The sequence below is a fragment of the Lepus europaeus genome, chromosome 16 (genome assembly GCF_033115175.1).
Source record: "Lepus europaeus isolate LE1 chromosome 16, mLepTim1.pri, whole genome shotgun sequence".
Lineage (NCBI taxonomy): Eukaryota > Metazoa > Chordata > Mammalia > Lagomorpha > Leporidae > Lepus > Lepus europaeus.
In genome coordinates this window covers 1,203,778-1,272,577 of record NC_084842.1, presented here as the reverse complement: position 1 = coordinate 1,272,577, position 68,800 = coordinate 1,203,778, and the positions used below count along the sequence as shown (strand labels likewise).

The window sequence follows — 68,800 nt, the reverse complement described above, 5'->3', positions numbered from 1 at the left end:
AGGTGGGGGACATTCAGGGAAGTGAGTGAACCCTACAGAGGCAAGCCAGGATCCACGCTGAAACAACACCTGCAGTTGACACAGACGGGAGAGTGTGGGGCTGTGGAGAGCAGTTGCCGGGAGTGGCTGTGGGCAGTGACCCGGAAAAGCACAGGCAACAAGCACCTGAAGGTTTAGTCCCCCTCTTCCTGGTAGAGACACAGACACCCTTACGAGTGGAGGCTTCCTTTAGAGCAGTGCATCTCTCTGGTTTTCTTTTTTTAAGATTTATTTATTTATTTGAAAGTCAGAGTTACACAGCGGGGGGGGGGGGGGGGGGGGAGTCTTCCACCCAATGGTTCACTCCCCAGATGGCTACAACGGCCGGAGCTGGGCCGATCTGAAGCCAGGAGCCAGGAGCCTCCTCCAGGTCTCCCACATAGGTGCAGGGGAACAAGCACTTGAGCCATCCTCTACTGCTTTCCCAGGCCACAGCAGAGAGCTGGATGGGACGTGGAGCAGCCGGGACTCAAGCCAGTGCCCATATGGGGTGCAGGCACTGCAGGCGGCGGCTTAACCCGCTATGCCACAGCGCCGGCCCAGTACATTTCTCTTACTAAGGGGAACATCTGCTCTATTTGCAGAACTTCTCCTTTGAATGCTCTTGCTCAATATAATTTGTGCACTAACCAGGCCTTTTTTTAGGATGGCAAATTCTGGTCTCCCACCTCCCCTCATTTCAACCTTGCTCCTTTTTTTTTTCTTTTTTTTAAGAGGAAGTGCCATATATCCAAAAGCTCAGTTGGTAGCTATAGAGAGTTTTAAGTTAGAAGCTGCAAAATGAGATCTGCCGAGAGAGAGAGAGAGAGAGAGAAATAACACAAGTGGGAACAAACAAGACTAGGAAAGGGGTGGGTTTAAATTGTCCCGCCTTCCTGAATCAAGCTCTACGGTCCCGGGAATGGGTCCGTCTGGTTGGGCAGGTGTGTGTAATCGCAGCACCAGAGCTGCAGGTGGCTTCCCCCTGTGCAAGGTCTCTGTGTGGATCAGTCAGGTACTTAGGCATTCCTCAGGAAACCAAAGAAAAACAAAGACTAGTAGTTGGGGCTCGGGCCAGCGTTGTGGTACAGCAGGCTAAGCCACTGCATCTCATAGGAGCTCTGGTTAAAGTTCCAGCAGCTCCACTTACAATCCAGCTCCCTACTAATTAATGCATCTGGGAAGGCGGTGAGAAGATGGTCCAACTCTCTGGGTCTCCGCACCCACGCGGGAGATCCGGATGGAGCTCCAGGCTCCTGGCTTTGGCCCGGCCAGCCCTGGCTGTTGGAGTCATTTGGAGAGTGAACTAGTGAATGGAAGATCTCTCTGTGTCTGTCTCTCTCTTTCTCTCTCTGTCCCTTTTTCAAATATATAAAATATTTTTAAAAAATACAGAGTTGGGCCTGTCAACCCAGTCAGTTAAGCAGATTTATAGATGTTGAGCTTGAAGCATCCTCTGCAGTTTGAATGTCTGGATACCATCCTCTGCCGGGAACCTTCTGAGTGGCCCGCACAGCAGCAGGTGGACAGTTGTCTATCCGTGAACTGTGTGCGGTGCTCGCCCTGTAGGATATAGCAAATTGTCTAGCTTCAGCTGTTGTGCCTTCATGAAAAGGGCAAATTTGTTCTGGCCACACAAGTCAGAATGGTAGGAAATAAGTTTGAGTGTTAGTTTTGAAGGCCAAATGTTGGAGGAATCCAGAAAAATTCAGGATCCAATACAATTTGCAGGTAAATGACAAGACTTCAGAGACAGAGAACAGAACCTGACTTTACTAATGGGTGCACTGTAATTCTCTACTAAAACATAATTTTTATCTCTAGAATCATCCTATTTCTACCAAAAGCATTAAGACTGATTTGTCTGCAAAAACAAATCTTTTCTATTAAACATGGCTTGATTATTTATACAAGGGCAACAAGAATAGTGATTTATCATATAAGCTCTTTAAAAGTCTGCTTTGTTGGAACTTTAAAAAAAAAGATTTATTTTGTATTTGAAAGGCGGATGGATAAGAGAGAGGGAGAGACAGAGAGAGAAAGAGATCTTTCACTCGCTAGTTCACTCCCCAAATGGCTGCAACAGCCAGGGCCAAGCCAAGCCAAAGCCATGAACTTGGAATTCCATCCAGATCTCCCACACGTGTGGCAGGATCCCAAATCCTTGGGCCATCTGCTGCTGTCTTCCCAGGAATATTAGCATGGAGGCGGATCAGAAGCGGAGCAGCTGGGACTCCGTTGGCACTCATGTTGGATGCTGGCACCACAACGCTGGTCCCTGTTGGAACTGTAGTAAGCCATCCCAGCGTAGAGTTTAAACACTTTACAAGGAAAAGGAACCAAGCCAAGAACGTGTGTGTCTTACCTATAAAACCTGATGAACTGTTGGTATAAAGGATTAACTTGAACAAGTTGCCTGGCTGGCCCTGGTTCCGGGTCATACGACTTGCAACATTCCCCTCTGTGTTCCCTGTGCACCTGCATAACTCCGTTTCAAACAGGAATTTACAAAACACCATCGGGTCCGTTGGCAAGGCGTGACGTGAAGGGGAGGAGGGTGGTGCAGCCCGCATGCCCTACCAGAGTGTATGGGTTCAAGTCCTGGCTCCACTCCCAGTTCCAGCTTCCTGCTGGTGCACACCCTGGGAGAAGCAGGTAATGGCTTAGATCCCTGCTGCCCATTAGGAGATCCTCCTAAACATTTGGGGAGTGAACCGAACCATAGGTAGGATCATGAGGTGAGCAAATACAGCACGAGATTGAGGCATCAGAAGGAAACCCATACAGGCGGCAGTCTGATGGCTGTGCCCCCTTTCTGCTGTGTGTGCCTCAGTCCAGACAGCTGCTCTCAAGAGCATAGATTCGAGGCTCAGGAATGAAACGGATTTGCATTTAATTCTAAGTATTCTTGAGCTCCGGGGTTTGGCCCTTGGAGAAGCTGATTTTGTATCAGTGTGATCTGAGTTGGGGTCTCTTGCAAGCATCTGGAAATATGAAACATGAACAATTTGAGTTTAATGAGAATATGAGCGTTTTGATTATAATTCCAAAGTCCAAAAGGCTTAATTCAGAACTTGGGTCCCAAGGAAGCCTGCCAAAGATGTCAAAACATTTAAAACAGCTGATGAAATCACAGATTATTGAGAAATAGTACCCATCCATTACATCAGAGTGATTCACCCAGATTTAGAAGCATATTGAACCAGAGTTAGAAAGCGATCTCTTACGCATTTGAAAACAAGCGGGTCTCTTTACAAGAAACTCAGCTGTTTCCAGACTCAGCGTTCCTGAGCCATCAAAACCCACTAAGGACAGCAGAGAACAGGGATTATCTCAAGAAAACACAAAGTCTCCGCCCCCTTGGCCGGCTACCAAAACGTACAAGAACCTGCTTTCCTGGGTTTGCTTCTTCCTGTGGGGAGTCCGCTCGGACAACGTGGGAGTCGTGCCTGATGGATTAGCTGAATTAGACCCGGGGAGTGTGCCCCAAACAGGAGCCCCTGGAGTGGGAGGCTGCACAGCTCTGAGCCGCACGACGGCGCCCGCAGTTGTCTGATGCCAGCGGACAGCTTAAGAGCATCAGGAGCCCTTGCAAATAAACAATGTGGTTCTCCCAGGTCTTTAAGGCAACCAATTTTAGAATCAAGCCACAATGGTAGAGCCAGAACTGTGCAGAAGAAACTCACAGGGACTGACTATGAAGTTGAGGGAGCAAGTCTCCAATTAAATGGAGAATGGAAAAAAGAAAAAGAAAAGAAAGGTAAAGCCACAGTTCAAAAGATGGCTGAAACAATTCCAAAAACAAATTTCATAATTAAAAATCAAAGCCTTGGGGCTGGTGGGTGGCATAGCAGATAAGGCCGCGCCTGTGGTGCCGGCATCCCATACAGGCGCTGGTTCGAGTCCTGGCTGCTGCACTTCCAATCCATCTCTTTGCTATGGCCTGGAAAAACAGTACAAGATGGCCCAAGTCCTTGGGTCCCTGCACCTGCTTGGGAGACCTGAAAGAAGCACCGGGCTCCTGGCTTCGGATGGGCCCAGCTCTGGCCGTTGCGGCCATCTGGGGAGTGAACCAGCAGATGGAAGACCTCTCTCTCTCTCTCTCTCTCTGCCTCTCCTCTCTCTGCATAACTCTGACTTTCAAATAAATAAATAAATCTTTTTTAAAAAAGATTTGGCCTATGAAACCTGCTTAAACATTTAGGTTTTGCCCTATTTTCTAAAAAAAAATCCCATTCTGGAGTAGTTTAGTCATTCTACTTCATAGCAAAAAAAATTTTTTACATAAAATTCTTTTTCGTCCTAAAAAAGCATCCTTTTCTCAGTAAAAGAACACCGAATTTTAATGCTTAACAACTTTAAAGCAGTTTTGAATTTTTTGAATTATTAGTCATAAACCAGCAACTTATGAAACACATTTTAAAATTACAAATTATATTTATTTATTTTCTTTTTTTTATTTATTTATTTTTGACAGGCAGAGTGGACAGTGAGAGAGAGAGACAGAGAGAAAGGTCTTCCTTTGCCGTTGGTTCACCCTCCAATGGCTGCTGCGGCCGGCGCACCGCACTGATTCAAAGGCAGGAACCAGGTGCTTCTCCTGGTCTCCCATGCGGGTGCAGGGCCCAAGCACTTGGGCCATCCTCCACTGCCCTCCCAGGCCACACAGAGAGCTGGACTGAAAGAGGAGCGACCAGGACAGAATCCGGCGCCCCAACCGGGACTAGAATCCAGTGTGCCGGCGCCGCAAGGCGGAGGATTAGCCTGTTGAGCCATGGCGCTGGCTCTATTTATTTTCATCTTTTATTAGAAGGCCAGAGAGACAGAGACAGACAGAAAGAGATCTTCCATCTTCTGGTTCACTCCTCAAATACTCGTACAGCCAGGGCTGGAACCAGGAGAAGCCAGGAGCTTCAGCAGGGTCTCCACGAAGGTGCAGGGGCCCAAGCACTTGGCCATCCTCTGCTGCCTTCCCGGGTGCACTGACAGGGAGTTGGCTGGGAAGAGGAACGACACTCTCAGTGGGATGCCAGTGTTGTACGCAGAGGCTTACTCCACTGAGCCACAGTGCCTGCCCCTCAATTTTTTTTTAAAACAAGTATACTTATGGCGAGGCATTTCATTCAGCACTAAGACCTCGCTAGGCACACCCACATCCCACATCAGAGTGCCTGGGTACGAGTCCCAGCTGTACCCTCTGTTCCAGCTTCCTGCTGGTTCACACCCCAGAGGCAGCAGGTGATGGCCCAAATGCTCGGGCCCCAGCCACCTTCTCGGCAGATGCAGGTTGAATCCTGACTCCTGGCTTTGGCTTGGCGCAGTCCTGGCTGTTGCAAGCATTTGAGGATTGCACAAGCAGATGAGAGATCTCTCTCTGTCTGTCCAGCCTTCAAGTAAATAAATAAATATACTTTGATTACTTATACAACTAAGTCATTGGTATTGTTACCATTTGAAGTTACTTTATCGTCAAAGAGAAAACCCAAAAGCTTCATTGTTGCACTTGATATACACTGTACTGCAGATTTGTTCTTAGGTCAAAATTATACTTTGGGACAGGAGCTGTAATGTAGTGGATAAAGCTGCTGCCTGCAGTGCTGACATCCCATATGGGCCCGGGTTTGAGACCCGGCTGCTCACTTCTGATCCAGCTCTCTGCTGTGGCCTGGGAAGGCAGTAGAAGATGGCCCAAGTCCTTGGGCTCCTGCAACCACATGGAAGACCCGGAAGAAGCTTCTGGTTCCTGGCTTCAGATCAACCCAGCTCCAGTCATTGTGGCCATTTGGGGAGTGAACCAGCAGATAGAAGACTTCTCTCTCTCTGCCTCTGCCTCTCTAACTCTGCCTTCCAAATAAAATAAATAAATCTTTTTTTAAAAAATTATACTTTTATGACCTTGAATATCTAACCCAGATAAATGTAACCGTGCTTGGTTAGCAAACCCAGGCCTGAAAGTGTACCAACAATTCTGAAAATATCTTCTTTATTTCCTTTTTTTTTTTTAACCGACAAATTAGAACAGCTTATTTTATCAAAGATTTATTTAAGTTGTGTGAACTAAAACTCATTTGGATCAGAATCCGGTGCCCCAACCGGGACTAGAACCTGGGGTGCCGGTGCCGCAGGCGGAGAATTAGCCTAGTGAGCCGCGGCGCAGCCTCTTATTATTCTTAGTAGTTTCATTTATCTATGTTGACTAGAATTCTTAATTCTTAGAAACTTTTTTTTTTTTTTTTTGACAGGCAGAGTGGATAGTGAGAGAGAGACAGAGAGAAAGGTCTTCCTTTTTGCCGTTGGTTCACCCTCCAATGGCCGCCGCGGTAGCGCGCTGCGGCCGGCGCACTGCGCTGATCCGATGGCAGGAGCCAGGTGCTTATCCTGGTCTCCCATGGGGTGCAGGGCCCAAGGACTTGGGCCATCCTCCACTGCACTCCCTGGCCACAGCAGAGAGCTGGCCTGGAAGAGGGGCAACCGGGACAGGATCGGTGCCCCGACCGGGACTAGTACCCGGTGTGCCGGCGCCGCAAGGCGGAGGATTAGCCTAGTGAGCCGCGGCGCCGGCTAATTCTTAGAAACTTTGATTTTTAGTAGTGAAACCTAGAAATTAAGAAATCATAAACTACCACACGAGCATTGTATGGACGGGAACATTTATGAATATCCCATTTCGTGATTTGTAGCAATGTTTTTATAGCATGAATTTTCCAGTGTGGCAGTGGAAAATGCTGACTCAGACTCAGTGTCCTTAGTTGCTCTGAACCAAGAAGCCAAGGGTGAAAAAGCACAAGTCCAGCACTGAAGGGTTCCTAGTCTACCTTGTCGGGAAGCATCCAGGTACGTAACGCAGATCTATCGTTTGGTAGAACTCAGAAAACCCTCAGGTTGTAAGTGACCGGAGACTGGATAGACATACTTCAAGTAGATGTGATATAGACTAGCCCGCTGCTGAAACGCTCATTCATAAGCTTTTATCCTACACATATCTATTTAATTCATTTGTTCTTAAAAATTGTGTGTGGACCACTTAAGAAAATGTCAGGAGATAGGAAACACCTAGCCATCACCTGCGGAAGTTCCTGCTGGAAAATCCTGTAGTACAGACATAACGCAGGCTTATTGGGCCAGAAAACCTAGATTGAAGAAAAGTCGTATATCTACAGTGTATATAATGCTGACAACTATCACTAAAGTCGTAGGAGCCCTGTTTACCAAAGATTATTCAAATAAGGAGGATTTGAGCAGCATAAAAGTCAGTTCTTATTTGTCTCATACTGAATTTATGTAGGGATTGTGTCTCTTTAAGCCAGTTCAGTAGAGCTCTTTCTATAAATTCATTTTGACAATGCCATCCAGAAATTTTTTAAAAATCACACGTCTATACAACATACGTAGATATATAAACATAAAGACACAGAGATGTTTTAGATTTTGTTTTAAAATTTTAGCCATTGCCAGTGGTAAGGACATAACACTTACTCATTTCTATGTTTGTGTCAGATTCTGCAGGTTTGCTCACGTAGCTGAGGCATTCTATCAGCGCCTGTGGAGAAGGTCCAGGTTTCTCACCTGCCAGTTGGTTCTGGATAGCTTGGCTTTTCCTCCTGATGAGGGTCACCTTCCCAAAGTTTGCCTTTCCAAGGAATGGCTCTCAGATCCGGAGAAAGTGGGGTAGAAAATCCACATCTCAAAGGCACGGAGAAGGAATGCTGTGATCTCTGAGTTTTGACGCGTATTTGCCTCACTTCAGATAGCAATCTTTTTTTCCCCAAGTGTTCAGAGTAATTTTCTTCTTTTTTACTGGTAAGACTTTACATATTATATACATATATACATGTTTGTTAACATGTAATAGTAGAACATATATATGGGGTAACTGTGTTAACTTGGTGCCTGGATACAGTGCGTAATGATCGAATCCGGTTAATTATCACTTCCAGCTCCTGAACATTTACAGAGGTCACCCTTATGGAAGCTGTGGACTAGAGTTCAGACTAGTGGATGAGCAGACACCTAGCAGCCATCTGAATCTTCCACAGACCAACTGAATGGATAAAATATCTAATCTATTTCCAATCACTCATGTCTTTGTTAAATACACATTTTTATTTTATTTATTTATTTTTTGACAGGCAGAGTGGACAGTGAGAGAGAGAGAGAGACAGAGAGAAAGGTCTTCCTTTTTGCCGTTGGTTCACCCTCCAATGGCCGCCGCGGCTGGCGCACCGCGCTGATCCGAAGCCAGGAGCCAGGTGCTTCTCCTGGTCTCCCATGCGGGTGCAGGGCCCAAGCACTTGGGCCATCCTCCACTGCACTCCCGGGCCACAGCAGGCAGCTGGGCTGGAAGAGGGGCAACTGGGACAGAATCCGGCGCCCCAACCGGGACTAGAACCCAGTGTGCTGGTGCCACAGGCGGAGGATTAGCCTGTTGAGCCGTGGCGCCGGCCCATATTTTTATTTCTAATTGACATACAGTAATTATACACACTTATGGGTGTGGTGAGACATTTCAAGGCATGCGTGCATGCACGATGATAGATACTAGCTGTCACTTCTGACATTTATTATCTCTTTGGGTTAGCAATATTCAACCTCTCTGCTAGCTATTTAGAAATATCCCATTAATTTTTGACTACCGTAGTTATCCAACTGTGCTACAGAGCACGAGGAGTTAGTCCTCCAATCCAGCTGCTCTTCCACACCCATTAACTATCCCCACTCCATGCCTCCCTCCCTCATATCTCCAGGGTTCTGGTAATCACTATTCCATCCTCTGCTTCTACAAGATCACCTCTATGTAAATAAGAACACAGGGTGTTTGTCTTCATGTCCCTGACTTACTTTACTTAACAATCTTTTGCAGTTCCATCCAAATTGCTGCAAATGACAGAATATCACTTTTTGTAGTTGGATAATAATCCATTGGGTATATATGCCACATTTGCTTCAACCACCCATGTGTTAATGGACACCCAGATTGACTCCATATCGTGGCCATTGTGAATAATGTTGGAAAAACATAGCGGTATAAATGTCTCCTCAACATACTGATTTCAATTCCTTTAAATGTATATCTAGTAATGGGATTATTGGGTTATATGATAGCTATACTTCTAATTTTTTGAGGAAACTCCATATTGTTTCCAAAACGGCTGCACCAATTCATATTCCCACCAACACTGAATGAAGAGTCACCTTTTCTCACTTCTTTGCCAGCGGTTTTTTTTTTTTTTTTTTTTTTTGTCTTTTTGGCACTAGCCAATTGAACTGGGGCATATGATGTCTCATGGTTGTTTTGATTCACCTTTTTTTTTTTTGGTGGGCCATTTGTAGAACTTCTTTGAAGAAATGTCTATTCAAGTATTTAGCCATTTTACAACTGGGTTTCTGCTATTGAATTATTTGAATTCCTTATGCAGCCTGGATATTCTCAACTTTGCTGTGCAGGAGATTTTTAGTTGCATGTAATCCCGTTTGTCTATTTTGCTCTTGGGTCTGTGCGTTTGCTCAGACTAGTGTCCTGAAGCATCTCCCCTATGTTTTCTCCTAGTAGTTTCTCTCTCTCTTTTTTTTTTAAGATTTATTTATTTACTTGAAAGTCATAGTTATATGGAGAGAAGGAGAGGCAGAAAGAGAGAGAGAGAGGGCGAGAGAAAGAGAGAGGTCTTCCATCCGCTGGTTCATTCCCTTGATGGCCACAATGGCCAGAGCTACGTTGATCTGAAGCCAGAAGCCAGGAGCTTCTTCCAGGTCTCCCACATGGGTGCAGGGGCCCAAGGACTTGGGCCATCTTCCAATGCCTTCCCAGGCCACAGCAGAGAGCTGGATCAGAAGTGGAGCAGCTGGGACTTGAACCATCATCCGTATGAGATACCAATGCTGCAGGCAGTGGCTTTACCTGCCACCACAGCGCTGGCCCCTGAAGTTAGTCTTTTTAAAAGGTTTGTTAAAATTCAGTGATCCCACCCAGTCCTGAGCTTTTCTTTGTTAACAGATTTTTTACTGCTATTTGAATCTTGTTACTTGTTTTTGATCTGTTCAGATTTTCTGGGTCCTCAGGGCTCAATTTTGATAGATGATGCGTATCCAGAAATTCTCTGTTTCTCCTAGCTTTTCCAGTATGTTGGCTCACAATAGCCTCTAATGATTTGTATTTCTGTGGTTTCACCTGCAGTGTCTCCTTTTTCATCTCTGATTCTTCATCTTTCTTTGTGTGTTCTTTCTTTTTTTCTTGGTTAGCCTAAATAAAGTTTGTTGATTTTGTTTATCTCTTCAAAATAGCAACTCTTTGTTTCATTGATATTTTATATTTTTAGCCTTTATTTTGTTTATTTCTGCTTTACTAGTTTTTACTGTTTCCACTAATTTAGGGTTTGATTTATTCTTGCTTTTCTAGTTCTCAGAATTACATTCTCAAATTGTCTATCTGAAATGTTTTTATTTTTATGATGTCAGCCCTTCTATAAACTTCCATCTTTTATACTGTTTGCTATATCCCAAGTTTTTAGTATGTTGTGTCTTCATTTTCATTTGTTTCAAGACCATTTAAAACTTCCTTTTAATTTCTTCATTTGTTGGTCAAGAGAATGTAGTCTAACTTTCATATATTTGCAAAATTTCTAGGTTCTTCTTGTTGCTAGTTTCTGGTATTATTCCATTGTGGTCAAAGAAAATGCACGCTATGATTTCCATCGTATAAAAATTTTCTTGAGATTTATCCCTGTGGCTAGCATATGTGCTGATGAGAAGAAAGAGAAGTCTGAAGTTGTTGGATGAAATGTTCTAGAAATGTCTATGGCTTCCATTGGTGAATGTGGATGATGAAGTCTGCTTCTATTATTTTATTATCTATCTCACCCTGCAAATCTAATATGTTTTCTTTATAGAATTTGGTGCTCCAGTGTTGGGTGCATATATATATATATACCCATTGCTTCATTTGTCTCTATTATTATATGGCGACCATCTTCGTCTCTTTTTACAGTTTTTGACTCATAGTTGTGGTACAGCAAGTTAAACTGCCTCTGTGATGCTGGCATCCCATTCAGTTTCCTGCTAACGCACCAGGGAAGGCAGCAGAAGATGGTCCAAGTGCTTGGGCCCCTGCACCCACATGGAAGACCTGGATGGAATTTCTGGTTCTTGGCTTCAGCCTGCCTGTCCCTGGCCATTGTGACCATTTGGAGAGTGAACCAGCGGATAGAAGATCTTTCTCGCCCTGCTCCTGCCTCTCCCTCCTTCTCTCTCTGTGTTACTGTGCCTTTCAAATAAACTAAATCTTAAAATCCTCATACCAATGGGTCATATTTTGGGGTGGCATATTCTGGTCTCCCACAATGTTATCTGGGGTGGGGGGAGGGCGGCACCTTGTGGGCTTCTCCCGTGACCCAGCAGCCCTGAGAGTGGCCGGCAGCCTCCTGCAGAGAAGGAGAGGTTGGGACCAGCAGGTAGGGGAGACAGACACACTGACAAGGGAAAGCGCGCAGAGAGCCCTGGGCCAGGCAGATTTGGTCTGACCGTAGAATCAGCAGAGCTGATCCTGAAGTTAGGCTTCAGAAGTTAGAACTTCCTTGAAGTTCTCGTCTTCTCAGGCTTTGTGGGCTTCCCCACCCTCCCACCCTCTAAACTCGGGTTTTTTCCCCTTTCTCTCTCTCTTCCTCATTCCCGGCACAGCCCCTGCAGCCGCAGCTGCGAGCAGCCCTTTCTTGCATGACCAGGTCAGCCCTGCATTATCCTTGAGCAGCTGCCCCTGGCCCCTCCCAGCTGGGTCAGCCGTCCAGTCACCCCCACCCTCTGACTGTGGTATGAGAAATCCAGCCCAACCCAGCAGTGTGGCCACACCCCAGGAGTTTTCTAGAAATTGTAGCTGAGAAATTAAAGTTGACCGAACCAGATAACACACCAACTGCAGCTCTAGCGGATGTCAGGAGCTGGGGGTCAGGGGTGGGTGTGGGGACTGACAGCGGTGGGGCAACAGCAATTCCCCTGACAGTTACAGGCTATGGCAGTTGTCAAAAACTCATTAAATCGCACACTTAGAATTGGTAAATTTCAATGTATGTAAACTACGCCTCTGTAGACTGATATTTGAAGATAAGCCAAAAGGGGCAAGAGCTGTGGTGCAGCCAGGTGAGCACTCGGGACACCCAGATCCTATCCAGAGTGCCTGGAATGAGCCCCACCTCTGCGTCTGATCCGACGGCCTGCCAATACACCTGGGAGACAGCGTGTGACAGCCCAAGTGCTTGGGCCCTTGCAGCCACCTGGGAGATCTGAACTGAGTCCCTGGTTCTTGGCTTCAGCGTCCCTTAGTCCTGGCTGCTATGGCTGTTTGGCGACTCAACCAGCAGATTAAGATCTCTGTCTCTCTCTCCACCCCCCTCATTCTGCCATTCAAATAAAAAATAAATCTCTTTAAAAAATGAAATAGAGGGCCAGTGCTGTGGCGTGGTTGGTAAAGTCGCCACCTGCAGTGCTGGCACCCTATATGGGTGCTGGTTTGAGACCCAGCTGCTCCACTTCCAATCCGGCTCTCTGCTGTGGCCTGGGAAAGCAGCAGGAGATGGTCCTCCTGCACCCACGTGGGAGATCCAGAAAAAGCTCCTGGCTCCTGGCTTCAGATTGACCCAGCTCCAGCCATTGCAACCATTTGGGGAGTGAACCAGGAGATAAAGATCTCTCTCTCTCTCTGACTGCCTCTCTGTAATTCTGCCTTCCAAATAAATGAATAAATCTTTTAAATAAATTGAAAGAGGGAGATTGTCTATGTGTTTAAATCATTTGTCTTCTGGTAATATAATACGTCAAAGCTAATTTTCTTTATCCTTGAGAATTCTTCCTCTGGCTGCTGCCACATTTGATCTATTTCACTGGCCCTCCCACTGGACCAGGGCAAATGGACTCAGGCTGGCAGTGAGTCCTTAATAGGAGGAGGAACAGAAAGAAAGAAATGTTAGTTAGCAGCCACCAGACATTATCTAGAATATGTCAGTGTTTCTACCTTCTAAGGGGAAGTGTCATTCAAGTTATATCACTAGGGAGTGGCAAGTAGAGCAGAGACAGAGAAAGGAATCAGACGCAGTGTGGACAGTTGCTTATTTAACCCAGGTCTTTGGCCATGCAAAGGGGAGGCCCAAGGACTGGAGTAGAGGTTGCCAACTTGGAGAGCTACAGTGTTGCACTGGGGAATGGGCAGTCAGCCAATAAGCAGGTGCACCGCCTAAGGGCTTCAAAATCAAAGTGAAGCTGCTGAACTTCACTTCACCTTCTTACACTAGGGAGCAAATCTGTGTTCTGTCTCTGCGAAGATTGAGAGAGGTGGCCGTGGAGAGCTGACTGCTCTGCAAGAGAAGTGGGAGGGAATTTGGTTCTGTGTTCAGGAGCAGGAGGCCAGAGGAGTTGGACAAGGGGAGAGAATGGCCACCTGGGAGCCTTGAGGCCCCAGTCATAGACAAGGGGACTTTTGTAGAGAAATTGTCTGCTGTTTAATTTTATCTACTTATCCATTTGTTATTTGTTTGAAAGGCAGAGACAGAGAGAGAGACAGAGTAAGTTCTCCCATTTGCTGGTTTACCCCCACCCCCACACGCGCACAATAACCAGGGCTCAGCCACGCTGAAGCCAGGAACTGGGAACTCAATCCAGGTCTAACCATGTGGGGAACCAGGTGAGTAGCAAGGGCATCATCTCCTGCCTCCCAGGCTGAATCCAGAGCAGAGCAGGGCCTGAACGGAGGCAGTCCACACTGAGTGCATGGGCAGGCATTGTGGCACAGAGGGCTGAGCCACCGTCTGTAATGCCTGCGTCCCAGATGAACATCTGTTCACATCCTGCTGCTCCACTTCTGATCCAGCTCCCTGTTAACACACCTGGGAAGGCAGCAGAAGATGGCCCAAGTCCTTGGGCCCCACCACCCGAGGAAGAGAGCGAGTTAGAGTTTCTGGCTCCTGGCTTCAGCCTGGCCCAGGCTTGGCTTCATTTGAGGAGTGAAACAGCAGATGGAAAACCTCTCTCTCTCTTTCTCTCTCTCTCTCTCTAACTCTTCCTTTCGAATAAATCTTAGAAACAAAAATGCGAAATGCAGGCACCCCAAGAGGCAGCTTGACTTGTGCACCAAATGCTCACTTCCATGTTTAATTTTTTTTTTTTTTGACAGGCAGAGTGGACAGTGAGAGAGAGACAGACAGAAAGGTCTTCCTTGTGCCGTTGGTTCACCCTCCAATGGCCGCCGCGGTAGGCGCGCTGCGGCCGGCGTACCGCGCTGATCCGAAGGCAGGAGCCAGGTGCTTCTCCTGGTCTCCCATGGGGTGCAGGGCCCAAGGACTTGGGCCATCCTCCACTGCACTCCCTGGCCACAGCAGAGAGCTGGCCTGGAAGAGGGACAACCGGGATAGGATCGGTGCCCCGACCGGGACTAGAACCCGGTGTGCCGGCGCCGCTAGGCGGAGGATTAGCCTAGTGAGCCGCGGCGCCGGCCCCATGTTTAATTTTAAGTTACGTGTGACACCATGTTGTAAATCATCACACCTCTCCAAACTTTTGGTAAAGTCTGTCAAATGCCAAGTTCTTCTATGGATTACTGTTAGATGAAATCAAGGAGGAGGACCGACCTCCATATTTGAGTAGGGAACAGGATCTACCAGCCTGGGACGGTGAAATCATCCAGAAATGGATCGAATTCCTCCTGTAAATAATGACCAAGTGCTGACCACATGGCCAGGAAGTGTTTGCTGCTTCTTGGATATTTGGGTGCGGAATCAACAGGCAGAGCGCCAACAGTATTGGGGAGGCCGGCACACACAGTAAATATCCTATCAAAATTAACACATGCTGTGAAGGATTGGGATAGACTATGGTGACAAACTAACAGTTGTGGTAGGGGAGGACCCACCTGGAAAGGGCAGGGAGGATTAGCAAGAACAGAGGCCCCTGTTTGGAGGCCTTAATTCAAAATCCGTCTCTGGCTCTTGTTTGCGTGTGGGAAGCCTAGATTGAGTTCTTGGTTCCCAGCAACAGTAACACAGTCCGGATTGTTGCAGGCATTTAAGGAGTGAACAAGCAGGTGGGAGCCCTCTCTATTTGTCTGTCTTTCAAATAAATAATTAAATATTTTTTTTCAAGTAGGATTTAGCCAGCATAGATCAGAGTCGAAGACGAGTGATAAGCCCACCTCCTACCTCACCCATCATTATACACACACCAGTCTCTGGTCCTTGTTCCTGGGGAGAAGGGAAAGGAAGGTGGGTCTTGAACTATGAGGGGAGAGCCCACCAACTTGAATCACAAAGGATAGGGACCTCAGCTGTCTTCTGAGTTATTGCCTTTAAAAAACAACACTAATCACCACTATTCTAAGAGGGCTTAATAAGCACCAGGCTTTGTACTTCTGTGTGTTAGCTCACTTAAACCACACAACCACAAGGAGTAGATTTTTTTAAAGATTTATTTATTTATTTGAAAGGTAGAATTACAGAGACACAGAGGCAGAAGCACACACGCACACACACACAGAAAGAGAGAGAGAGAGAGAGGGGTCTTGCATCTGCTGGTTCACTTCTCAAATGGTTGCAATGGCAAGACCTGGGCCGATCTGCAGCCAGGAGCCTAGAGCTTCTTCTGGGTCTCCCATGCAGGTGCAGGGGCCCAAACACCTGGGCCGTCTTCCACTGTTTTCTCAGACACATTAGCAGGGTTGAAAGTGGAGCAGCTGGGACACGAACTTGCGGCCATACAGGATGCCGGCCTGCAGTGGCAGCTTTACCCTCTATGCCACAGTGCTGGCCCCAAGGAATAGGTTCCATGATGCCTCACTTTACAGAAGAGAAAACAGATTCAGTGAGATTCAAACAACTGCCCAGGGTTTGCAACAGAGCCAGGATGAGGGCCGGCAGGGCAGATTCTAGAGAGCAGCTGTAAACAAACATTAAAGAATGTAGCCTCTCCTGTCCCTGCATTGGCCAGTTCCCTTATCCATGCCACAAAATTTGTATTGAGCACATTTGGTGCAGCAGGACACAAAATCTTTGCTACCCTGGAGCAAAAGTTGGAGCTCAGAAGTAAGGCAAGCTAGGAACCACCCCTGCCTGTATTTAGCCCCTTGCCACCACAGCCAAAGATGGGGCAGCTGCTCCATAGCAACTTCCCACTCTGTAATTTGAACTTACTGGAGTGAAAACACATGTGTATAGAAATAAAGGTGGCTTGTCAGGTGATTCCCTCCCCCAAGATATCACTCCTTGGGAGGGTGACTCAGGGCCCCGGATCCTTGATGTACCCTTTGGATAGGGCACAATGGTGGCCTGTCTGGCTCTGCTAGTTCTAAAGTTTCACCATTGGCTCAGGTTCATTCACTGAGATATAAGTTGGCAGCATTTTTTTTTTTTTCTTCTTCCTCTTCTGCAGCCAGCACTGCACTGAGCCCCACAGGATCTGGACCAAGTTGCATTCCCACCATCCGTCTCCAGCAACCCAACCCTGTGTTTCCCATGAACACTTAGAGAAAGGGGGATTTCTCCTTGCTTTCCAACTAAACAACTTTTCTGGCAGTGGAGTACAAGTTTGTCCAAGGAGCAAGTCCTTACTTGCAGCTCCCTTTCCATAAAACGAATCTGGAACACTGCGAGGGAACTGCTGAAACCCTGGGCCCGGTTTTCTCTTCAAGGGCGGGAAACCCTCCCTGTCGAGTGGTCTGTTCTTTTACTTTCCTATCTCGAAAGCTGGCTCCTCTTACTATGAGTCAGCTCCCAGATTGTGTAGAAAACAATCCTTTCCTCATTCAGGCTTTGCCTGGCCAGTACAAGGTAAGACAGCAGAGTTTAATCAAATGATGACACAAAGAGACTGAGTAAGAGGATCGTTATCTTTGACTTATTCTGGGAATTAGATTTCATTATAAAATTAACAATGTTCAGAAACTTTATCCTCATCTCTAGTGCTGTAAACGTCTCTACAGCAGAACAATTAGCATCTGGTTTTATATCGTCTGGTCCAGCTCTCGGAGGCTCCTTCGTCCTAGAAGATTCCAGAGACCTCTAGTTTGAGTTATGTTTCTTGGATTCCCTGGGGTCAGTGCTGCTGACAACTGTTCCAGACATCCGGGCTGCTCAGTATTTCTTGATTACCACACAGACAGAGCTTAAAGCGAGCTCAACCTCAAAGCAGGAAGAAATAGAAGTGTTTCCTTGGTGCATTTCAAATATCTTCTGTCAACAGTCTGCTCACATCATGACAGCAGGATCTGGGACAGCTGTTATCTGGCTGAAAAATGGGGCTTAAGATGATAAATATCTTGGAACATGATAAAATCCAGAGACCCTTTCCGGGCCATCATTAATTTATCTGCTGGTTCACTTCCCGAATCCAAAACACACCATAACGTAGGGACATGAGGCCTTATCAGACAGATTTAGTTCAGTTGAAAAATCAAGTATTTTAGCTGAGCAAAATAAGAACTTTTTTCTTTTTTGAAAGTTATTTATAGAAGGTGAACAAATGTCACATATTTCAGCCAAGAAATCATAAATGGCAGTGGCACAGTACTCCTATCAGTGGATGTCTCGTAAAGCTCTCAGGGACAGGGATCTCAGAGAAACCTTTCCGGACACCACCCAGGAAACAGACTCTGTGTGCCCAGCACACATAGGTGCTCAATAAACGTTTTTCTTTAAAACTGTATTTATTAAAGAAACACATCACATCCAGTCAGGCCAGGCACAGCTCCACGTTTTTGACCACTGCTTACCCACGGTGCTTCTTCATCCTGACCGTGCCTGCCTCAGCCCCGGGCACACCTGTCCCTAAGAGCTGGCGTCAATCTCTGGATGGGAGGCGCCTCTGACCAGGACCCCCGTGCTGCTCCTCGGGCACTCCTGTCTGTGACCTGTGTGCCTTCCCGTCCTCCCACTGTGAGGCCAAACCAGATGGAAACTCTGCTCTTGGTGGCTCGCATTTCCACTGTTCCCGATTCCTAGAAAAGGGTGATTTCATGCGATTTAACCTACATTTTGAGAAGAGAGGTATGCTTTACGCATCAGAGGTGGGCAGTTAACTGTCTGGACTCCAAATCCAGTTTGCCTTCTTGGCTTCTTAGCACACAGCCTAATATCATCAGTGAGACCTGGGAACCAGCTGCTTGGGTTCGTGTACCAGTGGCTCTGTGGCTGAGGCATAAAAGACTTTTTCTACGCGGAGCTTGTTTTCCCACCTGCGAAATGGGATGGCAACAATGTGGTATTGTGCAATGGTAAGGCTGCCACAGCGTTGGGTAAAGAAATGTTTAAGAACAGAGTTTAGGGCCGTGCCTGGAGTTGTGGTGAGTATTATCCTCCTCAGCTGTCCTTTACTTATTTATTATTTTAATGTATTTGAAAGTCAGAGTTACAGAGAGAGAGGAGAGGCAGAGACAGGGAGAGAGAGAGAGAGAGAGAGAGAGGGAGAGAGAGAGGTCTTCCACCTGCTGGTTCACTCCCCAGATGGCTGCAACAGCTGAAGCTGCGCCGATCTGGAGCCAGGAGCCTCTTCCAGGTCTCCCACATGGGCACGGGGGCCCAAGGACTTGGATCCTCTACTGCTTCCCCAGGCCATAGCAGAGAGCTGGATCGGAAGTGGAGCAGCCGGGTCTCTAAGCCGCGGTGCCACAGCGCCGGCCCCCCTCGGGTCTCCTTAACACGGTTTTTCCTGCTTGAGTAAAATGCATGCACGCCCTCTCCTCACAACAGCGAGAAGCAGATGAGAGAGGAGCGCCAGGCTGAGGGCCTCCCCCACCATTTCCCCAGTCAGGGGGCTGAAACTCGGGCTTAGGCGCGCGCTGGGGCCAAAAGGATTTTCTTTTCTTTCCGCGGGTGCGCGCCGCGCCACCCCGAGGCCCGCGGCGTGCTCCGACCCCGCGCCGGCCCTCCGGCCCGGGCAGTCCGGGAGGGCGGCTCCGGCACGGGCGCCTCGGCCTGCTGGCGGCGGCGGGACGCTTCCCCGCCGAAAGCCCGGCAGCGCCGCGGCGGGGCTGCGCTCGGACCCGGGAGCACCCTGGGCCCAGCGCCCTCAGAGCCGCCAGGGGCTCCCAGACAGCCGCCCGCCGGGTCCCCGCGCTGAGGGCCTAGGGGCAGGCGCGGCCACGTGGCCCGTGACGTCAGGGCAGGAAGTGTTTGAGGAAGTGGCGCTGGGCTGGCTGGTTTAAGGTGCCCGCATTTTCATGTCTTCGGTGGGGGGGTGTCAGAGCCCCCCGTGTGGCCCCCCCGGCCCCCGCGCCCCCAGCCCCGGGGAGCCCGGCCCCCCGCCCCGCGTCCCCGCCGACAGGTGAGTCCCGCGGGCGGCGCAGGCCCCGGCCCCCCACAGACCCCGCGTCCGGGCGGGTGCTCGCTCGGGGGGCTCCCGCCTGTCTCCCCACCCCGGCCCTGAGAAGAGGCGTGGGCGGGAAGTCGGGGTTCCCGGCGCGCACGCGCTGTGCCGCTGCGGGTGGGGGTCGCGCGGGGCGGCCGGGCTGGCTGGGGACACGCGTGACCGCTTGGCGCCCGTGGCCGCTGTCCGGGGAGTGGCTGTGGGCGTGGAGCATCGCCTCCCTGGGGTGACTTTGGGGGTGGGAAAGACCCCAAACAGAGCGACCGCCCATATGACCCGGTTTCTGGACAAAAATGAAAATCAGTTCAGCTGTTCGTGCCCGCACTTTAACCTTTTGTGCCCCCACTCCACCCCAAATTCCTTACAGACTTAACAGGACGTCAGCATGAGCTGGTCGCCTTCGCTGCCCACCCAGACCTGCGGGGCCTGGGAAATGAAAGAACGCCTGGGAACTGGGGGCTTCGGAAACGTCATGCGCTGGCACAATCAGGTAGGGCTCCCGCAGCCTTGGCTCCACCCTGCTCTGCACGGATGGGGCCTCCCCTTGGCCGCGGCCTTCCGGAGGGAGCAGGGAGCGGGAAGGGGCAGTGGCCAAGCTCAGCGGACCCATCTAGACTTTGATCTCTGGGCCGTGTTGGCCGTGCCTCCTAAAGAAGTGTAGCCCCAAGTATATACTTTCAGTTCTGGAGCTATGCTGAGGTTAGGGTATTGCCTACCAGCGTACATGTACCGGTATGATCCACATTCTAAAACATACAGAGAGAACATTTTTAAGGATGAAAATAATCAAATACTTATTTACATTTGTATTTCTAAAGATTTATTTATTTATTTGGAAGGCAGAGTTACAGGGAGAGGTAGAGAGAGAGAGAGAGAGACAGGTCTTCCATCTGCTGGCCGCAACGGCCAGAGCTGGGCTGATCTGAAGCCAGGAGCTGGGGGCTTCTTCCAGATCTCCCATGTGGGTGCAGGGGCCCAAGGACTTGGGCCATCTACCTACTTTTCCAGGCCATAGCAGAGAGTTGGATTGGAAGAGGAACCGGTGGCCATATGGGATGCTGGCACTGTAGGCAGTAGCTTTAGCTGCTATGCCACAGCGCTGGCCCCTCAAATATTTATTATTGAAAAATTTATTAATACTTACAGTATTTGATAACTATGTCTTCCCACTGTTGCTAAGCACTGTACAGCACAAAACACACCGATTTGCATGACAGTGAGAATTATCAGATTGTTAATGAGTGAAAATTTTGTATTTCTGATGACTTTCACAGCTTGGAGTTGTTTGGGTTGACTTCTTTTTAGATCTGGTTAGAGTCTCATCGATTTTACCCCTTAGGTATCTGGCATGGGTTTCTCACAGGGCAAGTGTCAGTTCTGTCACATTTCTGTTTGCTTGTGAGGAAGTACATGCACTGGAATTCTCTTCAGCACTCTAAGCCCATGTTTGTTTTGTGAGCGTTGCATTCATAACACATTCCCTCATTCTGCCTAAGAGGGCCACAGGCGATCTGCACAAATCTCCACAGGCCCCGGGCCAGCCCAGGCCTTGGGGGAGGCCCACTTCCTCAGTCCCAGAAGGGCCACATGACGCTGATCTGAGAGGGTTGCTGTGCAGTTAATGCTAGAAAAGCTTGATTTATTTTTTATGTTTGTGGCTCCCAATTTGTAGGAGCCCTCAGTTACCACGTAGCTGCACTGGGCTCCCCACCACCGCAGTCCTGGAAGGGGATTTAATGCAAGAGCGGCTTTCAGCACTAAAGGCATGGCAGACTGCAAACCCTTTTTGTTTTGAAGATTTATTTTATTTATTTGAAAGACAGAGTTACAGAGAGAGGTAGACAGAGAGAGAGAGGTCTTCCATCCACTGGTTCACTCCTCAATTGGCCGCAACGGCTGGAACTGCGCCAATCCGAAGTCAGGAGCCAGGAGCTTCTTCCGGGTTTCCCCCGGGGGTGCCTGGGCCCAAGGACTTGGGCCATCTTCTACTGCTTTCCCAGGCCGTAGCAGAGAGCTGGACTGGAAGAGGAGCAGCTGGGACTAGAACAGGCGCCCATATGGGATGCCGGCACTTCAGGCCAGGGCATTAACCCGCTGCGCCACAGCACCCGCCCCAGATTGCAAACCCTTTTTGGGAGCCTGGCTGAGGCATGCAGAAAGGGTCATGGAGGCTGGAGGCTGGCCATATCCAGGTCACTCCAGGCAGGCATGGAAGACGTGTTCTGAGTCCTGTCGGTTCCACGAGGATGGAAGGACCCCTGGAGGAAGGAGACTGCCGGTCCGGGTGGTAGGCTTCTCACAGCCAGCTTGGAAACTGGGATTCCCACAAACCTATGACTGGGGAGGCCTCAGAAATGTAACCGTCTTAGACTAGTCCTGGTCACAGGACAGCCAGGGTCAGATTCTTCTCTGGCCTCCCTGTACCGGCCTGGGCTGCTTCTAGACGGGCTAGTTCAGAATCACCTTAACCAGAAACATCCTGAATTCCTTCAAAAAGGCGTTCCATGCGGGCGGACCATGTGCCCATCATCTCCAGCTCAGAACGGCCTCCCTGTGCCCCTGCTGGGAAAGCCGCTGCCAGATGGAGTTTGTTTCTGGCCTTACTGATTAGGGCCCAGGGATGTGTGTAGGGGTTAGTGCTCTCAGTTACCACCATCCAGGTCTTCCCTCGTTGTAAAAGCCTTAGTTGTCCGTAAGACCAACTCCCCAGAGTCCAGCACCCCTGTTGGCTCCCGCAGGCTGGTCTGCTGAGCGCTCTCTGTGGGACAAGCCTCCCTCTACTCAGTGCCTTCACATACATTCTGCTTATTCCTCCAGGAGCAGCTCTAGACCACTTCCTCTGTGAACCCGTCGTGGACTGCTTCATTCTGTGGGAATCGGTCCTTCCATTGAATTCTTTGTCACCACGCATTTGGGCATGCCTCATATCCTGCTTTTTTGTCTGTAGGAAGCTCTCAGTTCCAGTCTAGCTTTGCATTTCTTGCAATTCCTCCATAGCAACTGTGTTGTGTATGTGTTGGGTATACAAAATCTTTTCATTCAGTCAACCCATGTATATTTATTGAATGTCTACTATGGGTAGAATGGCAGAGAGGAGAAAGAGCCTTTAATCAACTAATTATACCTGTAAACTCCTAACTATGCTAAATGCAACTAGAGAGTGGGATCCAGTAGACACAGAGACCATAGACAGGGAGGTGGGATCAGCCAGGGGTTAGGAATTAGTGCTTGAGTTGAGACCCGACAGACTGATAGAAGTTAGCTGGGCAGAGGCTTAGGCTTAGTCTGTGCAGAGGCCCTGTGGAGCTGCAGCTGGTGGCAGATAGGTGGGTCTGGATGGCCAGTGTCACTGGAGGGAGGACCAGGTGAAGTTCAGTGAGAGTAGGAGGTGAAAGACTGTAGAACCTCATAGTTTAAACCAAGAGGGTTTTGTTTCGATCCAGAGAGAAATGGGACAATATTGGAAGGAAGTTCTAACTGTAGGGACAGATTGCAAGGACCCAGGCAGGCAGCAGGGTGCTGGGAAAATGTTTTAGCTCCCAGAAAAATGCCCTGGTTCTGTGCCAATTTTCATGGGGGTACCCACTCCCACCATGGCTGACTTCAAATCACCAACCAGCCCTCGCCAAATTCCTGGCTGTTGAACAGTGAGCTTCCAGGTGGCTGGTGCCAGCGAGGCCCCTTGCCAGTGAGTGGGAAGCACAGTGCTGAAGCTGGAGTAGTCCTAGTCAGAAAGCTGATGGTGGGAGTTGGGGGCGTTTTAGAAGATACTTTGGAGGTAAAATTAGCGGGGTTGCGGCCAAGAGAGGAGCTGAACACTTAAAAATCCTCAGAGAATGCTTGCCCAGGTCCCCAAGAATCTCTGCCATCCTCCTGGTGGTTCTCGGTCTGGGAGATCCCAAGGGCTGCGGGAGTATGTGGAGAGAGAGGTCTTTAATCAGGTCCAGGCCTGGAGACGGATACCCTCCTCCAGAGCCTCTTGAAGAAAGCGGCTGGGATCTGTCAGTGTCAACAGCAATGATTGCACTTCACAATGTACCTTCCCCGCAATACTCTATGTGCTGCATTGACAAAAAAAAGAAAAGAAAAGAAAAGAAAAAGAGTATATGTGGTTGGTTTGTTTGAAGAGAAATTACATGCCGGAGCCAAAGCGGCGGGCTCCTCAGTCGGAGAAGGGGTACCTAACCGTCAGACCCATCCTTTAGTGAGAACTTGGAATAATTAGGCAAGGTGGTTTCTGTGCTTTTTCTCCAGGCCTCACACTAACGCTGAAAGGAAGGAGTCTTGTCCTCATTCCCTTTGAGCTGAGGAAACTGAATGACAAGGAAGTCACATACATTGCCCAAGGGGCCGAGCGAGCGAGGGCTTAAAGGAGCGGGTTTGGAACCTGTATCTTTCTGCATCCCAGCCTCCTGCTTCCTCCTCTGTGGCTGGGGCTTCTCTGTAGTGGGGAAGCAAGGTGAGGAGCGCCTCTGGGACTTCAGTGTTTCTTAGGGATTCCTTTCATCTCCACCACCAAGCTGAGCCATTTTGAAGCGAGGAGGGACAAACAGTTCTTTGGAGGACCAAATATATGTCCTCCCTGTTGAGCAGAGAACTCCAAAGTGAGGAGTTCCCTGTGTCGGGTGGTGTACCGTGGGACCCCACCCCAGTTCCCCTGGTTTCTCTGCGTCTTCTTCCAAGCACCTCCCTTGAACCTCAGCCCAGGTGAGCACAAGCCGTTCGTCAGGCCCAGCCACGTAGGGTGGTAGTTTCAGTAAGACCTTGTAAACACAAAGGAAGAAGAAAAGGAGGTAACTTGAGTGGCCTCAGCCACAGCACCTTTTAGGAGTAGGGGGGGAAGATACATTTCTCAAACTTGCACAGACCTGGGTTCAAATCCTGGCTCCTTGACTTTGAGTGGCAGCTTTCCCGTGGACTGTGGTGGTACTTAAGATACCGATCCCCTCAACTCTGGATGCCCAGCGTGGCTGGCAGGCTGGGGGCCAGTGCCCTCCGGAAGCATCTGGAAATGTCCCGAGAGCCTTGCAGTTCATATTCTCTGCACTTTGATGTGAGAGGCCCTGTGGGGTATTTCTGAGAGTGAACGAGGCAATGCGCGTTCTGGCTGTTGGAAGGTGTTACTTATCTCTGCTGTGAAGTAGTACCAGCCTTCACTTGTCCCTTCCATGGGCAAGACCAAGTTCACTTCAGCTTATCTACAGGTGTGTGTGTGTTTCCAAGTCCTAAATAAGACTCTGATCCACTCGGTCAGTTTACTGAGAAGTTACTGAGCAGGCTCCTGAGCTCTGTGCCCCGTGTGCTTGGGCTCTGAGTCGGTGAAAGGAATGGTTAGGAATACATTAAACCTGAATCTAAGCACTAGGTTGTGTGGGCGTGATAGCGGCTGCCCTGTATGGAGAGTCCATGTGGGCCGGCTGTACCACGTCTTCCTTTCCGAACCTTCCGAGGGAAGAGAAGGCTCCCGCAGGAATGGAACTTGGAGCTTTAAAGGAGGTAGAGCTGGTGGCCCGAGAGGAAGAGAAGGCTGCGAGTCAGGACAGTGACACCAGTGTAGGACCAGGAAAAGGAAGGGATGCTGCTAGCATTTTCTCCGTGCTCACTCCACAGACACTGCATTTTAACCGCTGTCACTGAAGAGGTGGCGTCCTCCCTGCTCCTGGGCCAGGACCCCGTGACTCACATAAGCAGCTCAACCTTGACCTACTCGTCTCCTGAGCCGGCGCTCCTGACGCCTGTGCCCACAAGGTGTCTGGCACTGTAGGGAGCAGAGTTGGAGGCTCAGCCTGTCCCTGCTGGCTCTGAGAATGGGCAGGTGCCGTGAGCCAAGGGCTGCAAGGCTGCTCTAGAAGCTGGGAAAGGCAGGAAACAGGCTCTTCTCTGTTACTCCAGGAGGAACACAGCTTGCTGAGACGCCTGTCGGACGTCCAGTGTTCAGAACTAGAAGGAAATCAATCCGTGTTGTTTTAAGCCACCAAGTTCGTGCTCCTTTGTTAAATAGCAACAAGAGATGAATATACCATTCTGTGTTTTGAAGTTAAGTAGGTACAGAGTTTTTAGTATCTTGGCTTAGAGTCTCTCAGAGTCATCCTGAGGTAACAAACCGCGAGTCACAGCATCTTCTAAACCCTTGCTTATGATAACCTCCACGGGGAACGGAGGGAACCATGTTTCCTATCACAGCTTGGCCCGTCAGCCCTCTGTCCTACTAGGATGCCGCGGTGCAAGATCTGAGTGTCTTGGGAGACACACCTGCCTGACTGGAAGCAAGTGTGTGTAACGGGTCTCGGTGCATTTGCCACGACAGTGCCTGAGATGCAGTCATCTGGGATGCAGAGAAAGTTGTTCCTGGAGACCGGCAGGTCCAAGGTCCTGGCACCAGCGGCCGGTGACAGTCTTCTGGCAGTGGTGTCACTTGGTGGAGGCACAGGAGGGCCAAACTTGTAAAAAGGCATCAACCCTGCCCACCGCTGTGGCCTAATTTGCCTCTCAAAAGTTTGACTTCTTTGTAGGTTAACAGCGGCAGCTATGTTTGAGCTCAGTTTGGGAGGAACAGACATTCAAGCTGTAGTCAGTATCATCCTTCAGAGCTACTGTTGATGAAGCCACCGCAGAACTGGGCAGAAAGGTCTGAGTTTGAACACGCATGGGAAGTGAAAGTTGAAGCCAGATTCGATTGGTCTGAGAACAGACAGAGGCATTGGGAAGCCCACGGGGTAGAGGGTGCCGGGATTCGCAGTGTACAGCCGTCTGCACAGTGGTTGAACAAATGTCCTGTGATCTCTCTCTGAACCCTCGAGAAGTGTTAGCTGGGCTCCCACCAGAGGACACTTGTACAGTTGTGCTAATTGATTCAATAGCAACAGGAGTTAAAGTTTAAAAAAATTTAAACTTATTCCGAAGAGATTGTTCGTCCATTGGTTCACTCACCAAATCTTTGCGTCAGCTGAGACTGGGCTGGGCTGGAGCCAGGAGCCAGCAGCTCAACTCAGATCTCCCCAATGTGGGTAGCAAGGACCTAGGTACTTGAGCCATCCTCGGCTGTTTCCCTGTGTGTACGTAAGCAGGAAGTTGAAATGGAGAACTGAGTTGGGACTCAAACCCAGACACTCTCCTATAGGATACAGGTGCCCCAAACTGCACCTCAGCCACTGCACCCAGTGCCTGCCCCGGGATTTACAGTTGTCGAAAGGGGTCAGCTCTTCAGAGAGCCTCAGAATCAAAGACAGATATCAAGGTTACTAATAGACAAAGACAAGAAGAGAGTGAATGGTTAGCCAGGATGACTGCCCCAGGCTGGATACGGTCACAACGTGGGCAGGCTTTGGAAACACTGCCACGTGAACGATGCCTGTCACAAATGGGCACATACTGTATGATTCCATTTATATCACCAGAACAGGTGATTCTGTGGAGCCAGAGAGTGGACTGGTGGTTGCCAGGGGCTGGGGGAGGGGTTCAAGGAAATGGAGAGGGACCGCGGATGGGTATGGGCTTCTTTGGGGGGTAAGCAAGCATTGTACAGTTGACTGATTTTTGCCAGTACAACTCTTGAGTATACCAAAATCCATTGAGTTGCCTGCTTTAAATGGATGGATGTTTAGTACATGAATTATATTTCCATAGAGCTTTTTCTTCAACAGTAGGCACATGAGGTAACTGCTTGATGGAGAGCTTAACCAAAGCAATCTTAACCTTTAATAAAAGCAACTTCTAGCACTATCTCAGAGGTGTTCTCAGTGTCTGTCCTCTGGTACAGGAGCTGTAATGGTTAAGATACTTCCACCTTATTTCTGAAATTATTGCAAACCCATGGAAAGGATTTCTTTATTGATCAGTGACTCTGGTTGTGTTTGGAGATTTCCACTTTTCCTGTGTTTACTAGGTGAGTCCTTGCTCCTGTAGCAATCTTGGCCAGTTTGGTAACTACGAGGCTGGCATGCACTTGGCTGACACTCAGGTCTTGCTGTGTGTCTGATTCCCATTCAGTACTACAGCAGTTGCTGCACTTAACAAGAGCTAGGGTCCTTTTCAGCATGCATTTTTTGAACTCGGAAAATTGAGATTGCCAGCAGGGCCTCTAGGACATCTTTTAAGTGAGAACAGTAGAGTTTGGTACACCTTTGCAATTGTTCCCACTCTTTGGATTTACTGTAACGTCTTACAGGCTGTGGCCCTTGGAGATGTTCTTGCTGCAGGTGCATGGACTACACAGTTGTTGGCACTGCGGAGCTACGCTAGCTGCTGCCAGAGGCCGCTGCTGTCCCTCAGTGATGCCCCCAGCTTCTGCCTTTTGAGCAGGCCCGGGGCATAGTTGAGACTGCCCTTGTGGCAGACGGAGCTGCTCTGCCCGCTGCTGCAACAGTGTTGCCTCGTGGCCCTCCCTTTCTAGCTTGTCCCCCACCCCGGCTCCGTGGTGTACCTCAGGAGCCAGTCATGCGGTCAGTTATTCCTCCCAGAATTGTAAGCCGCCTTCTGTTCAGTTCAAGAAAGCGTGTAGAGGAGCCCATGAGGATGGACAAGTCTGTAATTGAACAAAGACAAGGGGAAGAAAGCCCTACTATTCTACAGCAAAAAGACCGATTGGGAGATACATGCAGTGTCGGGTGGCAGAGTTGCGGGAGAGGGGCCAGAAACATGGGTTGGAGCCGAGCGTGGGAAGGTTTCCCATGACAAGAGGACCTGTGGGATGTGGAGGTGCGCTGCCAGGTGTTCATCTTCATGACAGCCCTGAAAGGTGCGTGGAGAAACTGAGTCAGACCACCGCTGGAATGTGCGGCATCCGAGTGTGGTCTGTGCCTGCTCAGTGAACGTGCCATGTAATGCTTTCTAGGTCAGGGCGGTCACATGCTAGCGGTGTGGTGTGCTCAACCTCCGGGCCCCAGCCGGTGCGCGGAGGGGCTGATCCGTCTGGCAGGAATGGCCACCGGGGTTGCAGAGCGAGGCCCCGGAAGCTTAGATTCTGGGTGGGTGGAAGTGAGGCAGCAGGAAGGGCAGGTCGGGTGAGGGGTGAGGGAGCAGCCTGACTGGCAGGGGCCCTCCCGTGAGGCCTGGGAGCCACTCCCGCGTAGCTCGCTTGCTCGTGCTCCGGTGCTCTCTCTGCATTGGCTGTTCATTGTGCCGGTTCCCAACGTTCTCTTTCGACAGGAGACAGGCGAGCAGATCGCCATCAAGCAGTGCCGGCAGGAGCTGAGCCCGCGGAACCGAGAGCGCTGGTGTCTGGAGATCCAGATCATGAGAAGGTGAGGGCCTGGGCCGCCAGACAGCTGTGGTGGAGTGGCCTCTAGGGACCCCAGTGTGGATCTGGAGCAACGGCCCCATTGCTGCGTGTGGCAGAGTTGTGCCTCTCACTCCTCCAGCTGGGTGCCAGCCAGGCTGTGTGGATGGGTGACTCCTCCTCTTCCTCTTTTTTTTGAAGGTTGGTTTTTTTATTTGAGAGCCAGCATTACAGAGAGAGAGATCCTCCATCTGCTGGTTCACTCCCTCAATGGCTGCAATGGCCAGGGGTGGGCCAAGCCAAAGCCAGGAGTCAGGAGCTTCATCTGGGTCTCCCACATGAGTGCAGGGGCCTAAACACTCGGACCATCTTCTGCTGCTTTTCCCAGGCCATTAATAGGAACTGGATCAGGAGTGGAGCAGCTGGGACGTGAACTGGCACCCATACGGGATGCCGGTGTCACACGGGGTAGCTTTACCCACTGTGCCAGAATGCTGTCCCCAGTGACTCCACTCCTCCTCACGATGGTGGGAAGAGTAGCAGTTTAAGTCTACACTGGGTCTTTTGGTCGGTTTTATTTGTTATACTTTGGCAGAAGATCCTTGTGTTTCAAGGAGGGGTGCAGCTCCCCAGTGCTGTGGCACTGCTGTTGGGATTTACTCTCCAGGGTGCAGGCAGGGTGTGGCGATCCACTTGATGGGTGCTGTCCCCCGGCTAGTGAAGCGTTTGGGCGGACCCCTGAGAGCCAGCCTAGAAGACGTCAAACAGGTGCTCACTCTGCCGAGCTGGCAGACCAGGTGCCCCTGGCCTGCGTGCCCACGTTTGGAAGTGCTCCCCTGCTCTGTCTCCAAAGCAGGCTCAGTTACACCTGCACTCAGGTCTTGACCTCCTGCTGCTGCAAGTGGAGTAGCCGGGCAGACTCTGAGATACACTGTGCGTTTCTGGACAGGCGTCTCCTCTGTTGATTGCTGAGGGCTCTCCTAAGGTAGACTTGGCTGTCGTGGAGGGAGGGAGGAGTGGGTGAGCCGAGCCTGGGGTCTGCCCTCATTGGTTTCTCCTCCTTCCTAGGCTGAACCACCCCAACGTGGTGGCCGCCCGGGATGTCCCCGAGGGGATGCAGAACTTGGCGCCCAACGACCTGCCCCTGCTGGCCATGGAGTACTGCCAAGGAGGAGACCTCCGCAAGGTGGGACGCGGAGGGGCTGCCCCGGCAGGCAGTGCCCGCACGGCCGTGCCCACGTTGGGGTGACGTGGGTGGAGTCAGAGGCTGAGTCAGAGGCTGTTAGGACAGCGACAGGGAAGGGCTTGCCGTGCGTTCTGCGCTGTGATCAGGGCGATGGGGAAAGGCTGGCTGCGCTCCAGAGTAAACGTTTCCTCCCTTGTGCGCTGGGGCCATTCGGTCTCAGTGGCAGCGTCGCCACTGTCCTTATTAGGAGGGCTTGGCCTCCACAGATGTGGAGCACCACACACAGTCACCAGGCGTAGCAGGAAGGGAACTGGCTTAGTTAGTAATCGGGCAGCTGGGCTGGGGCTACGGCTCCCCCACTGACGCACCTGCTGGGTTTTGCCTTCCTCCTCACCACCTCGGCTTCTCTTCCCTGAGTTCAGGGTGGGCAGAGGCAGCCTTCCCAGTCGCAGGGATGGTTCTGTGTGCCAAGTTCCCAGGGCATTTCTAAGACAGTCCCTCGCTTGATTCCTAACCACCCTGTGACGCTCGTGCAGCTAGGGTCCTGTGTTACCAGTGGGTGTCATGGCCCGGAGAGGTCAAGCCGACTATCAGACCTCACACAGCTTCAGGAGCAGTGTTTGGGCCACAGTGCTGAGTCCCACCGCAGGCCCTCTCTCCGTCTGGGAAACTGAGCAGTGCCACACCGATTTACGAAAATGAAAGCTCTGATGAGAGTGTGTGTGAGAGTGTGTATGTATGAGTGTATGTGTAAGTGTGTACACGAGTTTGTGTATATGTGCATTTGTGTGAGAGTGTGTGTATGTGCGTATGAGTGTGCGTTTATGTGAGTGTGTGAGTGTATGTGTGTGTGTTCACGAATGTGTGTGTATGAGTGTGTGTATGTGTGTATGAGTGTGTGTTTATGTGAGTGTATGAATGAGTATATGAGTGTGTGTGGATGTGAGTGTGTGTGTGTTCACGAATGAGTGTATGAGTGTATGAGTGTGTGTTTATGTGAGTGTATGAGTGTATGTTCATGAATGTGAGTGTATGAGTGTGAGTGTATGAGTGTGTGGATGTGAGTGTATGAGTGTGTGTTCACGAATGTGAGTGTATGAGTGTGCGTGGATGTGAGTGTGTGAGTGTGTGTTCACGAGTGAGTGTATGAGTGTGTGTATGAGTGTGTGTTTATGTGAGTGTATGAGTGTATGAGTGTGAGTGTATGAGTGCGTGGATGTGAGTGTATGAGTGTGTGTTCACACAGGTGAGCCTGTGAGTGTGTGTATGTGTGTGAGTGCAGCTCCTCTCCCCTCTTCACTCTGCAAGGCCCTGATGCTGGGGGCCAGTAATGCCCGTGCACTTGACTGTCTTCACCTGGAAGTTTCCCAGATTCCTCTCATGTGCTATTTTCATTTCTGTTTCTATTCTGGGCCTTTCCAGCTTCTTCTTTTTTTTTTTTTTTTGAAAGGAAAATTTCCATGAGGGTTGTGCACAACTTTCTCCTGCGGTGGGCGGTGGGCAGTGTCACGGCAGGATGTGAGCGCTCTCTGGCATGACCTCTGAGCAAGGGACTGATAAGCGATGAGAAATGGGGAGCCTTATTTTCCTAACCTTTGACAGTCATCGGGTTCCTGCCTGCGGTGGCAGAGATAAAGGCATGCTGCTCTCGAGTGGGCAGTCGGTGGGCTGGGCAGGACGACGGAGGGCTTTGCAGTCAGGCAGAGGCAGCAGGCAGCCAGTGGGCCAGGGAGGGGACGATGGGGACTTCAACGTGATTGACCCGGTGTGGGCTGCGGGGTGACCCCGGGAGGCAGGAAGCGATGGCGTCTTCGGTCCCTGCTGTCACTCAGAAGGCCACTGCTGCTAGAACGCTTGATCAGTTGTTCCATTTGTTCAAACCAAGTAGCCTTTCTGAAAAAGTTCAGAATCTCTGACCTTGGGCACAGGGAAATGAGCAGATGTGCAAGTCAGAACAGACCTGGAAGTTGGGTCTGTGCCCGAGCAGGTAGAGGTGAGTCCGAGCCTCAGCCGGGAGGTGGCTTTCTCTGTCGTCTCCATCCCATGCCAGCTCCCAGCAGCACGTTGAGCCCCTTGGTAAGATGAGAGGCCAGGAGAGCCGGGGGATTCATGTCCGGCTCTGCCCTCCGATGGCCCAGTGAGCTGGCAGGTATCTGACCCCTCTCGTCTCTTGTTTTCTAACTCTGACGCGGGAACCGCCGTTGCCTCATGCTGGCCCGGAGGGTTAACTGAACGCCTGCAGGGATGAAGCTTCCCTGAGCTAAGCCGTGCACATGGCAGCTGGTGCCGGGCACGTTGCAAGTGTTCCTGAGCTGCTCTCGGCTTTGATCGTCACCGTGCGTGGCGAGGTGACAGGGAAGTGGTCAGAGGATGTTGTCCAGTGGCTGCCTGCCTGCCTCCTCAGGGGGCTCTGCAGGGCAGGGAATCGGGGGGGTGGGGGTGGGGGGGGCAGGGCCTGGACTCTGGTCCACTTCGCGGCCGGGAGACTGGAGAATGCCTCGTCCCAGGGTGGCTCTGACACCTGCAGCCAGGGCCAGCCGACCGAGGACGAGAGTTCTCCCTGCTGCTTCCCCCTCCTCCTCAGGCCGATTCCTGCCAGCCCCGCTGCCCAGGCCTCCTCCGGGCGGGGGTCTCAGTGCCCATGTCCAGGGTCGGCCCTCAGCCCGCTGGCTGCGAGGGAGGCATGTGACCGGCTGCTCTGACACCTGTTTCCACCCTCTCCACAGTACCTGAACCAGTTTGAGAACTGCTGCGGCCTGCGGGAAGGAGCCATCCTCACCTTGCTGAGCGACATTGGTAAATCCCAGCCCTGGGAGGCAGGCCGCACCTTTCCAGGAGAGAGTGTGGCGCCCCTGTGAGTGCCTGCCGAGCACAGGAGGGAGACATTTTTGGTCCTTTGACCTTTAGAGAGGGTGGGGATGGGGGCCGAGGGGGCCCTGCTGGAGTGGGGAGGTCAGCAAGGGGTGGCCGGGCAGACGCTGCACTCAAATAGCATCCCCTTCCTTCCTGGCCAGTCATGAGGTGAATTATGATGAACACGGAGTACCAGATTTCCTTCCCCATTAGAAAGCTCCCCTCCCTGCTTTTCCTGGAATGGCCCGCGGTGGAATCGGTTGTCATCTGAAGGATTTTGTCCCCTGGCAATGAATTTTTCCACTGCCACGTAGGTGGTTCTTTGCCAACCACAAGCGGAGGAAAAACCGCCCTCGTTCCATCCCTTGACGCTGTTGGCGTCCTCACATGAGTGTCCACCTCACTGTCCGAGAAGGCCAGGCTGGCTGCAGTGACCTGCAGAGCAGAGGTCACGTTGGAGTCTCCTAGAGCTGGGCCCACTCCGGAGGGGACCCGGGCACTCTGAGTCGGCACGCGGTTCCTGCCTGGAGCGTCAGAGCACAGAGAGCCTTGCTGAGCTGTGTGTTCTTAAAAAAAGAAGAGTAATCCCCAGGGTTGTTGGCGTGAGTCGCTGTGATCTAAGGTTTAGATTTGCCCTAGAGTTTATCTTTGAATATTTGCCCCTGCCCCATCCCGGTCTCTGGAGATTGGCACCATTTTCATCTCTTCCACCCTCCATCTTTTGAAGCTGTATATATAAACTTTTTTTTTTTTGTCTGCTTGAACTTTTTTGGGGGTTGTGGGGGTATTGTCAAATAGGAAAGTTGAAAGAGTTAGGCCCATGTAGGTCCCCTGGAGACCCTCTGTCTGCCTCGAGGACTAATCCCTAGGTCAGGAATCCACTTGTTCCCTGGAGAGCCTGCCACAGGGCTCACCCCATGCAACCTACGCTTGGGTGGTTTCTTGATTTTATCTCAGGGGCCAGATTACCTGATTGTTCTCCATTTTGTTGGGTAGAAGACAGGTTAGCGGGTTGGGAAATATTCTTTTGTTCTTTGTGGGCAGCTTTTATTGTGTGTCTGATTAGTTTGTCAAGTGTGGTTTTTTCCTTTGGTCTTAATCTCGCAGACATTTTCCTTTCTCTTACTGGATATTTACACATTTAGTAAGTAGTTACTAAGGAACTCTTTACATTATTGGCTCAAGTACCTGTCTACTTCTTCATACAGCTTTGTCCTTTCTCAGGTAATCCCCTACTTATACTGATAGGGCATCTCTTTGTTATGTGTTCTTTTGGTCTGGGTATACTTTTGTAGAAAAAAAAAAAAACAGCTGTATTATTTATTTGAGAGAGGGAGCGCTCCCATCTGCCACCTTCCTCAGATGCTCACAACAGCTGGGGCTGGGGCAGGCCAAAGCCAAGAACTCAATCCAGGTCTCCCACGTGGGTGGCAGGACCCAGAACTTGAGCCATCACCACTGCCTCCCAGGGTGTGCGTCAGCAGGAAGCTGGAGTCACGTGCAGAGTTTTATTTATTTATTTATTTGATTCCAGAGGCAGAGTGACAGCAGAGAGAGGGAAAGACAGAGGGGTCTTCCTTCCGCTGGTTCACTCCCCAAATGGCTGCGATGGCCGGAGCTGCGCCGATCCGAAGCCAGGAGTCAGGAGCTTCCAGACCTGGGTGCAGGGCCCAAGCACATGGGCCATCCTCCATTGCTTTCCCCAGGCCATTAGCAGAGAGCTGGATCAGAAGAGGAACAGCTGGGCCTTGAACTGGCACCCATATGGGATGCCGGTGCCGCAGGCGGAGGCTTAGCCTGCAGAGCTACAGGCACTGGCCCTGTGTGGTAGCTTTTGTGCTATTCAAGTTTCACGTGTATACTTTGTACATAAATCAGAATAATGAAGGCAGAGAAGCTCTTGGGTACTTTTGTGGCACAACCCTTCTATAGGTGCATGACCATTAAATTTTTTTAATGAATGAAGTATTTTTTTAAAATATTTATTTTTACCTACTTGAAAGGCAAAGCTAGAGAGAGAGAGAAATCTTTTATCCGCTGGTTCACTCCCCAAATGCTTGAAGCACCCGAGGCTGGGCCAGACTGAAGCCCAGGAGCCAGAAGCTCCATCTGGGTCTCCCATGTGGGGGACAGGGGCCCAAGCACTTGAACCATCATCTCCTACATCCCATGGTGTATTTGCAGGAAGCCGGATTAGAAGAAGCCAAGGAGGGCCGGCGCCGTGGCTCACTTGGCTAATGCTTCGCCTGCGGCACTGGCACCCGGGTTCTAGTCCCAGTTGGGGCACTGGATTCTGTCCTGGTTGCTCCACTTCCAGTCCAGCTCTCTGCTGTGGCCCGGGAGTGCAGTGGAGGATGGCCCAGGTGCTTGGGCCCTGCACCCACATGGGAGACCAGGAAGGGGCATCTGGCCCTTGGCTTTGGATCGGCACAGTGCGCCGGACGTGGTGGCCATTTGGAGGGTGAACCGGCGGAGGGAGGACAGTGCGCCGGACGTGGTGGCCATTTGGGGGTGAACCGGCAGAGGGAGGACCTTTCTCTGTCTCTGTCTCTCTCTCACTGTCTAACTCTGCCTGTCAAAAAGAAGCCAAGGAGCCAGAACTCAAACCTGCCCTCAGATACTTGATGCAGGCATCCCAAGTGGTGGCCTTAACCCACCACTCCATGGCGTCCACCCTGAATATTAAATTCTTTGAGCTGGCGATTCTGTCTTTTCTTTCTGTGACTGCATATTGGAAACAATTCGACTTTGAAGTACTAGCGTACTAAAATTAAACTTACCCACCCCCCTTTTTTCTTTTGAGAGAGAGAGAGAAAAAAAAAAAAACTCGCATCCTCTGGTTCACTCCTTACGTGCCTGCAGTGGTTGAAGTTGGCCAGGCCAAAGCCAGATTCCAGGACCTCAGTTGAGGTCTCCCATGAGAATGGCAGAGACCCAATTCCTGTAGCCTCCCAGGATCTGTCTGCATTAGCAAGAAAACCGGACTGAGGAGCCAGAGCTGGGCATCAAACCCTGATGCTCCCACGTGAGATGCCACATTCAATTAACATTCCCCAGTCAAGGACAGCTCTTCCGCCTATCGGCAGTGTGACGTAATCTTTCAGAACATCCGTTTTATTAGCTGTAAAGGGGGAACGTGACCTCATCAGACTTGTCAGCGGGGCAAAAGGAGGTGATGCACATGTAGCGCTGCACAGTTTAGTCCGGGCAGAGCGTACAGTTAGCAGATGTTCACTCCTCTCATTTCCTTCCCCCCTCAGCTCCTCGTTTGCGTTAGGACCCGAGGTTGGGCCCAGGGAACCAGACAGGTGGTTGTCTTGTAAGTCCTCTTCCTGGAAGTGGCCCACCTCCCTCAGGCCCCGCCCACCTCACTGCCTGTGGACGTGGTCACAACCCCCGGTTGTGTGGTGGCTGTTGAGGTTGCCGATAAGCTTGGATCCTCCTTGTATTCCTTTTTTTTTTTTTAAATTTCTGAACAAGAGCCATCAAATTTATTTTTTTTTTTTGCAAGAACCCCGTGACCGAGTCAGAGTTCAAAAGCTTTCATGGAGCCCATCTAATATAACTCGTTTGTGTTTTGAAACATTTCCTGAGCATATTTTGTTCCCGTTTGTCCCAAGTGCTGGCCCCGCCGTGCCCTTTGTTGGAGTCGCCGCTGCTGCTGTTCTCTGCCAGGTTGACTTCAGAGAAGTGGCAGAGCCACGCCCTCGGCCTCTGGGTCCTAATTCACTGGCTTCTCTCCTGCTTCGACCTCTTGGCCTCTGACCTCCCAGAGACGCGCACTGGGCGCAGCCTCCAGGCAGCAGGCACACGTAGGATTTTGGCAGTGAATGTTAAGGGGCCAGGAAGATACTGCAGAGTCCACAGGAGGCAGCAGGCCAAGGCCTGGCGAGCCCCTGGAGAGCCTCCTGCCCCCGAAGCCAGGACGAAGTCAGACCCTTGCACTCACACCGGGGGGCAGGTGCAGAGGCAGCTGGAAGTGATTCGGACTTCCTCACTATGTGACCCCTCAGATAGCTCAGGGAAGTCAGGTAGAAGTGGACTCCTGTCTGTAGTCTGGCTTCGGAAACGTTGCCGCGTGTCCCCTCCTGCCAGTGGAGGAGCCGATTCCGGAGCAGTCGAGTGGCCGTTTGCTGCTGCCTGCAAGGTGGGGTCGTGCCAGTGCCAAGGCCAGCCGGGCAGTCTCCGTGGCCGTATTGGGTCTGAATCAGTTCTCCGCGGGCCTGCAGGTGGCCGCTTTGCTGTGCTGGCTGACCGTAGGGTTCCCTGAACCTCAGGAGCCGCCCCGCCTCCCCCATTTTTGTCTGTTCTCCATTCATCCTCTGAGTCATCGTGTCTCTGTCTTCTGTCGGAGTTGCTCGCAGCAGCTGTCCAGGACGTGAGCATCAGAGCAGTGAGGATTTCGGCTGGATTCCAGATGCAGGCTTCTGTCATTGTGGGTTTTCATGCTTGTTCTACAGAACACATCTGCTGACTGCACTGTTGATTTTAAGGAAAGATGATGATCTTGGCCTCAGATCATTTGTAGATAGGATGTTGGAAAACGTAAGTGACCAGGTTAGTAAATACAGCGATGAAGGAGACAGCTGGCTTTCGGTCCTGGCTTCTCTGCGTTGAGGCTCTGTACCCTTGGGTAACACACGGAACTGTGCAGGCCTGTGTGTGCTTGACTTTAAATCAGGGATTTGGACCTCAGAGATCACCCTCTGCCATCTCCACTGTTCAGGTAGCCTGTTTTATGTTTGAAAGGCAGAGTGACAGGGAGGAGGTGGGGAGAGATCTTCTGTCTGCTGGTTTACTCCCCAGATGGCTACACAGCCGAGTCTAGACCAGGCAGAAGCCAGGAACCAGCAACTCCATCCTGGTCTCCCACATGGGTGGCAGGGACCCAAAGACGTCAGCCGTCCTCCGCTCGTTCCCAGGTGCGTGAGCAGGAAGCCGGATTAGAAGCAGAATGCTAGGACGTGAACTGGTGCTCTGATTCGGGATGCCATTGTCGCAGGGGGTAGCTTAACCCGCTGTGTCCTAACGCTGGCCCTCAGCCATTGTGAACAAGGCTGCCCCAGAAGCTTTTTGATGTCGTCTAGCTGATCAGGCCTGACCGCCGCCCACGGACTGGTGTGCTTCATCTTGGCTGGAGCTTTGACTTCCTGCTTTCTTTTATTCCTCTGCTATCCCCTCACCCGTTCTGCAGCCCTCCGGTGTGTCGTCTGCCAGGCCATGCCGTGGCATCCTTACCAACCACATCATTTCCCAGAATACGGACATCCAACCCTGGTCTCCATCCCAATTGCTACGTGCATTTTTACAGGTTATTTCTCCCAAAGTCACTTCCGAATGAATGTCCTAGACTTGTTCTGAAGCCTCACCCCTTTCTGGCCTCCCCTCTGTGTTACTAGACACGTCGCTCAGGTAGAAGTGTCCGTTTGGAATCTTATCTCTTCTTGGAATCTGACCCTAGTCTTGCTCCACGCTCTTCCAGTAAATCTCCAGGGCTGAGTGTTTGGGCTGGAGGTTCAGATGGTGGTTAAGGTGCCTCCATCCCACAGTGGAGGGCCTAGGTTTGATGGATGGCTCTCTTTCTGACTTCATCTGCCTGCTAATACAGACCCCAGGAGGGTTTCAAGTGCTGGGTCCCTACCATCTCCTCTTTGCAAAATACAGTTTATTTTATTATTTTTTTTTTAAGATTTATTTGTTTATTTGAAAGGCAGAGTGGCAGAGAGTAAGAGAGGGCTCTACCATCTGCTGGTTCACTCCGCAAATGGCCGTAACGGCCAGAGCTGGACCAATCCGAAGCCTGGAGCTAGACACTTCTTTTGGGTCTCCCACGTGGGTGCAGGGGCCCAAGGACTCGGCCATCTTCTACTGCTTTCCCAGGCCATAGCAGAGAGCTGGATCAGAGGTGGAGCAGCTAGGACTTGAACCAGCACCCATATGGGATGCCAGCTACGCCACAGTGCCGGCCCCAAAATAAAGTTTATTTTTAGAGTTTCCAAATCCATTCAGGCATCCTTTGTGTTGCATAGCCCATATTCCCTGTGTATTTCCACTACCTCTACTAATTTCATTGTCATGGGAAGTCACCGTGATGCCCTCTCCTACCTGGCCTTCTTTTCTACCTCCCATGTGTCTGACAGCACACGGTCATCATAGTCCACTGGCAGATAAGGCCAAGCCTCTTAGCCTTGCGTGGTCCCTATGTGCCATGGCCTCCCTCGCGTGTCCCTGTTTCTCACTCTCTTGAGTCCTTTGTGGAATTCTTCCGCCCCTGGTTTGACACTTACACTGTTGACGTGGTTGTGTGATCTCTGCCTCTCCCTTGGCAGTAAGGGCTGACCTGTGTTGAGGCCAGTCACCTGCAGCATTTACGCAGTGAGTGAGGAAGATGCTTCCACAGTGCCTGGCAAACGAGGTACTTCCCGGTGTCTCTTCGAGTGAGTGAGGGGATGAATTGTGTGCTTTCCTCTTAGTACTTCGTGCCGCTCCCGTGCTGCCTTGCTGGTTAGCCAGAGACCGTTCTAACAAGAACACCTGAGCAAGCTCAGCCTCTCTCCGCGTGTCCGCGGCTGACCTGCCAGTCTTGTTTTTTGGGAAAATCCAATGACACGTGGCTGGCATGGAGTAGGCACGCAGTCCATTTTCACGAAGTGAATGCACACCTGTGTGCCCTTCCTGTTCCCTGGTGGCGTGGGCCACCAGTTGGTGACTTTGTTTCTCTCTTGTCTCATCTCGTCTCAACTTTTTGGTCTTCTCTTCTCTATGGAATGCATTGCAAACTTTTCGTTCTCCAGGGAGCTTGGTCATCCCTTTAAACTTTGTAGTGTGGTCCATGGGAAGTCCACGTGGAAGTCTGGCCACTCCCCTCTGCTCCCTGATTGGTGGTTTGTCAGCTGAACACAAGCAAGGGCTGTGGCTGGAGTTCCACTTCATCAGTAGGTTTCATAGGACTCTCGTGGCCTTCAGTTGTGTAAGTTCTTCAGAAGGCTCATGGAAACTGCATATTATATATATATAAAAAAAAAAACCTCTGCATGGATTTCACTGTTTTTCTTTTCGCACCAAATTATCTTTTCATTCCCCCTTTTCCGCACACTTTTTGAAGTGTCTTTGTAGTTGTGTCTGCCTCAGGATCCAGGGGAAAATGGTAAGTGCCGGGGCGCTGTTGCTGGTGAGACTCACAGGAGGAAGTTGTTTTCCCGTGGCAGGTCTTTCATTTGAACCCTGTCCGTGCAGTTAACAGTCCCGGGAAACGCCAGCGTATGGTTTGAAAGTTTGCACAGGGGGCAGCATTTGGTGCACGCCTGGCACGCCCACATTCCGTATCAGAGTGCCTGGGTTCATGTCCCAGCTCTGCTCCTGATGCTAGCACTGTGCACACTGGGAGGCAGCAGGTGATGGCTCAGATCCTCGGATTCCTGCTGCCCACATGAGAGAGCTGGGTTGAGTTCTCAGCTCCTGACTTCTGTCTGGCCCAGTCCCAGTGTTGTGGGCATTTGAGGAGTGAACCAGCAGACGTGGGGTCTCTCTCTCTCTTCCCTCCTCTCCTTCCAGCTTTCAAATAAATAAAAATTTGAAAGTTTGAACAGGGTAAATGCTTATTTTTTTAAAAAAAAAATTATTTGAAAAAAATACTTATTTATCCAGATTTCCACATGGGTGCAGGGGCCCAAGCACTTAGGTCATCTACTGCTCCTTTCCCAGCTGCATTAGCAGGGAGCTGGATTGGAAGTAGAACAGCCAGGACTTGAACCGGCACCCATATGGATGCCAGCACTGGAGGCAGAGGCGTAACATTGTACACCACAGAGCTGTCCTCCAAAAGGTTGGTCTTTACGGTGAATACAGCTGCAGATAAGGAGTGGAGTTTTGGGGGCACGTGGAAGGCAGTGGGTCCTTTACTCCTTCCAGACATACCTCGGAGCTACTGTGTCGCTTTAGGAAGGAAAAGAAAAGGAGTAACCACGGACTGTTGGAACTATACGGTCCAGGCAGACGTAAATAGAAGCTTGGCTTAGCTCTTCTGATTTGACTTTCCAATGCGGCTTTAGGACGTGTGTGGCTGCAGGTCTCTCCAGAGCGTGTTTGCTTTTCCACTGTCCTGCCCAGGGCCCTCTGTCGCTGAGACTGGCTCCCAGGCCCCGCGGCACTGCCTCTCACTGGGCTTGCCTGGCTGTGTCCTCATTGTCGCTGGAGAGACAGACACAGAGAATGCACACGCGGGATTAAACCTCTCAGTGTTGTGGCTGCTTTTGCTTCTTTCTTTTATTTAAAACAAAAAGCAGGTAATGCCCGTAACTCAGTAGTACAGTACTGATATCCGAGGCCAAAAATAATAAATAAATTTTAAGAGTTACCTGTTATAATGTGGGTGTGCTGTAGTGTGTTCATCCAGTCAGTGATGGTCGAATTTCAGTTCGTTTCTGGTTATTTCACTCCAAGCTTTGCAGCAAGTATCCTCACATGGGTGTTACACAGGAAGTGGCCTTACACGTATGTTAGGATGCTTTGGTTTCATAAGTTAGATTCCCATAGCCGGAAATAGTGGGCCAAACAGTACATTTAATCGATGTTGCCTGACTACTTTTCCAGAAAATATTCATTGATTTTTTTTACTGCCCCCAGCAATGTGGAGTGCCCGTTGTTTGTCATTTGGAATTCCGTCCTCCGGCAGCTGGCTCTCTCCCTGGTATGGCAGAGCCTTCTGGCTTGGTGGATGAATTGCAGGGTTTTTTCCCCCCAGTCCTTTTGGCTTTAGGCTTTAGGAATATTTTTTTTTTTCATCCAAAACTTCTTTTTAAAGATTTATTTATTTATTTGAAAGGCAGAGCTACAGAGAGGTCTTCCATCTGCTGGTTTACTCCCCAGATAGCCACAACGGCTGGAGCTGCGCTGATCTGAAGCCAGGAGCTTCTTCTGGGTCTCCCATGCAGGTGCAGGAGCCCAAGGACTTGGGCCATCTTCCACTGCTTTCCCAGGCCACAGCAGGGAGCTGGATTGGAAGTGGAGCAGCCAGGACTCGAACCAGCACCTGTATGGGATGCCAGCACTGCAGGTGGCGGCTTTACCCACTATGCCACAGTGCTGGCCCCCAGCATAGACTTCTGAAAGCTTCTTAGATAATTTTTATACTTATGTCACATAGTTTTCTTCACAAAGCGTGATTCTTTCTTTTTTACCCCATGGTGTTTTTAGTTTTTGTTGCTACTGTGAGTGGATTTTTTTTTTTTTTCCCTTTTCTGTTTCAACTAGATGCAGTTGACAGAGAGAAAAGCTGTTGACTTCTGTGTGCTTATTTGGTTTCCAGACAACTTACGCTTCCCAGTTTGTAGTCTGAGTTCCCCAGGCCTACTTTATCTCCTTTTGATGCTTGTTGGGTCTTTCCTTTGGTTGTACAGTTAGCCAGGATCTTGGTTAAAGTCATAAGGCCTCTCTTACGAGTAAAGGCGAGGTATTCTGGGCTGGAGCCTGAGCTACACACACAGACCCCTGTGGCCCTGAGCCTTGGGCGACATCGCTCTCCTCTTCCCGGCAGAAGCTGTGGCCAGCAAATGACCTCACAGCCAGTGTTGTGCAGACAACTTCACTCCCAGCTGTGTGCTGAGCTCTTGACCCCTTCGGGGAACTGGGCACGTAGTAAATCCACTGTATTGTCCAGACGTGTTGAAGGCTCTCCTCGTGGCTTCTCCCGCTCCCCACTTCTCACTGGAAGCTGGCTCTGACCTTGTGAGACTCTAGACCCTGGGACCACGGGGTTCTCGGCCCCAAGGGCCCTCCTCCCTGCCCACCCTGTGGAATTTAGATTTTTGCGCCTGTAGCCCAGAAGAGTTCTCTTTTGAAACTTCGTCGGTGTCAGCGTCACCTGGACTTCCGGATTCACAGATTGTGGGGCTCCCCCCAGGGTGTCTGAGGCAGTAGGTCTAGCAAGTTCTGATGCTGGTGGCCCACCTGCTGCTCTCGACTGTGGTTGGCGGCCTCCTGGACGCCAGGCTGAGAGCCTTTTCTTTGCATGGGAAATCCAGATGCCGGTGGCTCTGCCTGCGTAGCCTGGCCCCCCACCCCCCCCACTCCCTTCCCCCAGCTCCACCAAGAGTTTGTACAGTAAGGCACGTTTCCGGCTCACTGAGAATTCACTCCCTCTGCGCCCTCGTAGCCTCTGCACTTAGATACCTCCATGAGAACAGAATCATCCACCGAGATCTGAAGCCGGAGAACATTGTTCTGCAGCAAGGAGAGCAAAGAGTGAGTGGCCTCCCAGCACGGGGAGTGGGCAGTGCCGGGGGCAGCTGCCCGTGGGAAGGAGCAGCTCTGTACGCCTGTTTATATTTGCATTTCCTCGCCTGGCGGCTTTGCTTCTCTGGGGATCAGAATTCAGCAACAAGTCCTTGCTTGCAGATGGAAGCCAGTTTGAATGGCTCCCATTGTTAATTGCCCACGTTGCAGGAATCCGATAAGGAACCTGATGTTTGTCGCCTCCACCCCCAGCCTTTGGGACCAGCGCTCCTCAGAAGCAGGCTGGTGTTTTTGCATTTGTTATGAGGGCCTTGACTTTGGTTGCTAGTGTACAAAGCGGCTACGCTAGCGACTTCCAAGCTTGGCTGAGAAGGGGCATTGAGAGCTGGGGCACCTGTTCCTCCAGCCTGGTCCAGCTCACAGTCCCCCAGAGCTGTGAGTGAGCTGATCAGCGACCACCCTGCTTAGGTGCGGTGGAGGGGTGGAGGTTGGTTTGCTCAGCCGAGGGGCTGTGGTCCCTTGGCTCCTAGGACACCTAGTCCCTTCAGACACATCACCTTCCTAGGCCCGGCCCCTGACAGCCACAGGGTCCCCTTTGTTCAGTGCTCACTCAGGGTTGCTGGCGCTGCTAAGATGCGACAGCTGGGGGGTGTCAGGAAGGGGCTGACCCAGTCTCCGGGTATGAGGTCTGGGCTAGCAATTCTGAGATCTGGTGCATGGTGCGTTCATTTTGACCAGCGGCTGAGCCCAGGAGAACATGAGCTGTACAAGGGTGCTCTCCTGTGTTGGTGGCTCTTAGGAATTTAGGATCTCATCCTACCTGGGAATTTAGAAATAGCGTTGCTCTAAGAGCAGGCAACCAGAACCCTTGTAGAAGGACAGCGTTGCCTCATAACCCTCAAGTTTTCCCTCCTCCCTTTCGTTTTCAGTTAATACACAAAATCATCGACCTGGGATACGCCAAGGAACTGGATCAGGGCAGCCTTTGTACCTCCTTTGTGGGGACCCTGCAGTACCTGGTAAGAAGTGGCCTCTACGTTTGCCTCTCAGCTTCTCTCTGGTGGCCATGGTGGTGGGGCAGCCCCGTGCTGCCGGCTCTGTGTGGGTCTCCGGCGTGAGGTCCGGCCTGTCACCAGTTCACGTCAGCCTATTGTGCCCCCAGATGCCCTGCGGAAGGATGCGGTCCTCGTCTCTGCTGCCGGAGGGCGTGGCTGGCTCCCTTACCCAGACCCCATAACCTCGCCGGCCTCAGTATTTTATCTGAGGATAAAGAGCGTGCAATAGATGCGTGCTGGCACAGAGACCACGGTCTGTGAGGAGTCTCACACACCGAGGAGCAGGCAGAGCTGTGCGCTCCACGGCCTCTCTACGTACTCCAGCCTAAATGTCGGGGTTCTGCCTCAGTCCCTCATTCATCCGGGAACATCAGCCACGGCGGTTTGTGTAGCAGGCACTTGAAAGGCGCTTGACTGGCAGACCTCAGCTATCCTATCTGTTTCTTAAGTGAAGAGTCGCTGAAGCCTACCGACTGGGTGCCAGGCTTCTCTGTGACCCAGGTCCCAGCGTGCTGACGCGTGTGGTGCTGTGACTCAGGCACCTGGGTGCCCAGGACGAGTAGTTAAGTAGGGCCCGCTGAGCACTGCCAAGGCTCAGAGCTGAGGGACAGGCCCCAGCGCTCTGACCCGCTGCTGAGTCACCACTCACCTGCGGGATTATTTGTAGATAATCAGAGATTGACCCGAACATCCCCACATTTCTTACTTGGACTCCTTGTTCTTCCTCCAGTGTCACGGTTCCCGCCAGCCTGTGCACAGGCCTGTCCCCATGCCTTTGCTATGACGGCCCTTTCCGGAACGTCCCCTCCCATCCGCTCGTGTGAGGAGCTTTCTGAGCCCAGCTTTGTGGCCCGTCCTGGTCCCCCACGCCCACCCCCAGCTCCCTCGCTTTGGCAGCAGTCCCTGCCAGAGTGTAACCACCCCGCCCCATTGTGTGGCCAGGTGTTAACTCGGTTCAGGGTGTTTGGTCGTCATTCAGTGTGTGCGTCGTGTATCTGGTGTGGACGATGCATGTCCTGGCAAGTGCTGGTCATCGGGCACATGGATGCGTTGCCGGACGACTGGTGCGGATGGCGTGAGTGCCGAGTGTCTCTGGCACATATGAGGTGTGTGTGTGTGTGTGCACCGGCCATCTGATGCGTTCAGTGTGTGTGTTGTGTGCCTGCTGTGTATGATGCGCGCGCTGGGCGTCTGGCGCTTACAGTGCGTGCGCCATGTGTCTTCTGCTGTTGTTCTCCTTGGTTCCGCGTAGCCCACCCTCCCATCTACAAACCACCTGCGGCTGCGGCCCGACCCGAGCCGCTGCTCAGTAGTTCCCGTGCGTAGAGAGGGGAGCTGAAAGCACAGTGGGTGGGTACGAGGTACCTTGACCCGCCTCAAAATTGCCCCTGCCCTTAGCCCTTCTGTCTGCACTTACTGGGAGCGAATCAGGCACGCTCGGGTGGTCACCTGCCGCCGGATAGGCCGGGGCACTGGGATGGCGGGTGACGGGAACCCTGCCCTGCACCGTGTCTGTCGCTGCAGGCCCCGGAACTGCTGGAGCAGCAGAAGTACACGGTGACAGTGGACTACTGGAGCTTCGGCACCTTGGCCTTCGAGTGCATCACCGGCTTCCGACCCTTCCTTCCCAACTGGCAGCCTGTGCAGTGGTGAGTGATGGCTGGCCGCCGTGTGCCTTCTCCCCAGGCACTTTGGGCTCGGGCCTGGAAACTTCTGCGGACGAACTTTCCTAGGATGGAGTGCTTTAAGAGAGGAGGTTAAGATACGAACCTGAAAGTTCTAAAACACGTTCTCTAATAAAGCCGGAGGACACAATGAAACTTTTTTGAAAGAGATTTTATTTATCAGGGCTGGTGCTGTTGCTCAGCGGGTTAAAGCCCCAGCCTGCAGTGCCAGCATCCCATATTGGCGCTGGTTCAAATCCTGGCTGCTCCACTTCCCATCCAGCTTCTTGATAATGCACCTGGGAAAGCAGTGGAGGATGGCCCAAGTCCCTGGGCCCCTGTACCCACATGGGAGACCCAGAAGAAGCTCCTGGCTCCTGGCTTTGGATCAGCTCAGCTCCAGTCATCACAGCCATTTGGAAAGTTAACTAGTGGATAGAAGACCTCTCTCTGTGTCCTTACCTCTCTCTGTAACTCTTAAATAAGTTAAATCTCTTGATTTATTTAATATTTATTTATTTGAAAGTCAGAGTTACAGAGAGAGAGAGGTCTTCCATCCGCTGGTTCATTCCCCAAATGGTCTTGATGGCTAGAGTCAGGCCAGTCTGAAGCCAGGAGCCAGGAGCTTTTTCTAGTCTCCCACGCAGGTGCAGGGGCCCAGGGACTTGCGCCATCCTCCATTGCTTTCCCAGGTCATAGCAGAGAGCTGGATCAGAAGTGGAGTAGCCAAGACTCAAACTGGTGCCCATGTGGGATGCTGGCTCTGCAGGCAGTGGCTTAACCTGCTACACCACCACACCAGCACCTTGAAATACGTAACTTAAAAGTTAGTGCTCTCCCAAATCAGATTGCACTCCAAATTGTTCCTGGAGAGGCCATTTACTCATTCAAATGATATTGCTGTTGCTCAAAATTTTTTATTTCAAGTCTTATTTCTGTTTTTTGGAGCAGTAATGAGTTCACATGGTTCAACTTCAAATGCTATGAAAGAACATAGAGTGAAAAGTCAACTCAAACCAGCGCCCAGGCCACCTATTTTCCCTCCCCACAGACAACTGATGCCATTGATTTTCCTAGACATCTGTGGGTGTTTTTACACACTCAGGCGAATGGCACTGTTTGTTCATTTGGTGTTTCCACCTTCTTTATAACGACAGTAACGTGATACGGATGCTGCCCCCATGTGCTCTCAAAGCATTGTGCGCTGAGAGAATGTTCTCGTGTTGAGTCTAAACAGCCCCACTCAATTTGATTATCCCTGGTTTTTGCCAGAGTAGCTTTGTTTTGTTTTTATGTTTTAGAAAATATGGAAATAATAAAACAAGAATCAAGTATAACCACACAGCCTGGAAACATATCTGTGTGTCTCCAGGCCCTTCTGTGGATGTGTGTGCGTGTGTGTTTAAAGACTAGTTTTTTGTATTTGAAGGGCAGACTTAGAGAGAGGGAGAGACATCTTCTGTCCACTGGTTCACTCCCCAAACAGATGGCCACAACACCAGGGGGCTGGGCCAGGCCGAAGCCAGGAGACCAGGACTTTCATCTGGGTCTCCCACGTGGGTGCAGGGGCCCAGGCACTTGGGCCGTCTTCCTCTGCCTGCCCAGGCACTTTAGCAGGGAGCTGGATCAGAAGAGGAGCAGCTGAGACTTGAACCGGGCTCACATGGGATGCTGGTGTTGTGGGCAGAGGCTTACCCCACTGCACCGTGACTCTGGCCCTTGTGTGAGTGTTTTATACTTAAAGAAGATACATTACCATACATAGTCTCCTAGAACCTGTTCTCCCACTTAATATTGGAAATGCTCCATGGGTTCCCGTATTTGTAATACCTGTTGAGTACTCCATTGAGCAGCTGTACTGTGTTTCATTTCATTTATCTGTCATTATCTGTCCTAATTTTTACTCCTTAAAATTTAACAATAATTCTTGCTTTTTTTTTTTTTTTTGACCCTAAGGGAGGCATCTTCTCCTCCCTTTTCTTTTTTTGACAGGCAGAGTGGATAGTGAGAGAGAGAGACAGAGAGAAAGGTCTTCCTTTTTGCCGTTGGTTCACCCTCCAATGGCCACTGTGACTGGCGCATCGTGCTGATCCAAAGCCAGGAGCCAGGTGCTTACCCTGGTCTCCCATGTGGGTGCAGGGCCCAAGGACCTGGGCCATCCTCCACTGCCTTCCCGGGCCATAGCAGAGAGCTGGCCTGGAAGAGGGGCAACCGGGATAGAATCTGGCGCCCCAACCGGGACTAGAACCCGGTGTGCTGGCGCCGCAAGGCGGAGGAGTAGCCTGTTAAGCCACGGCGCCGGCCAATTCTTGCTTCTTAAAATAGCCTTCAAGGGAAGGCAAATCCTTGCATAGCCACAGTTGGATAAAATCCTAGAGATGGGATTAACAGCGAGGTTTTGGCTTGTATGCGCTCGGTTTTGCTTCTGCACGGGAGAAAAGCCCTTTGAGTCACTATTGCCCCCTCTCTGGGGGTCGTGAGCAAGTTTTTCTCGCATGAGAATCTTTATGAGAATAAAGTGGAGCCTTTCCACTCGGTTCTGGAAGAGCGGTTTTACGTGCCGGCACCCCAGTTCGATTCCACATTCCTACCGACACTGGCGCTAGGAAGCTGAGCGAAGCGGGCCGGGGAGATGGCCACGTGCGCCCCCCTGTGGTGACGTTGTAAAATGGCTCCCGGAGTGCTGAGGACTCCATAGGGTCACACTGCAGGGTGCAGCCGTCACACAGACAGCATCGCTAGATCCCTGGTGGTTTTAATTCCCCAGTTCTGCCACTCTCTGGCTGTGGGACTTTGGACAAAGTGCCTGGTCTTCGTTTCCTTACCACTGAGTGAGGCTCTGTCGAGTCCTTGTGACCAGGGAGGTGTGGGGCCCCTGGGTTCCACTTTGGTTTTCCTTCAGTTTCTCTCAGCCTGAGTTTGTGTGAATGACACGAGATGGAGAGTAGAGGAATGAAAGGGGAGCCCAGAATGAGGTAAAGAGGGAGAGTGCTGTCTGCAGAACTCGGGGTGCGAGGTGGTGAAGGGCCCCACCCAGGCAGTGCCGACCACTGTCCCAAATGATTAAGCGCCCACCTCGGGGGTGGGGGGGGCGTGCGTTTCTTGTATAGTTACAGTTGACGAAGGTGAGCTGACCCTTGGCCGCTGAGTGACGTGAGGGATTGCACGTTTGCAGGCACTCGAAAGTCCGGCAGAAGAGTGAGATGGACATTGTTGTCAGTGAAGACTTGAACGGCACAGTGAAGTTTTCCAGCTCTTTACCCTACCCCAACAATCTTAACAGGTAAAGCACAGTGGTTTATTCTTCTGCCTATTTTACTTCCTTCTTTTAGAAATACAAGTTTAAAAAAAAAAAAAAAGAAATTCAAGTCTGAGATGACATTGGATAACTTTAAAAAAAAAGTATTCATTTTCATCGGAAAAGCAGAGAGAAACACAAACAGGAGATCTTCCACCTGCTGGTTCACTCCTCAATTGCCTGCAATAGCCAAGACCGGGCCAGTCCAAAGCCAGGAGCTTGGAACTGAATCCTTGTCTCCCACGTGTGTGGCAGGGACTCAAGTACTTGAGCCATCCCCTGTTGCCTCCTGGGGGCTAAATGCCTTCCTGCATTTAGCAGGAAGCTGGAATCAGGGGCAGAGAAGTGGCATCTTAACAGCTCTGTACAGAACGCCTATCCCTGATAACTTCTAAATAGATTATCAGGATATCACCCTGGGACTAAAATTTTGGCATCATCTCTGCAGTCTTCGGTTTAGAACGTATTCCCCCCCTCATCTCCCTAGAAGTCCTGTTTTGCAGGTTCACAGAATCGTTTCCTTGTGTTTCTTAATACCATTCCTACTTCTGCCTTGCGTTCCTTCTGGCTTTGCACCAGGTTTGTCTCCTATCCGGCGATAACTCTTTGCAAGGTGGGGACTCCCAGCTCATTCTGTTTGCAGTCCTGTGGCCTAGCCCTGGGGCATGGTCGACAGGCCAGCCTTTGCAGTATGAGTGGCGTTGCGGTCTGGTCTCAGGGATCAGAACGTGGACAGTGGTTGGGGGCTGAGTTAGCAGAGCAGGGGAGGTGGAACGCGCACCTGAGTGATTAAATTGCTTGGAAATGTTTGTGCTTTCGCTCTCTGCGTAACCCACTTTGATTTTCAGTAATTGTTTATTGGCTGCCGTCTATGTAGTAGTAAGACACAGTCAATTCCTTTAGAATGTTTTTATTTATATGAGAGAGCCCACATCCACTGGTTCACTCCCCGAATTCCCGCAGCAGCCAGGGCCGAAGCCGGGAACAGGAAACTCAATCCAAGTCTCTCCTGTGGGTGGTAGGGACCCGAGTGTAGTTCTGCCAGGGTGTGCCACTGGTAGGAAGCCGGAGCCTGGAGCCAGGGCCGCGAATCAAACCCCGACAGTCTGATAATGGGCTGCAAGCACCTTCCTAGGCTAAGGGCTGCCCCAGGCTTGCCGCTGCAAACCTGCACACAGGCAGCTGATGCTGGCCCGGCTCCCCCGCCACCTCGCCCTTTGCAGCGTACTAGCCCAGCGCCTGGAAAAGTGGCTGCAGCTGATGCTGATGTGGCATCCCCGGCAGAGGGGCACGGACCCCGCGTACGGGCCCAACGGCTGCTTCAAGGCCCTGGACGACATCTTAAACCTCAAGGTGAGCACAGAGCCACGTCCGCCCCCAGGCCACAGCCGGGGCCCTCAGTGGGACGCAGCAGCTCGTGAGAAAAGGGATGCCAGGGCAAGGCAAGTGAAGGCGGGCTGGCCCCGTGGGAACATTTAGGGTCCTGTGAGAGGTTGTACACGGGGGAGAGGCAGAACACCTGCTGACTGATGGACACCGCTGGTAAGGGGTTTTGCTGTGGACAAACAGGAATATTGAACATGAGAAGAGATGAAACAGGGGCCCCGGCTCCCTTCCTCACAGAGACCCTCGCTCTGCACCGGGCAGCACTGGGAGTAGCAGAGGGTCTAGGCAAACAGATGGGCATCCGTGGAGACCAGTTTTTTCCAGTAACATCCGGGTTGTGTTGCAGCTGGTTCACATCCTGAACATGGTCACGGGCGCCGTTCACAGCTACCCAGTGTCGGAGGACGAGAGCCTGCAGAGCTTACAGGCCAGAATCCAGAGTGACACGGGCATCTCCCAGCAGGACCAGGAGCTCCTGCAGGAGGCAGGTCTGGCCTTGGTCCCCGACAAGCCCGCCACGCAGTGCATTTCCCACGGCAAGGTGAGCCCCCGGCTGCCTGCACGCCTCCCCTGAGAAGCACCTCCCGCTTTCAGATCGCGGCTGCCTTGTTCTTTAAGTGTGGCTCCCCTGTGCGGCCCGATAGAAGACACGAAGCGCTGCATGCCTCCGTGTCGCTTCCAGACCACTGGGAGCGGCCTTCTGTGCCGTTCTGACCGAAACGATGCTTGCTTTCTCCGGGTCAGCCCGCGCTATCTATGCTACCTCTGCGCGAGGCTGTGTCACACACCACAGTGTCGGAAGCTGTGGTGTGTCATAAGCCAACAAGCAGATGAAGTAGACGCATGCGGGTGCGGGTGAGATGTTTGGCCTGCTGGTGAAGACGCTGGTTAACACTACTTCACACCCGTTAAGGTGCCTGTGTCCCATGTGTGAGTACCTGGGTTTGAGTCCTGGCTGCAGCTCCAAGTCCAGCTTCCTGCACCTGCACAGGAGACCTGGATTGAGAGTCCCCAGCCCCCAGCTTTGGCCTTGCGCAGCCCCCAGCTGTTGTGGACATTTGGGAAGCGAACCTGTGGAAGTGGGAAGAGGGGGCGCGCCTGTGTGCACTCCTGTTCTCCCCCAACTTCCTGTCAAACAAAGCAAAACAAAGCCTGAGAGTCATTTGCATAGAGAAATGCTCAGTGAACTTGCAGGCTGCTCGGGAAAGACCGCCAGGGAACTGGAAGGTAACACGTTGTGGTCAGCACGCGCTCGGACAGATGCAGGCTGGTTTCAGCGGAGGCTTCTGGAGGCTGCGCCAGGGGAGCAGCAGGAGGTGCCCCGAAAGCCTCGCCATTAGCAGGTGGAGGGGAAAGGTTTCGATCTGTGACATCGCATTCTGTTCTTGTCTTTTTGCAGCTAAACGAAGGCCGCACCCTGGACATGGATCTTGTTTTTCTCTTTGACAACAGCAAAGTCGCCTATGAGACTCAGATCTCCCCGCGGCCCCAGCCCGAGAGCGTCAGCTGTATCCGTAAGAGCGTCGTTTGTTTGCCAAATGATTGGTCACAGTGCTTGGGACCAGACAGCAGGGAGGCGCAAGGATGGGAGGGGCTGCTCAGGGTGCCGCGTCTGCCCCGTGCTCGGGGCAGCCTTCTTTGCTTGGGGTATGCAGGCCGTAGCCCTGGCGGAGTCGGGGCATCGGTCAATTCCAGCCTCACGAGTTAGAGCTTTAAACATAGGACAGAGAGTACCACTGCCTAGAGCCATTTTATTTATTTGTGAAGCTTCACTTATATTTTTAGTAATTAATGTATGATCATGATAGCCAAAACCAAAACCAAGAAGTACAAAAGAATGACTATTCTGTGAGAAGTAGGCCGTGCCCTCTCTCCATGCCCCGGCCAGTAAGCTCACCCGGTCCTCGGGTGTCCCTCGAGGGCTTCGAGTAGCCTGTGGTGTGAGTGGTTCGTGCCGCCTCGTTCCCCCTTCCCCCGCTGTTGGTCCGTGTGGAGCTGCCTCCTCCCGGAATGGCCCTGTAGGATCCTGTTTGAATGTCTGATGGCCATTCTGCATCTCCCCCACCTCCTCCCCGGCACACCGAGAATGGCCGGGGGCCAAGGCCTCAGAGCCTGCGGGCTTGTTTATTCACGCATGCCCAGTGCTGCTGCGTGAAGCTGCGTCTTTTTAAAACTTTCCCTGTTAAACTTTGGGAACAGAAGAGCTTCTGATGAAAGCAGTGGGCCTGGGTGCCTGAGGGCGAGTCCCCACGGGGTTCCCGAGGCGTTTCTTTGAGTCCAAGCCGCAGATCCTCACCGACCCGCTGGTTCACTTCTGCTGGAATGGGTCCCGCAGAGGTCGGCGGCAGGAACCAGGCAGAAGACCCAAACACTTACATAATAGGAAAGTAGTTACATAATGTTTCTGAGTGTGAGCACCAGCAGGCTGCAAGGCAGGATGTGGTTCATGGTGGCCTTCCCCTCTGTTTCCAGTTCAGGAGCCCAAGAGGAATCTCCCTTTCTTCCAGCTGAGGAAGGTGTGGGGCCAGGTCTGGCACAGCATCCAGACCCTGAAGGAGGACTGCAACCGGCTGCAGCAGGGCCAGCGAGCTGCCATGTACGGTGCCAGGCGCCCTCTGACTTCCTCTCTTGGAAACTGCCGGGTGGCGCTGGCCGCGAGAGGTGGCTGAGGCAGGGGCCCGGAAGCAGCTGTTGAGACAACGAGGGAGACACTGGCTTGGAAGGGCGGCCAGTGGCTGGGTGGGCTGGAGCCTCTTTTAGCCCTGATGAGGTGCATGTGGTTGGCGTGTGGAGCCCAGGGCAGCGCTGAGGGCTGGGCTGGCGACTTCGGACAGAATCTGGAACCCAGAGAGCTTGTTGCAGTCTGGGTTAGCAAAGCTCCCCTAGTTATTATTCCCAAAAACATACCCACTCTGCATGGCCACAGCTAGTTTAAGCTGGATTTGTGTCCCTTTGTGTATACTGGCCTAATGCCCGTTTTGGTTCAGAACTTCATGAATTGCTAAGGACTAGAAGAGTGTCCTTTTGGTTATTATGTAATAATAATAATGGCAGGGAGCTCCCTTGATGTTTGAGGGCTTCTGCCACTATGCAGGAAATGGCATTTGGGTCCCCAGGGTGCTTCAAGGTCCCGTGTCTTGCGGCCCCTGCAGGATGAACCTCCTCCGTAATAACAGCTGCCTCTCCAAGATGAAGAATTCTATGGCTTCCATATCCCAGCAGCTCAAGGCCAAGTTGGACTTCTTTAAGACCAGCATCCAGATCGACCTGGAGAAGTACAGCGAGCAAACCGAGTTTGGGATCAGTGAGTGCACTCTCGGCAGTGAGCCTGGAGGGACGTCCCGGCCGTGCTTCTTAGGAGATTTCTTTTGTCCTGGGATAGTAGAGTTGCTTGTTTCTGTTTTGGTTTTATGGTGTTTTTGTTTTCTTTTTCACTTTTTTTTTCCAGCATCAGATAAACTGCTGCTGGCCTGGAGGGAAATGGAACAGGCGGTGGAGCTGTGTGGGCGGGTAGGAGACTCAGGTGTCTGTGTTGCCAAGGCATGAGGCTCGCTGCCGCCTTCTCTGCTTTCGCATCAAATGCCAGGTTGATCTTCAGGGCAGAAACCGCGTTTTCTTTGCTGTGTTCTTTGACTTTCACCAAACTCGCTGGGAGGAAGCTCCGAGAGAGAGAGAGAGAGAGAGAGAGAGGGAGAGAGAGAGAGAGTAGGCAGTAAAGGGAGCCCTGCCGTAACTCCACACAGAGCTACACGAATGGGCAGAGAACTTGTAGGTTTAACTAAGGAGCGAGATGTTGAGCGCCCTTGGAGAAAAGCCGAGACCTCTCGTGTTAAGGAACATCGGTTGAATGACAGGCACGCCATTAGGCCAAAGGCTTTTCCCTACAGTGCAAATCAGGTGCTGCCAAAAAACAGTAACCACGAAGGCGAGGGAGGAAGCGTGAGCACGGGAACCCGGCACAGCTTTGTCACGGCTCTCCCGTGCACTCTTAGTGCCTGCTCTCAGGAGCCTGTGCTGACGGAGTGGGTGTCGGCCACACAGTCCTTTGTTTCACCTGGCCGTGGCCCCGGGACCCGTCATCCGTGCACGCCACACGGATGCACGGATTCAGAGAAGAGAAAGCCGTGTATTGAGTATCCTCCGGGTACCAGACCCTGTGCCTGATCTCGCACGCTTTCTCTCACGTCGCCCCCGTAGCGGCCCTAGGAGACATGTGTAGGGACGAGGGAGCCAAACCTGAGGGTGGCCCGCAGTCACACAGCTAGGGAGAGGTAGACGGAGACCGGACTCCAGGCGCCATGACTCCAGGGTCTGCATCCTGCCCAGCCAGTCGGTGGAGAGTCTTCTGTGGGCTTGGGGGCCCCCCACCCCTGCCGCCCCCAGCAAACGTGCGTCTGCGGCCGCTCTGATGCTGCCGGTTGGCATCAGCACAGCTCTTCCCTCAGGAGGATGAAGTGAAGCATCTGGTGGAGCGGATGATGGCCCTGCAGACCGACATCGTGGACCTGCAGAGGAGCCCCATGGGCCGGAAGCAGGGGGGCACGCTGGACGACCTGTGAGTGCCCGCACGCCTTCCCTCGTCTCAGGAGGCCCTGTGGGCCCGTCCCACCTGTGCCCCGGGGAGGAGCCCAGGCAGGCGCCGGCCCTCTGAGCCTTCGATTCCACACTGCTGAGTAGCAGAAAAGGCCCCGTCCACGCCCACGCCGAGAGGTGGCTCTGCTTCCACACCGCGGCTCACACAGTTTCCGCTCTGTTAAGGGACAGGGATGGGACTCCGGGTCCCCTCACCCCCGGGCTTGAGTGTTCCCGGGCCCAGCGGTGGCACCTGGGTCTCTGTTGAGGAAGCCAAATAGGGCGGGAACTCCAAAGAGACATCCCGCCTTTGGGTTTCCTCTCACCTTGGAGGTGTTGAATTACCGCCTCTGTCAGCAGAAATACCAGCCTTTCCCAGTCAGGAATGGTAGATCGCCAGGAATACCTAGGTTTGCGCCTGGCCTCTGGCTCTAGCTCCTGCTAATGCAGACCCTGGGAGGTAGCAGTGATGGGTCAAGTAGTTGGGTCCCTGTCACCCAAATGGAAAAACTGGATTGCGTTCCCAGCTCAGCCCTGGCCATCGTGGGTGGTCGGAGGGTGAGCCCGTAGCTGGGAGATCTCCCTGTTTCTGTCTCCAGGGCTGCAGAACCTGTTTTCTGCCCAGGGACACTTGGCTATTGGGGACATCGTTTGCAGGCCACGCACATTTATCAGCTGGTAGCTCGCTGTAGATTGAGTGACTTCCCAGTCCTGCCTGCAGGCCCAGACCAAATGATACTGTGGGCCGTGTAAGGCCGCAAAGCTGGGCAGTCCCCGCCCTGTTGTCTCCAAAACAAAACAGAAGCAGCACCCTGCCAGCCCTCTTCCCAGCAGTCAGCAGTTAGGATGGGTGAGCGCGAGCAGCATTTGACCTGGGGTCTAGACGGAGCTTCTTTTACGTTTCAGAGAGGAACAAGCCAGGGAGCTTTACAGGCGGCTGCGAGAAAAACCGCGAGGTGAGTGGGGCTCCCGGTCTGCCCGGGGCAGCCTTGGTGTGGCTGCTGAGACGTGGCGCTCTCTGCCGGCCGCCCTGCAGAGCCGCGCCTGTGTCCCTGTCCTCAGACCAGCGCACGGACGGCGACAGCCAGGAGATGGTGCGGCTGCTGCTGCAGGCCATCCAAGGCTTTGAGAAGAAAGTGCGGGTGATTTACACGCAGCTCAGGTACGGCCCACTCTGGGCCCTGGAGAGGGTGGGGAGCAGCCCGGCTGGGTGTGGGACGGTCCCAGGAGGCCTGGTCTGCTCAGCCGCCAGAGAAGCAAGTGTTGGCGTCCGCCAGTCAGCCACTTCTTGCAGTTCAATGCCACTGGGCTTTGGCATGGTTCTCCTTTGCAGCAAAACCGTGGTCTGCAAGCAGAAGGCGCTGGAGCTGCTGCCCAAGGTGGAAGAGGTGGTGAACTTGATGAATGAGGATGAGAAGACCGTGGTGCGGCTGCAGGAGAAGCGGCAGAAGGAGCTGTGGAACCTCCTGAAGATTGCCTGTGTGAGTGAGGCCTGGCCCGGACCTTGACCCGCTGGCCTCTTGGGTCCTGCTGCCTCCCACCGTGCCATGGTCCCCATCCCGCAGGGGAGGCATAGAGCCACCGCAGAACCCCCGGCAGCTGTGTTTGGTAGCTGATAGCCAGCCCGGGGCTCACGACAGAAGTGACGCCTGGGGTGCTAGCTCCACAGCTAGGCAGAGAATCCCCTCTTGCCTTGTGCACCCTCCGGTGGTGCAGGCCTGCTGTGGCTCATGGCCACTTCACTTCAGTCCCTGTCTCTGTCTGCCAAAGTCTGTGTCCGTGTCTCCCTCTGCACGTCTCTCACGAGAACACGAGGCATTGGATTTGGGTCCCGCCCAGACAGTCAAGGGTGTCCTTAACGTGATTACATGTGCAAAGACCCTTTTTCCAGGGGTTAGGACGGGGGCGTATCTTTCATAGGCCACCCATTCAGGCCACTATAATAGTGGATGCCAGTGCACCCTGGCTGGTCCTCACCTGCACCTGCAGTATCGCAGCCCGTGCTTTCTGTGCCCCTCATCCGTGCAGCTGCCGCGCCACTGAGTGCAGCTCGGGGAGGAGGTGGACAGTGAAGGAGAGAAAGAAGCAGAGGCAGGCAGAGGCGTGTCCTGGAAGCCAGAGCTGAGGGAGGGCGAGCCCCATCCTGCAAGGCTGCCGGTGGCAGGGGTGCACGGGTTACCCGGCAGCAGCCTTCCGGGCCGAGGGGAGGAGAGGGAGCTAGCTGCGTATGGTGGGCGCAGGTGCGGGGGTGGTGTCAGAGGGGCCAGTGAGTCACACTCCTGAGAAGGAAGGCTCATGCAGGTCACACGGGAGCAGTGGCTGGCCTGGGGTAGGGGTGAGTGGCGTTTCCTCCCGTGGGAAAGGAGAGATGATGAGGTAGAGCATCAGAGAAGGAGAGGCAAGGCGAGGCCCGCACAGGTGACGGCTTGGTCTGCCACCTGCATGCACACGACGTTCGCTGAGTGCTGACCGTGTGCCCAGCAGCGTGAGGAGAACGGGAGGTACCGGGGAAAGGCATGGCGCCAGTCCTCGGGAGTTCGTGGCCAGTGAGGGGCACAGCAAGGACAAGAATGAGCCCAGGGCGGGGCAGGGCAGGAAGCAGCTCCAGCAGGCGTGGGAGCCGCATGGATGCAGGGCAGGAGTGCAGGGGAGGGAGCCACAAGCAAGGTAGCGGGTGCGTGTGGTTTCAGCAGGAGGAGGAGGACGTGCGCGAGCCCCGGGCCGGGATCGGCAGGCTGGGTTGGTGCTGGGGAGAGGCTGTCCTTGAGGAGACAGGAATGATGACTAATCCAGTATTGTAATAAATCTTTTACTACAAAGTAGGCTTTTAAAAAATGTATTTATTTATTTGAAAGGCAGAGAGACAGAGAGATCTTCTATCCGCTGGTTTACTCCCCAAATGGCTACAATGGCCAGGCTCTGGCCAAGCCACAGCCAGGAGCCAGGAGCCTCTTCCAGGTCTCCCATGTGGGTGCAGGGGCCCAAGCACGTGGGCCATCCTCTACTGCTTTCCCAGGCCATAGCAGAGAGCTAGATGGGAAGTGGCAGCTGGGACTAGAACTGGCGCCCATATGGGATGCCGGCACTGCAAGTGGAGGCTTAGCCCACTGTGCCACAGTGCCAGTCCCAGACACCTTGATTTTCTTGTCAGCGAACATGGTGCCTTCCCAGGGAGCCTTGGAACCTTTTAAGTGTCTCAGTCTTAGAAAAGAGAACAAGGACCGGCGCCGCGGCTCACTAGGCTAATCCTCCGCCTAGCGGCGCCGGCACACCGGGTTCCAGTCCTGGTCGGGGCACCAGATTCTGTCCTGGTTGCCCCTCTTCCAGGCCAGCTCTCTGCTGTGGCCAGGGAGTGCAGTGGAGGATGGCCCAAGTGCTTGGGCTCTGCACCCCATGGGAGACCAGGATAAACACCTGGCTCCTGCCATCGGATCAGCGCGGTGTGCCGGCTGCAGCGGCCATTGGAAGGTGAACCAACGGCAAAAGGAAGACCTTTCTCTCTGTCTCTCTCTCTCTCACTGTCCACTCTGCCTGTCAAAAATAAAAAAAAAAAATTAAAAAAAAATAAAAAATAAAAAAAAAAAAGAAAAGAGAACAAAACACCTTCCTTTTCTTTTCTTCTAAGAGTTTAGCAGGAATCAAACTAATGAAATAAAGCCCGCAAATAGCACGTCTCCCTGTTCCGGCTCCTCTCCCAGTGGGTGTTCCTGTCTAGAAAGAAACTCTTTAGAGGCCTGTGTGGAGGACCCGCTGGCGTGGGCCCAGCAGTGGTGCCGTGAGAAGGTGCTGGGGTCGGAAGGCACACCTGGCCTCATCACTTGGCTCCAAGATGCTGTTGACTTTCTTTTCGGTTTCGTCCCCAGAGCAAGGTCCGCGGTCCTGTCAGCGGAAGTCCGGACAGCATGAACGCGTGTCGACTCAGCCACCCTGGGCAGCTCATGTCTCAGCCTTCCCCTGCCTCCGATGGCCCACCTGAGCCGGTCAAGAAGAGGTAAGTCGTGGTGAACGGCCGGGGTAACCTCGAGGCTGCGTCCAGAGACTGGGCATGGGGGAGGCTGATGAGCTGCCGGTGCTTCTCTGTGTTTGCTCTCGACAAGGGTGCTGCAAAACGTCATGCAAAAGATTTAAAGTTTATTTTGGCGCAAAAAAAAAAGTTGAAATCCATGCCTCATTTTCTCATAAAACACATTTTCAGGAATTTTTTGGAAAACCACTCATATACATGGATTTCAACATTTTTGGGGTATAAAAATAAACACCTTTTCTTTCCATTTTCCACAAATGCTTCAAAGTACCATATGCGTAGGCCCCATATAGTCCCTCACCAGCTTCCTGGTGCCTAACTGCTTACCGAGAACGAGAACGAACGTGGTACCAGCCGCCTCCAAAGCAGCTTCCCTCCAGGGGGGCCGCCCTCCCTACACTGCGGTCCGCCCGCCAGTTGCCGTCCTCTCGCCTCTCCCTGAGTTACCCAGCTGCTTGGTGCCTCTCGTCCCCTCTTCAGTCCTCCTGCCTGATCCAGCGCACCGCAGGTGGACAGCACGGGCCAGGCCCTCCCTGCAGGGCTCTCCAGGCCCGGCTTCCTGTTGCTCGCTGCCTGCCGCCAAGCCCTCTCCTGCCAGATCATCTTCCCCGAATGGCAGCCGAGTCATCTTGTGGTCAGCAGCCAGGTCTCACTTCCCACCCCGTCTCAGAGATCGGGTCTGGACTTCCTCCACGTGGCTCTGCGCACCGGTCTGCTCGCCCTTGTGCTAGTCCGCTTCTTAGTCCCACCCAGACCCGCAGTCCTTGTGGGAATGGCCCTTCTCCCATCCCACCGGGGATCCTTGGAATCACAAGCCCTGGCTGAGGCCCAGCAAGTCTGCGTTTGGTGCGCCCCCTGGCGGATTCTGACGCACGTGAAGCCTGGGACGCAGTACTCCAGCTCAGCCACAGGTGTCCCTCCCCTCACCATGTCACGTCCGGGTCTCTCTGCGTCCACCGCACTGGAAGCCTTGGGCACCCGGGCACATGCTGAGCGCTCTCTTCCTATGGGGCTTTCATTCGGCATCTCTTGTATGCCAGACTGGGTGCTGGAGACGGTTAAAACCTATTCCTGCAGGCGAATCTCTGGGAGTAGGAAGTAGATGAAGGAGTCCCTCAGGCAGGCGGAGAGGGTGGTGAGCAGTGCCTGACGAGAGGTGGAAGGTTTCCCTCAGGGAGGATGAAAATGGGAACAAGATCTGCTGATAGCTGCGTGATTTTGTGAATGTGCTAAAGCCACTGAATTGTACATTTGAAGCAGGCGAGCTTTGATTATCTCAAGCTGTTCTTAAAAATCCTGTTCCTGTCCTTGGAGTGTTTGTAGCCTGTTTTGGTACTTAATCCTACATGACGACAGGTTGTTGTTTTGTTTTTGAAAGGCATAGAGACCTAGAGAGATCTCCCCACACTGGTTCACTCCCCAAATGCCCGTAACAGCAAGTGTCCCCAGTGGCACCGTAAGCATGGTGTCAGACGCCCGCCCCGACATGACCATAGGTTCTTACTCTCCTCGGCCTCTGTGAGCCCTGGGGAAGAGCAGGCAGGCGTGGGCCTGCCTTGTTGCCCTCCGGAGTGGCACTGAGCTGGGGCCTGTGCACGGCGTTTGGCAGATGCGCTGCAGGCTCCTTGGAACGCTGTGTTCGGCAGCGTGAGAGGAGTTCCAGGATGTACTCAGCGTTGAGAGCCCTACAGGCCTGGAAGTGCAGAGGGGAGGGTCCAAGAAGGAAGCGTGACTTCCTGTACGCTCCCTCTTCCCGCTGTGGCCCGTTCCTGAGCTTGGTCAGGGAGGTCACATCAGGTAAATCAGTCCCAGAGCTTGGGTTTCAGCAGATCTCAGGAAATTGGAAACCAGGGGATTTGAGAGAGAGCGTTAGGCTCTGGCAGTTTGGAGAGTTAACTCGTAATATGTGGTAGGTCAGAAAGAGCTCTTTTTAAGAATTACTTTATTTGAAAGAGTTACAGAGAGACGTCTTCCATCCGCTGGTTCACTCCCCAAATGACCGCAACAGCCGGAGAAGACCTGATCCAAAGCCAGGAGCCAGGAGCCTCCTTGGGGTCCCCCATGCAGGTGCAGGGGCCCAAGGACTTGGGCCATCTTCCACTGCTTTTCCAGGCCATAGCAGAGCGCGGGATCAGAAGAGGAGCAGCCAGGCCTAGAATCGGTGCCCATATAGGATGCGGCACTGCAGGCCAGGGCATTAACCCGCTGTGCCACAGCACTGGTCCCAGAAAGAGCTCCTTTCCTCCTGACTTTTTGTCAGAGATCTGTTTGCTTCTTGACGTCTTGAACAGTGATGCTCATGGCTGCATTGGGCCCCTGACAAGTGCCTGAGGAGACACGTGTGGTCTCCACCCAGTGCCATGGTGGTGGCCTCAGACACACAGGATCAAACAGTTGGGGCGTCATCTTTAAATTATTGTCAAAAGCTTGCTAGCCTATTTAAAGCAGCAGTGTCGGCTCTGCTAAGTGACAGTGCCCACTGCCTAAGAGCTTGGTCGTTTTCTCTAGTGAAGACCTGGTGGCTGAAGCGCATTCTCTCTGCACCCAGCTGGAAAGCGCAATGCAGGACACCGTGAAGGAGCAGGACCAGAGTTTCATGGTAACAGCCCGTGCGAACCCAGCTGTCCAAGCCCTGTCTCCACGGCCCAGGAGACGAGAAAGTGGGAGGGGCGGCTGGGTCACCCTCCACCTCTGTGTGTGTGTGTGTGTGATTCTCTACGCGTGTTCCTATTGTTCATACTGAATGTGTGCAAGTACGGTGTGGTACCTTACTTAATCCTCGTGACGCAGAATCCTGATGAGCAAGGGAGTATATCCCCAGAAGGCTTGCCCTACCCTGCCTTCTGGGCCTCTGCTGAACATCTGTGGTGGGGACCCTGCTCGACTCTAGTGACAAAGCAGGAACCTGTCATGGTCCCACCCCTCAGACACTCGAGCTTAGTGGCAGCAGTATTAGTCACGGGGAGCCAACCTGGAGAAAAACTAGCCAAGATGTAAGGACGGTGCGACAAAGCTGAACTTGCCAGGAGGGCCCAAAGGCATTCGTAGACCTCTGAGTCACCTCCTAGCCTCCTGCAGGGGTCGTACGTTTTCCGAGGAATCCGAGAGGATGCCAGCAGTCGCCTCTGGTCTGTCGAGGTGTCCTCTCCGGGTCCTGGGCTGTCCGCATCTCTTGCTGCACTGCTCCTGGGGCTGTACAGTTCACTTGCTCTTCGCCAGAGGAAGTCTCCTCAGGCCGCTTGGGCCAGCCTTGCAGAGAGCATAAAAATCAGGGCTGTGAGCTACCAGTAGTGCGGAATCGCCTTCCCAGTTTCTGTAGCACAGAGTTGTGGGGCCTCTGAGCTCGTCCAGAGAACAGTCCTGTACAGCCTAGCTCGGGGTCCCTGCCGTCGCAGGAGTGTTGCCAGCAGAAGGGTTTAAGTGTACTCCCGCCCTGTGCTGGCTGTGTCCGCAGTGGTCTCGCTGGCGGCTGAGTGGCTAACAGGCCTGTTGCCTTTCAGACTCTTGACTGGAGCTGGTTACAGTCGGAGGAGGAGGAGCAGAGCAGGCCGGAGCAGGCGGTGTGACCCACATGGCGGCGGCTCTCCTGCAGCAGCTCCTGGACAGGGCTGTCCCCTTCCAGCCGCCGGGACGCTCACCTGGACCGAAGGCGTGGCCCTCAGCAAGCAGTGCCGGCCCCTCGTCTGTGCACTGGAAGCCCTGCACCCCGAGGCCCGGCCAGCGCTGAGACCTGTCTCAAGCACCCAGGGAAGCGAAGCCACAGCAGCTGCTCCCTCCACCATGAAGAAAGTGCTCAAGGTACAGTGTGCCTGGCACACCACCGGGCGGTGCCTTCACACGAACCTTTTGGAACAGAGTCTGGGCGGCACCTGGTGCTGGCCTGTCCCCTCCTGACCCCCACTCCGCCCCCAGCTCCAGAGGCCCGAGCCGCCTGTCCTCCGTCACCTCACAGCTAGTGTCTCATCCGGATTCGGCTTCTCTTAAACAGACTTTTAACCATGGATTTGGCCTGGCCGCAGCCCCTCTTCCTGTTGTTTCACTGCTGCTAACATTGTATTTTTACTACTAGTTTGGTGGTCGTCCTCTTTTTCAGCAAGGCTGTAGTGACTGGTGAGTGCCACCCACCCTGCCTTGCCCCACCACTGGCCAAAGTGACTCACTGGGGCCAGGATGGAACAGTGCCTGCCTTTCTTGAGTTCCAAAGATTACCTGGGAGTGATTTGTCATGGAGAAGAAAAGGAGGAAGAGGTGTCTGTCAGTTACTGTCCTGTGCCCCCTGCCCACCTCTCCCTCCATCCATGCACAAGCACAGCTGGGTGTGATGGTGGTGGCACGGGAGTGCCCTGCCTCTCACAACATCTAGCAGTATTATTAAATGGATTTATTTTTTGAATGTTTCTGTATTTTTTCACACGACCCAAACAGTTATACAGGGTTCCTTCTGCAATCCGGTTTTATAGTGCCTATTGTTAGGACGTCCAAACTGAAAATCCAACCTAACGGAAACTTTTATAAAAAGCTAAATAGTGCCTGGATCATAGAAAAGTGTGATAGCACTGCCTCAGCATTTCACCAAACTTACTTTTATGTATAAGAGCAAGAGAGCAAGATGGAGGTGGAGCCAAACAGGTGAGTGTAGTTGGAGAAGAAACTTGGGCTAAGGGGTTTGGCAGAGTGGCTTCCAGAGTGAGGTGGTTTGGTCCAGGTTGGGACATGCCTCCTACGCAGTTGTTTCTTGGAGATCTACAATGTTTATTGATAAAAATCAGGGTTGTTTAGTAAAGAAACTGGCTTAACTTTTGTATAAACTCATTGTTTACCAGTCTCCTTTGTAGGACCCGTGTGTGTGTGTGTGTGTGTCTAAAATGTTTATTGTCATCTTAAGGAACTGGAGTCTGATAAAGCTTGATTTTGAAATCCCTGGTAAGTGGGAAGTAAAACCAGAAGGACTGAGATGGGGTTACATTGGAGAGGGAATGAATGCTGGGTTAAGGACCATGGACTTAACTTTATAACCAACTGGGAGTCACTGAAGAATTTTTTTTTTTTTTTTGACAGGCAGAGTTAGACAGTGAGAGAGAGAGAGAGAGAGACAGAGAGAAAGGTCTTCCTTTTTTTCCGTTGGTTCACTCCCCAAGTGGCCACTACGGCTGGCGTGCTGCAGCCGGCATGCTGTGTTAATCCGAAGCCAGGAGCCAGGTGCTTCCTCCAGGTCTCCCATGCGGGTGCAGGGCCCAAGCACTTGGGCCATCCTCCACTGCCTTCCCAGGCCACAGCAGAGAGCTGGCCTGGAAGAGGAGCAACTGGGACAGAATCCGGCACCCCAACCGGGACTAGAACCTGGGCCGTGGCGCCGGCCTAGTCACTGAAGAATTTTAAGCAAGCGGGTAACACTAGGAAAACATTGGTTTAAAAAGCTTATGTCTGGAATGTTCAAAGTAATTGAGAAGGTGAAAACCTGGGAGTTAGAACTTCCGTTCCCAAGAAAATCCAAGAGACTTCTTCCAAAGACGGAAGACTTCTCAGTGAGGATAGCTGAAGTCCTTGGACATTCTATAAAACAAACATAAGGAGACTGAAAGAAAGAGGTAAGGAAGCAGAGTGTCCGGGGCCTCGGGACTGAGGACTCGCCCTGGTCTCCTGTACCTACCAGGTTAGGGGCCAGGAAACCTGGACACAGACAAGCCCCAAGAAGAGCCTGCCCTCCCAGAGGCTGCTGTGACACACCACCACAGATTGGTTGGCATAACACCACGGAAGCTTATTTCCTCACAGTTCTGGAGGCCCTAAATCTGAAATTGAGATGTGGGCAGGACACCGCCTCTGAAGGGCGTAGGGGAGATCCTGTCCTTGGTCCGGGGCCATCCTGGACTTGCAGCCACAGGTCTGCCCCGGAGTCATATTGCCACAGCCTCCTCTCATTCCAGTCTCCTTTGTGTGTCTTTTCTTACTGGATTTAGGACCAATCTGGAAGATCTGAGCTAACCATTGCTTCTTAAAGTTTTTAACAGAGTCACATATTTTGCTATATGAAATAGTATTTCTGGTTTCTTAGGATTAAGATGTGGATGTATCTTGGGGACCATCAGTCAACCCTCCATATCTTTATTTGTACCTCACATAAAATACATCCATTCTATCCCAATAACCGTGAAAGTCTCAATCCATTGAAATCACCAACTCTTTTTTTTTTAAGATTTTATTTTTTTTATTTGAAAGAGTTACACAGAGAGAGAAGGCGAGTCAAGGAGAGAGAGAGAGAGAGAGAGAGAGAGGTCTTCCATCCACTGGTTCACTCCCCAGTTGGCTGCAATGGCCGGAGCTGCGCCGATCTGAAGCCAGGAACCAGGAGCTTCTGGGCACGACCCACCTTAGGACAAAATTTACCCATCTGTAGAACTAGAAGACAAGCTGTCTACTTCCAGAACACAGTAGTGGAACAGGCATATGATAGGTGTCCCCATTCCAAAAGGGAAAACAAATAAAGGAAGTCACCAGTCCCGATCACTTTTAAAATTCAGCAGGACAAATTCCATTAGGGTTCAAGTCCTGAAAATCATTCTCTGGCTTGAGGCTCTGCCCACTGGGCCCACATGACCCTGCAGATCTTTCTGTCTTTTGACAGTGGCATCACTGGTCTCTCTGTATCCCTGGTGATTCCATAGGCCTCCGAGTGCCCACGGTGACTTCAAGAGTCTACGCCTTTGTACCCGTTGCTCCTGTGTCTGCTGCTCTGTCTTGTGCTTGGACTGTGTCCTTGGAGTCACTGTTCTTTTTTCTTGAAGGATAATGCACGTTTACAGCGTAATAGCTCTGACACCCATTTCGTGTCTGCAGAATTGTGGAATTCCAGCAATCTTTTCTTTTTCCATCCTGTATCTGTCCCTTTCGATCTAAGCTGGTTTGCAAAGGGACAACTTTTTGAGAATGCTAAAATGTTTTCAAAAACCTTGTGGACCTTATGTTGTGTATGTCATGGTGTTCTACTCCATTATACAAGAGTGTCCTCCATAGATTTTCCAGAACAATCCATTCCATTCCTGGCATTCACTGAAATGTTTGAGTTCACGTGTTCCACACTTGATCTCTTCAGTAGAAGGTTGTACAGTCATGCCCTTGGCCATCTCATGGCACGATGTCAAATTCTTAATTTTAGCATTCTTTGCAAGCTGGATAGGCTGAGAAGCAAATCAAGTGCTGGTTCCTTGTTACCTAAACATTCCTTCCTCAGTTTATGTTGCTCCTCTCACATTTTACAATAACCGACAAGGAGAAACCAAGATGTGCTCTCAGTATTTTGCTTGAAAATCTCAGTTCATTGCTTACAAATTCTGCTTTTCACACAACTGTAAAACAATTTAGCCAAAATTTTTGCTGCTGTAAAACGAAGATAACCTTTTCTTCAATTCCCAATAACATGTTTCTCATTCTCTTCTGAGTCCAGCTCACAAGGATTTTTGACATTTGTATTTCTGTCAACATTTTATTCAGGATAAATTTCTAGGGGTTTTCTCAGTAGCATCTCATTTCCCAATACCAAAGTCTGTTACCTTCCTACTTCCTGGTTTGCTGTAATACATTACCACACACTCGATGTCTCTATCTGTTCGGTCTGCGTAGTCACACTGCCTGCTACCTATCACATATCTGCTGTGTGTTTCTTATGAGGATATTTGTCATTGGCTTTGGGGCATATCTGAATAATCCAAGATAAGCTGTTCCCAAATCCTTAATCACATTTTGTCATATAAGGTAATATTCACAGGTTTTGGGAACTGAGTGTGAACATAGTCCATAATACTAGCCAGATAGGGACGGTACTGCCTAACATGACAGAAAACTCAGTTACTGCTCTGGCCGAACAGCAAAGCAAACACTGCAGCCCCACTCTCCTAGCAAAAATTAAGTGAGGAGTTTGATTCCCACACTCAGTAGATTATAATAATTTTCCCCATACCCCCCACTGGGATGGTGCCAAAGAAAACGAAGAGTGGAGCTAGGACTCCCATCCCAAGACTCATTGAATACTCCCACCCAGCCAGACTTGCATTAGTGAGGAGGGAGGACCTTGAGCTCCCACCTCTGTCTGACAGACCAGAGCTGCTTCCCCCACGCAGTCAGTGGAGGCCCACTGGGAACCAACTCCCACAGCCGTCCAACAGTGACGGACACTTCTTCCTTCCCCAGATGTCCATGGAAGCAGAACAGAGAACATGGACTTCCACTCCTGCTTGGGAGAAAATGAGATGACACTGTGGTTGCAACGCTGCTCAGAGGAGGCCTGCTCAAAAAGATTTAAGTAAGATCCAGAGTCATAAAACTCAAATGTCCAGGTTTCATTCTATAATCAGTTACACCAGGAACCAGGAACTAGGACGAGAAAAGATAACCAACAGGCTCAAACACTGATGTGACACAGATGTTAGAATCACCTGAAAAGAGAGTGGCCACCATAAAATTGTTTCGAATGGCAATTAAGAACTTGCTTGAAGTGAAAAATAAGTCTCAGCACAGAAATAGAAAATGTAAAGAAGAACCAAGAGGAAATTTTAAGAGATACAGTAACTAAACTCAGTGGATGGGATGGAGGGGGCTGAATCAGTGAGTTTAAGATAGAACAGTAGAACCAGATGGCTGAACAGAGGGGACCTGCACTCACCTCTGCCACAGGGAATTAGAACAAAGGAAGGACGTGTTTCCAGGAGACTGACAGAAAACTTCAGTCAAACCAAAACAAAAAATGGAACTGAATGGAAGACCTCTCTCTCCCTCTCCCTCCCCCTCTCCATCTCCCTCTCCCTTTCTTTCTCCCTCTGTGTAACCCTGACTCAGGAGATGCCATTTTGCCAGGAGAAGGTAAAGCAAAAAGTACCACAATCTGCCACCACCAAGGACCACAACCACAACCCTAACAGGATAATTCCACAGTCCCCTCCGGCGTTTGATTCAGCCTGGAAGGCTGACTAGGAGCCAAACAACTACTTTGCTCCAAAAAAACCAACACACATTGCCTCTCTCCACCCCCAAAGTGCCAGACTCAAGCTGCTTGCAGTGCAGCCCCTCCTTAATGCCATTCTGCCTTAGGGACAACAAGCAGCCCCATCACTACCAGAAGTTCCCAGAGCCGGGGCACTTTGCAGGGCAGATCACTGGCCTTTGCATCCTGCAGCTGTGGGATTTCTGGGCGCAAGCCCCAGAGCCATGCCTGCTCACACAGTGCATAGTAGGGAAGTTCCCCTCTGCTTCCTGGGGCCAACACACCAGCCCAGAGGCCCAGGCCCGAGGAAGTTCCCTTCTGCATCTCTTAGCACCCAGTGCTGGGTAGTCAGGACACAGGACCAGCATCACCGGAGACGGTTCCCTCTGTCCTGTAATTCTGGGTCTGTGGCTTGGAGTGACACACACCTGGAGGAGCCGGGGGCCCCATCTGCACTCCTCTATTTTGGGCTGGCAGCTACAAGTCCAGAATCCCTGGAATAACTGGCCCGGGTAAGGTCCTTACGCATCTTGCCGCTCCAGGATTGTGACTTGGTGCTATGAGTTTCAGTCACATCAGTCGCCCACGGGGTCTGGGGAGGCTGCATCTGCACTCTTCTGCTCCAGAGTTGCATCTGCTGGTGCACAATCCCCAGCGCAACATGAAATTACCGTATGGGACCTGGATGAGTTACCCTCTGAGTCCTGCAGCTCTGAGAAAGCGGTGACTGAGCTGTATTAGAGTCACCGGTGTTCACCCTGAGAGGCCACATTGCACCCTGCAGCTCTGGGTCTGTGCATGCCATGAGGCTTGGGGAGAGCCCTGTCTGCATCCCCTGATTCCAGGCTTGCACAGACCAGTGGACAACCCCCAGTGTACCCTGTGATCAACTTGTGGTACACTGATAAGGTGCCTTCCAAAGCCTGCAACTCTGAAACTGGGATTGTTGGCATCACCTGAGTTCTTCCCTTGGGACAGGGGGAGGGCC

At 51.9% G+C, this 68,800-nt stretch overlaps 1 protein-coding gene across 3 annotated transcripts; it reads left to right on the top strand.

Annotated features, from left to right (window-relative positions):
* Positions 1-19,168: 19,168 nt before the first annotated feature.
* IKBKB (inhibitor of nuclear factor kappa B kinase subunit beta) lies at positions 19,169-63,228 on the top strand. Of its 3 annotated transcripts, none has more exons than XM_062213672.1 (22): positions 19,169-19,187; positions 19,715-19,837; positions 28,495-28,589; positions 29,633-29,750; positions 32,477-32,546; positions 42,757-42,845; positions 43,766-43,855; positions 45,416-45,540; positions 48,731-48,838; positions 50,077-50,206; positions 50,586-50,780; positions 51,639-51,753; positions 52,712-52,835; positions 53,392-53,543; positions 53,688-53,749; positions 54,685-54,794; positions 55,718-55,767; positions 55,874-55,973; positions 56,145-56,292; positions 58,675-58,802; positions 61,344-61,434; positions 62,336-63,228. In XM_062213672.1, the coding sequence occupies exons 2-22, from the start codon at positions 19,733-19,735 to the stop codon at positions 62,399-62,401; spliced, it is 2,271 nt and encodes a 756-aa protein (XP_062069656.1). In that variant the 5' UTR covers positions 19,169-19,187; positions 19,715-19,732; the 3' UTR covers positions 62,402-63,228. The 3 variants fall into 3 exon arrangements, with proteins under 3 accessions (XP_062069656.1, XP_062069655.1, XP_062069657.1); XM_062213671.1 differs by lacking the exon at positions 19,169-19,187 and adding an exon at positions 19,242-19,305; XM_062213673.1 differs by lacking the exons at positions 19,169-19,187; positions 19,715-19,837; positions 28,495-28,589 and adding an exon at positions 29,508-29,549.
* Positions 63,229-68,800: the final 5,572 nt, after the last annotated feature.

Excerpts from the sequence above, each read along its gene's own strand:
- IKBKB (XM_062213672.1), top strand. The coding sequence starts at position 19,733 with ATGAGCTGGTCGCCTTCGCTGCCCACCCAGACCTGCGGGGCCTGGGAA. Across the intron at positions 29,751-32,476 it reads AAGGAGGAGACCTCCGCAAG|TACCTGAACCAGTTTGAGAA; the intron begins GTGGGACGCGGA and ends CCCTCTCCACAG. Across the intron at positions 54,795-55,717 it reads GGGGGCACGCTGGACGACCT|AGAGGAACAAGCCAGGGAGC; the intron begins GTGAGTGCCCGC and ends TTTACGTTTCAG.